Here is a 61382-nt window from a genome sequence, read left to right on the forward strand (position 1 = left end):
GATATGATATGGGTGATCGTCAATAGATTGACAAAGTCTGCTCATTTCCTAGCCATTCGTGAAAAAGACCCCACAGAGAAATTGGTGAGGAAGTATGTAAAGGAAGTCGTATCGAAACATGGCGTACCAGTTTCAATTATTTCAGACAGAGATACTCGCTTTAATTCTCAGTTTTGGCGAGGGTTTCAGAAGGCCTTTGGGACTAGGATAGACATGAGTACGGCGTACCATCCACAAACTGATGGTCAGAGTGAACGTATATTCAGACTTAGAAGACATGTTGAGAGCCTGTGTTTAGATTTGGTGGTAACTGGGATGATCATCTACATTTGATAGAATCTCTTATAACAATAGTTATCACGCGAGTATTAATATGGCTCCTTTCAAGGCATTGTATGGACGGAAGTGTAGATCACCTATCACATGGTCTGACTTTGGCGATAGTCAGTTGGTTGGGCCTGAGCTTATTGAAGAGACTGCTGAGAAAATAATTCAGATTAAAAAGCGACTTAGATTAGCACGTGAACGACAAAAGAAGTATGCCGACGTCAGACGTAGACCTTTAGAATTCAATGTTGGGGACCGTGTACTTCTTAAGGTTTCCCCTTGAAAGGAGTGATTAGATTTGTCAAGAGTGGAAAGCTTGGACCTAGATTTATTGGACCTTTTGAGATACTAGAAAGAGTTGGCGAGGTAGCTTATCGATTGAGACTTTCAGAAGAGCTTAAGGAAGTTCACGACGTATTTCATGTGTCGCATCTTAGAAAATGTCTAGCTGAAGAAGATCGTCATGTGCCTATGGACAAGATCCGAATTGACGATAAGTTGAACTTCGTTGAAGAACCTCTAGAGATTGTGGACTGCAAGGTGCGGAAACTAAAGAAAACCAAGTATACACCTGTCAAGGTTCGTTGGAATTCAAAGCGAGGGACTGAGTATACTTGGGAACGGGAAGATCATATTAAGACAAAATACCCCCAATTGTTTAATGGGACTAGTTCGAGTTGAATTTCGGGACGAAATTCTTTTAACGGGGTAATGCTGTGATAAGTGTCATCTGAGCGTTTTCCTGAATTACTTTTCCGGTCATTTTTAGTTGTTTCATTCATGTTCGTCGTTAGACTTTAAGACTTTATCATGGAATAAATGGGTTTTTGTTTTATTTGAGCTTTATGAGCCTTTAGACTTTAGAAAATTGTACGTGGACTCGAGAATAGGAAGAATACTAGTTGTCTTGTGGAAATACCAAATTAAGTAAAATACTTAAAATTAAATCAATTAAAGATTTAATAAGTAAAAATAGACATGTTTATATCCGTTAGAAAGATATTAAAAAGTTACGTTTAAATATGACGACAAAATAAATTAGTAAGTCTCGGGTTTTGTAAAGTGGTCGAGTCTAACGAGTTTTAGTGAGGTCAAAGGGTGGTCAAAATCGGTCAAAGGGGGGGGGAGTAGGAACATCAAAACCCTAACCTACACACCTCCCACCCCCCCCTCATTCTCACAAACCCTTTCTCCCTCCTCCTCCTTTTTCCTCTCAGCCGTCCCCCTTCTATTCTCCTTCTCTCTTTTTGCAACCGACCCCTACGAACCACCACGAACCACCACCGATTTCATCAATCTTCATCATCTTCTTCATTTCTCTCATAGTTTTTGGTAAGATTTGTTTAGATCTAAAGTGTAAATGGTCTTTTAACATCAAAAATCACGAAAATCTTACATTTTTATATATATATATATATATATATATATATATATATTTTCGGTTGTGTTTATGGTTATAGATCCGAATTTCTTATCAAAATATGTGCACAAATCGATTTTTCTATGATTATAGGTTAAATCTGAAATCTTTAAGTATATCATTTTCGAATTGGTTGGTTGTTTTTGGCTAGATCTATCATAGATCCGAGTTATCCTAGTAATTTTTGGTCTTGGAAATCGGTTATGGTTCATAGATTCACCCGAAATCTCGATTTTTGTTCGGTCAAAGTCGGTCAAACTGCGGTCAATGCCGGTCAAACTGGCCGGAAAAATGGTTTTGGTTCAAAAAGTGGATTTGGTTTGTATTTTGGTGTTAGATCTAATTTTTGGTTCGGTCAAACTTGGTTATCGACGGCTTATTGTTAAGGATTAGGGTTTCGGTATTATTTTTGGGTATTTTAGTCAAAATTAAAGTTTTTAAATAAAATTAAATTATATCTTTTAATTAATTGGATTTATGTTTAAAGTTAAATCCTAATTTCCATAAATAATTAAATATAAATATATAAAGACTAAATTAATTAGTTATATATATATACAAAAAATTAAATTGATATGGACATATGTATATATATATATAAGGATTAAAATTTAATGTGGACATATGACTAAATATATATATTAAAAAGACTTTGTAAGACTATATAAACTATACATTCGTATAACAATAGCTAATGACTTATCGGATTTCATATACTATATAATGACTATATATAAATGCATAGAATAAAAGACTTTGTAAAGACGATGTACAAATTATATGACCTTCCAGACTTAATGACGTTATTACGAAGGCTTGACGGGATATAAACAATGAAATGTGACATTATTTAACGAACTATTATTTGGACAAAACATAATGGCATTTCCTAAGGCACTAGTATACGACATAGACGTGTACAATTAACTAAGTACTTACTGGGTGACTTGTGGACAATGTAGGACTTTTGGGCAGATAGTGGGCTTATTTCAGGTGTACTTGACTGTTCGTATTCTTGTTCGTTCATCTAGGGTATTTGTGCTTATGCTGCTTTCAGGTGAGTTTCGTAGCCCCTCTTTTTACAAGTTTTGGGGTGGAAAGTATACTTATTCTTTTTAAACAGTTTTGTCGATTTCTGTTTATGTTCAATATTGAGCCTGTGCGTATAGAATTACTTATGCCATTTAACGTGCTTCTGTCTTGTTGTATGTGTGTGATTATGTGTTTGTTGTTGTGTTTCTTGACATGCTTATTTGACGTGCTTTTTATGTATTTGAGACTTGAGACTTTGGACTAAGGCAGGTACCGTAAGGCTGGACTTTGAGACATTGAGATATTTGGACTTATTATGGCGTAACTCTGCTCGTTATATATTGAACTATTACTTACTTAGACTTAAAGATCGACAAAAGACTTATTTCTTTGACTAGACTTTTGAATAAAACCTACGAACTCACCAACCTTTGTGTTGACATGTTTAGTATACTTTTCAGGTGCTCAGGTTAATCAGGGATAAAGACTGCTTTGCTAGACTGGACTTCGGAGATTAGTGCTCCTTATTTATTGTCAGACTTTACGGCTACATGCCTTGGATTATTCTTTTTGGATTTGGTTGTAATAAGCTATTTTTAGCGCTGTTATGACTTTGAACTCATGTTTTTGGGAATATATTTATTATATTCTATTTCATTTATCGGTATCTATGTAATTCCATGTCGTGTTGTACTTTTCATGACACCTCATGTTTCCGCCAACGGTAGGGTGTTACATTTTACTTCAACATAATATGTATATTAACCAAATTTGAAAATATTATTAAATCAGTATCTAATTATTTATTTAATTAGAATCAAATTTTCAAAATGTTTTAGTTGGATCTTATACGAACTCTCTTTTTTTCAAACCTAATAAGCAACATAGTTTTGGATAACATAAATATACTACGGATGCAATTTTGTTTGAAGGACAACTTGATGGATCTTTATTATCCATGTTTAATATCTTAATAACTAATTGACTTTTTAATTTTAATGGTAGAGATTAACTTGTTGGTTTATTTTCAATGACTTAGATCAAAACATTGTTTTTTTTTTTCTCTTTGTAGTGGTAGTCATATATATATAATATTCGATATCCCTTCATATTTTTAATACCATTGTGTTCATTTATTTTTTTTCTTTTTGTATTTATATTATATATAAATAAAAATTTATCAAATTTTTATTATTATAAAACTATATTATTTTTCCGCATACTACGCGGGATAAATATATTAAATTATTCATAATAAAATAATTAATTGTTAAAATTTAACAAGTTAAATTAACTATACTATCGTAAATTCATTTCTTTTAACTATAATATTCATAATATTTTTTCACATAAATTTATTTTAAAGATTTTTTGCAAAAAGAAAATATTTCTATAAATGATTGTCATTTTTACTATGAACACTTATTTGGGATAAATGTGGTATATCTATCGACCTTGAACATTATAATGTAAATTTTATTGCTAATGTCATATAACGTAATTTTTTTTTCGAACATTCAATCGAATGCGACATAAGGGAAAGCTCACCGTATAATGGTGAAGCCTTGCACGTAGCTTAGACAACGAAATGTTGCCATGAGCCGTTACAAGTATTCGTAGGAAAAAACCCCAAGACTTGTAATCCATAAGGATCGAACTCAAGACCTTAGGTAAAACTTGGGATGCCTCTGACCAGTTGGATTAGTCATCACTGGTTCGTATAAAGTATTAATTAGATAGATACATGGGATGATATATTTTTTTTGTTGATAATTTCATTAATACATTAAAGACACATTTTTATCTATATTTATTTTTATATCGTCTTTATATAAAACTATAACAACATATGGGTTGGTGGTCGGCTCATTGGTAAAGTCTTGGATCTTGGAAAAATTCATCGGGGTTCAAATTTAACTTTCTACATTAGTATAAGTGGATTATTAGGGGGTTTTTTTTCCAGAGTATTGGGTTTTATATCAAGCATGCATGGTTCCATCTCCGCATGATGTCCAATTGGATAGTATTGTCTCGAATACTAACTACCAACTCGTTGGAATAAAAAATATATACTATAAAAACCATTTTCACATTAATATCATCATATTTCAGCTGGTAATATCTCAATTTTTTTATTAACGACCGAGCTCAACGACATTACCTCTTCATAAATCAACTTCAATTTCAAAGGCAGCTCAACTATTGTCAAGAAAACTCATGTCTCCAACCCAGAGAGCATTTTGCACATACCTAGATCTAAATCCAAAACCTTAAATTCTTAAGTCTTCCCGAGTACCACTGTATATAATAAGTTAAATTTTATTTAATGGTCCAAATTTCTCCACTTATGAATTAAAATGTTTTTTGATAGGAAAATGACTAATCCTCCTAACAAAATAGCCTAAAAATCCTCTTAACACTTTAAGAGGATGACATGTGGTATCCACTAATTCTCTTTCCTAATCTTGCAACCTGATTTTTCCACATGTCATAATTCAATAGTTAGGAGGACTTTTAGGCTATTTTGTTAGAATGATTAGTCATTTCCCTTTTTGATAGAAAAATGTTATTGTTATGTTATATTTATTGTTTCATAATAACTTAATTAAAAAAATTGTATAATACAAATATCCAAAATATATATTAATCTACATGTAAGAGATCGTGTATATTAAGTAACAATCTATACTCCTTATTAAAAATTATCCCACCCCTGTTGAAAGTTTACAACAATGAGACATGCAATTTTACATTTTTGCCCTTTTTGTTCCTTACCCTTATTCCCTAGGTTTAGAATTCTCTCTCTGCTAAAACACCTACCCACACCCACTCACATCATACTCCACCGCCGTCTGCAACACCTAACCATCACCTTTGTCCATCGCCTCCTTCGAGCAACACGACAACCGCCTTGGCACGCCTCCATCAGACCCACATCATCCCTCGATCTATTTCCGCCGCCTATTTCATAATCAAATCACCTCCATCGTTTTCAATTATATACATTTTTGTATTTATTCCAGATACTTTGTATTTATTGTAACATCCTAAACTTTTCGATCTTTGACCTTGACTTTGTCATTAGTCAGTCGGCAACTTCTATCGGTTTATCTTGAGTTGATCTTTAACGCCGTTAGTTTCGTTAATTGCTAGGCGATTAATTTGATGATAAACGATGATTAATGTGCCTATATGTGAATAATTTATTGATTTATGTGATCCTAATATGGTGTGTCGGTTCACCATTATGTGCTTAAGACGTTAATTAGTCGTCCGTTAGTATACGTATTAGCTTCGGGCCTTAGTTTTTATGCTAAAATGACTTTTTGGACTTGTTGTAGTGGACTTTAGCCAAGCCCAATCCTTATGCACGAAAATTAAAGCCTAAATGGCTGGTCCATTAGGGTAACAAGTCTAATAACCTATTTTCACTAAGTTTTACCATTCTCTCACTTTTCTCCATCTTCTTCTCTCAAATTTCGTGAGTTACTTCCTGGAAATCAGTAGGTAACATATTCTTGTTCATTATGTGTTCATTATAATGATCCTTGCTTGTGTCTAGAGGTTTCCATACCTGAAAATTAACGTTTTCGGAGATATTTTGGGATCTCAATGATGACGGATATACAAGAAGGTTTAAGCACAGTAAAATCATTCTTTTTTGATGAATTTTAATGTTATGTAGTTATTTAAAATGATATTGATTCACACATATGGATTTCAAAGCCGATTTGTAACGTGTTTAACATCTTTTTCTTTAGATCCGGAGAAATAAAGATTTAAAAACGGATTTTCTTCTGGAATTAGATTCTCTACAAATCATGAGTTTTGCAAGAAGAATCACTTGATTTGGTTGAATAACGAATCGGAAATCTCGTTTTAAAGATTTATAAACGTGTTGCAACGTTTCTATCGTTTTATTATTACAATGAATATCAAAACGAAATATTTTTTGAAGTTATATTCTTTAATGAAAAACGAAGATTATGCAAAAAGAATCAATTAAATCTGTTATCTAACGAAGTAGAAATCATGTTTTGAAGTTACATATGCAATAAGCATTTTAATATTCATAAAAAAAAAAAAAAAAAGAAAGCAGCTCTCACGAATTTTTCCAAAGCCCGTCGAGAACCATGTCACATCAGGTGACATCATGCTGCGTCATCTGCTGATGTCACCACGATGTCAGCAGCTACCAGAATTTACGTTTTTAGTCCCTGCTGTTTCAGACTTGTCTTTTCAGTCTCTAAAGTTTCTGATTTGACATAAACGGTCCCCGTAGTTTTGAAAATGACATTTTTGGTCCCTGAAGTTTCTGATTTGACATAAACGGTCCCTGTAGTTTCGAAAATAACAGTTTTGGTCCCTGAATTTTTGATTTGCCATAAACGGTCCCTGTAGTTTCAAAAATGACAGATTTGATCCCTATAGTTTTGAAAGTGACGATTTTGATCCCTATAGTTTGAAAAGTGAGTTTTGATCCCTACAGTTTTGAAATTGACAGTTTTGATCCCTGTAGTTCCGAATTGACATATTTAGTCTTTCCAAATTATAATTTTTGATCTTTACGGTTCAAGATTGAAATTGTCATTTTTGAATCTTGTGGTTCGAGATTGCAATTGTCATTATTGAACTAAAAGTTACTGAATATTTAACATATTAAATTAAACGTATTTACTAATAAAAGCATGATGTTGAGTCCTCATTAAAAGATAATGATAGTGAGTAATTAGCAATTAATTGGACTCTTTTGTACATCGTAGGTTCTGAAGGTTTGAGCATTCACTGTTGAGTCTTAATTGGTGTGACACTTTGTTATTGCATTCTTATTGAGGTAAGATAACATCTTTCATCACCTGAGGGTACAACAAAACATAATTTTTATAAGTTAAAACCTCAAATGGATATAATTGCATATTTGTATGATTATGGGATTATATGGGAGGTTTTATGGGATATGTAAGTTTACCATTGATGATGAGTGATAAGTTATCTATGTTTCAAAGGTATGATAATATGCATATGTTATGTAATGATGAAATATTTTTATGAATGTTTGCATGGCTTGAACACCTAGTCACTAGACATATGAATAGGATTGTCATGACACGTGCACGAATAAGGGTGCTAAAGTAAAAGATGATGTATGTGATTAGTTTAGGTGAAAGTGTAGCCTAAGCTAATATAATTAAGAAGTCTCGAGCATATTTAAGATGTTGTGTTAAGCTTAACCCGTGCTAGTTCCTCGGAGCTAGGGCGTACGTGGTCACGTGGTTTGGGAATCATGATACCTCCCGTGGCATAGTTACGTTTGAGTATTCCGGGTGGAGTAACTAACCACCATTGCGTAAAGGCATAAACGGTTTATTCAGTTGGAAATGACTTTGTCAATTCCTTAACGACGCCGATGGACCACCGAAAGGTTTACCCATCATGTCGGGTGTGAAGGCTCTATGTATGGTCTACGACCGTCTGCACACAAACCCCACATCCCTTTGTAAGTGGCGTAAGTCACTTAGCCTACGTCTAGGAAAAGAAACGAAGTAAAGGAAGAAAGATAAGAAAGAAATATTAGGCACATTAGGAATATGATGATCTTATTGTGTTGTGTTTATCTTGTGATATGATATGTATGTGATATTAACATTTATGACACGTTTTGTTAATATATTATGAATCGGCAAATGTTTTCAAATTATGTTATCTTACTTAGCTAATTTATTAGCTAACACTTGTTCTTTGAAAATGTTGTGCCTTCAGGATAAGCAAGCTTGAGCTAGGAAAGGATTAGCTCGGTGAGATGGGTAGAAGTAATAAAGAAGACTAGCATAGATTGTTAAATGCTTAGACTTCCCTTAGCCTTACGTTTTGGCTACTTTCATTTATGATTTATGAACATGTAATAATGATGGCATTTATGTTGGTGCCATAACTTGGATTTCATTTATATTGTTTTGATGATGCACGTTAGTAACACCATTTTATAAAGGTACCATCCGGTTACTGATGAGGCAGTTTTAAAGTGATTCTTTTCCGCTACTTTTTAAACGCCGTTTGGCAAAGTTTTTTGAAATCCAGATTTTTAAATGACGGGTGTTACATTTATTATACGTATAATTATGATGAATGTTCTTAATTGACAAAGGCTACAACTCCTTGGTGTATCATCGATGCTCATTGTTGCGTAAGTGTTTGGATTTTTGTTATTTGGTTTGGATATTTTGTGATATGGATGTTGACTGTGATTAACTGATTATTTTTTTTGGGGGAAAACAGGAAATATGAAGAAATTAGCTCCACCACATACTGAATTTTTTTCTTCTATTACGGATAATACATACACAAAGCAAGAAGTAGTGAAAATGGAAGCGGATGTGTTTAAAGCTCGAAATCGGTAATCCCACAATGAAGTCATGTTTCATTAAATTCAGGTTTCGGGTACCAAGTTTGCGCATTGTTTGCAAATTACAGACAGCGAATTTGCACTTGGAGTTTTAGGATATTCTTTGGCTGCTTTGGCAGTGAACAACCAAGAATGCATATATGCGCTCCATGAAACGTCTAAATGAAACAAAGATACATGGTATGCATACTTTTGAGGATTTCTTTAGTTGTTGTCAATATACGTTGTGGGTCATATGTGGGTTCAAGTTAAAGTTTTGCTAAATTGACTCATAATGGATTCATTTGCTCTTTATTAACTGCCGCATTTTGCTTTTGCAGAAGACCAAAAAATGGATTTCTTTAATAGTTTGTTATTCGGGTTTTGCATAATCTTATACTTCCAACTTTCATGAGCTTTGATCCTTGCATTGTGAGTTTATTCTGTTGTGTTTGCAATAATCTATTTTAGACTGCTATTATTTTAAAAATTACATATTTATCTCAATTTATTATTGAAATTAAAGAGTACTATATGTGCAGAGAATTCACGACATGAAGGAATGAGACCTCCTCCAACACTAAATGTATTCCCTTCGCGGCCATATTTATCTCAAGTTATTGTTGAAATTAAATACTTTAGACTGCTATAACCAAAGCTGGAGGCTTTGCATCTCTCGGTGCACATTTGGTGTGTAGTTTTTCTGTCAAGTTTCCACCGCATTCGTATTTGGTATTTCATTTTAGTTCTTTGACCTTTTTTTCTCTTTTAGACGTTTCAACCTACACTAGCTCAGTACTGACTCCCTTGCAAGTTGGATGTCTAATATTCCAGCTATATCTCATCCAAAGTTATCTGGTAGTGCAACTGGTCTTGGTAGTCACTCTATTTCAGGTAATGTGTAGGTCAAACTTATTATTCACACCATTCTCTTAGTGACGATTTAACAATTTTAGTGTTATACTGACCTTTGTAGCAGCGTTGAAGCACCTAAGCACCTAATGTGTGGGTCAAACTGATTATTCACACCATTCTTTGGATTACCCATATGCAGAATTTGATCATATCAGTAAATGAACAAGGCCCATGGGTATAACTGATCAGGTAATTTGGTGTCTTTGATTTTTAAAGCACCATTTTCTCTTTTGATCGCGTAGGTATTGACTAATGTAAAGTCTTGGTTATGAATGTTTTGGCTCATTCTACAGGTTAATCTGCCTGTTAACATGCTGCCTGTCTCATTTCCGGGTCTGGCCAGTCACAGTCAAGCTCTTAGTGCACCTGCCTAAAACAATTACAAGGACTCTAAATCAGGGTCATCTACTATGAGCATGGACTTTTATCTTATTCAACAAACATTACTCTTAGGTGCCAAGACATTCAGTACACTACGATTTGCTCAGCGTGCTAAGACATTCAGTTGTACCAATGCTGACAAACAACTTATGTATCGATGTCAATGATCGTTTCTTAAGGTAATAACAACATTTTGTTTTCTTGATTACACAACATTTTGTTTTCAGATCTCTAATGAGGTAATTATTGACTTCCTGAATCCATCTCAAAGGAACCTTAATCTAAGAGAGGATACTAAAATTGTTGTTTATGTCTAAATGTTGAAGCAATGATGCTTACGGAGTTACGGGGCAATATTTGACTGATTTACATATAATTCGTAATGAATTGTATAGAGAAATCTGATATGAGGCACATGGTTACTTTCTTGAGCATCATTCCATGAACATCGTTGGTGACTCCTAGGACAACGACGATGGAAAAGTAATGGTATTTAAGCAAGGTACTCTGTTATTTTCCTTTAAGGTTGGGAAATGATTGCTCTTTAGATAATGACAATTTTAATTATGTTTTGTTACATGAAAATGGCTGCTTTGTTGCATAGACAAAAGGGAATACTTATGTTTAGGGTCAAATCATTTAACGTGTGTTTGCTTTTGACTATGTTGACCTTTTTTGACACTTGACCTGGAACTTTTAACATGGAAATTTGAGGATGATTATAGGATAATATCGAGAATGGAATACGGGAGTAGCTAAATAGAGTGGTTTTCTTACAACCAAATGACATTTTATGAGGTATTTACATGGGCATATTAGTCCTAGCAGTTAGAGACGTGAATATAAGTTTATATAGGTATGGGGGTAGTTCGGAAATGGTCTAAGCATTAATCTCATGACCAGTTATCAGGTCAACATGTCATAAAGTCGTTTTTTGAGTGCTTTGATACCTTAAATAACCCAAAAAAAAGTTTAGTTTCATGACACCCTGAAGGCTTCAGTTACCTTAAAAAGGTTTAGTATTAAAGAAAAGTTGAGTGCTTATGAGGGATTTTAACATTAGGAGTACTTTTATAGCAGTTGGCGTTTTCCTTTTATAATTTAACAAGTTTGGCTATATTGTGTTGACCAGAAATTGAGTCAAATTTTTATGCAGACAGGAAGAAATTCTATTTGACGGCATGATTCGACTAAGGGATGGAGTTATTGTATAACAGTTACTTCTTGGACTATTGTACTGTCTACAGTTGGTTCGGATGTTGTGGTATGTCATTCCCTTTTAATAGTTTGAGAATTTCATTTTCTGGTGAATATGATGAAACAGTTGAACATTTGTTTGTTTCTTGTGCATTCGTAAATGAGGTATGGTGGGCAATCACAAAATGGTGTAAATTGGTCCCTTTATTTCCTTTTTGTGTTTGTGACTTGCTAGATGCTCATAAATTTATTCGGGGTACGCCTAAATGGAAAAGGTTAATGCATGGTATAGTTCTTACTAAAATATGGGTTGTATGGCGAAGTCGGAACAAGCTGATTTTTGAGAATAAGTTGGTTAATTGCAATCAGGCGGTTCAAGAAGTGCAGGCTTTAAGCTTCTTATGGATTAGATCACGGGCCAAATGGACTAACTTGGACTGGGGTAGATGGAAGCATTTCAGAGTCTCTCATTTGTGTTAATAAGTTTATGGTGTCTTGCTATGGAAATGTAGTCAATTGGTGTCAAGATCATGTTGTACTTTGGTGTGAATTTGATACTGTTTGTATTTTGGGTTTTAGCATCCTGCTGACCCATTTATATTAATAGATTCTTTTGACTTGTTTCCGATTACATATAATCTGTTTTCTGTAATAACGACCTGAGACACCATGTCCATGTCCATGGTATCCACCGCAACGCGCGAGTACTATGCTAGTATTATAATTATAATTATAATTATAATAAATTAAAAATAATATTATAACCGTATTACAAAATAAAGAAATATAAATATAAATATCGTGTCATGCGATAAAACATTACTAGGAACCATAAACAAAAATTGTAGATTCAAGGATGACTTATAAAGTTATAATCTTAATCTTAATCTTAATATATACTAAAAGACAACTGACCAAACTTCAATTGACCAATCACAACTCTCAATTCCTCAAAATTAATTAAATCAACACATGTCTAAATTAATTTACACTTTTTGATTTTTCATCACCAATTTACATTTTTAATCCAATTTAAAAATAATAAATATTTTATTGTCTATCTAAATTTGCGATTTAAGTATATATATACAATTAACGGATACATATCTAAATAAAGGTTTAAAGACATACGTACGTATAAATCTTTAGTTTATTTATTTCTGAACTAGTAATATAATATTTTATCTATTCAATCTATCTAAGGTTTCATACGTAAAATTTCATACATCGCAATATCGAGATTCACATTTATTTCAATTACTGGCATCTTCGTCTTTTTTCTCTTTCAATTATATATTCACCTTATGATATTCGATTATTTATTTATTCAGGTTTTTTTTCATAATATCTATATAATAACAAAATATTGCTAAAAATTCGAAAGATTATAACATTTGAATTAATCCGAATTAATACTTATATTAACATTTTATTTTATTTTATATTATTAACGCTAATCAAACTATTTGAAATATTATTGTTATTGGTAATTGTAATCGGACTATAATTTGGATGATCATTGTTGTTATTAGTAATTTTAATCAAACTATATTTAGAATACAAATTTTTCTTATATAAACCGTTTACAAATAAAATAACAACACATGAAATAATTGAAAACTCCACGAACCAGTTGCTACTTTTATTGTTATTAATAACCACGGCTAACGAAAATAAAATTATTTTTTTTGCAAGACATCAATAAGAACTCGGATAATTGTGTAAACAAAGTTAAGATATTGTTTCTCTCAAAGAGTTTATATAAAAAAACCATGCAAATCCATTTAAGAGTATATTTTGTATAATAATTTAAAGTGTGAGTATTAATAACGTTATTATATAAAGTTGAAAGATTAATGTTGTGTTTACCTAATAATAAATTTGGTAATGATAATATTATTTTGATCTAAGGGTGGTAATTAAAAGTTTGAACTCATCTAACGGTCTTTGTTTCTTTATAAAAGAATTTAACACCTTTTTATATATATATATATATATATATTTTGGTAGATTTAGTTAAACTAATAAAGTATCAATTATGAAAATTAAATGTATATGATGTGAAATTATTGCTTTAAAATATGTAATTTAATTATGGGTTCATTTATCTTTTTCATTTTGTACTTTTAATATTTTAAAAAAATAAGTTATCGTATTATTATATTCTAAATTTAATTAAATTAAAAATAAAGTATCGATTATTAAAAATAACTGTATATGATGCGAAATTATTGCTTTAAAATTTGTAATTTAACTATTAAATAACACTATTTTTTTTATAAAGATTAAAATTGTCAAAGGTAAACTTGAGATAATCAAGAGATTATTAAAATGGTTAAGATTCACCTATATAATGACCTAAATAAGGGATTAGTGGATACCAAATGGTATATGAGATCAAGAAGTTCCCCTCTAATTACTTTTTGGTTAAATGTATTATTATTATTATTATTTTTTAATTTTTATGCTTGATTTATATATCGGTAGATATTGTAATGTTATAATAATAAGAATTTAGCTATATTGAGTATATCCGTCTACTAGGTATATCATATTTTAATTTATAAATGAAATCTAAAAGGTAAGCTTTATTATCATATATTCACAGATACACATATCGTTTACATATTACGTCACGTGTCGATCAAAGGATGTCTCAATCATGTTTTAGTAGTATATTGGTAGATATATGTTTACCCATTTCAAGTGGTTCATTTGCGTTTATTTGTAAGAATTTGTTCAATAAACATGAACACTAATCTATGTTCGTATATCAATTCATGAAATGTTCTTTAAGTTAACAAATGAGCATGAACAATGCATTGCTTGAGATTGTTCGATTCGTTTTGAGCCCTACTTGATTGCACTAGTCATTGGTGTATTGAAGAGTAGTTGCCTAACATTCTGTGTTCTTTTTTCAAATTAAAAGCCATCACTAGGGATTGTGTTACGTGTGTTAACATATGTAAGTATACAGTGAGTAATTTATTATAAAAAGATAGATATTTCGAATGGTGTTATGTATTGGTTCACCAAAGTTAGTGTTATCATTTGTTTCATCGAAAGTCGTGAAGGGTGGTTGTCCACAATGTTGATGTTACGGGCTATCGTAACGGTGTGTCATGGAGGGCCGTCAGTGTATGCAAATGGGGTATATTGGGTTGCTAAAACAAATGGAAATAATAATAAAAAAATGGATGATGTGGAAGAGAAAAAATATAATTGATTTAGGGGTAATTTTTAGGTGATGTTACGCTGATATGATAAGGATGCTGACAAAGAGAAACACCATTAATAAACATCCAATGTCCTTTTTTTTTTTTTTTTCTTTTTCTGCACGTCTGTGTCCCAATAGCTCAACAATGTATGAGATGGGTTGAGATATAGTTAACCTTACTTTTATTAAGGTAAAGAGGTTGCTTCAAATTTTTAAATAAATCGAAAGAAAGACCTATAAAATCAAACTCTTGACTTATGTCAAAAAAGAGACCAATTAACCACTTAATCTAACTTTGTTATTTACAAACGTCAATAATAACATAGACCCAAATGTCTTTACATGAGTTGGACGTGTATGATAGAGTTTGTATTTTTGATTTTGGAAGATGAAATAGGAATCTATTTTTTTGACATGAGAGGCTGAGAGAATTTAGTATGGAGTGCACGGCAGACACATAGCGTGAAGACATAAATTAGGCAGGCAACCCCACACGGCCACACCACACCACGAACCACTGTTTTTCTCTACTTTACTGTTCATGTCGTTTTGTTGTAAAACACTCAACTCAATATCATCACGTGCATCACCCCCACCCCCATTTCCTTTCCTCATTTTCTTATCAAATCAACCCTTACCCCTACCTAAATACTTTCATCCTCCAATGAAGAAGGTAAAATCATTACTTACAAGCCAATATATATATATATATTACTTTTTTGTTTTGTTATCAAAAAGTTAACTTTTTTTAATTGGGTTCCTTTTTATCTTCTGCAGATCAAGACTGTTGATGTAACCAAACAGATGTTTGTATCATTTGTTAAAACCAGCTGGAACAAGAATGGCAACAGGCTTTTCATTCTTAGAGGTCTTTTTTTTTTCTTTCTTTCTTTTCTATATGTACCTTTTTATAGTATTATGTGACAATATCAAGTAGTAATACTAATTTGATCATAATGTTTTTCTGTGATGCCCATTTGATAAACAAAACATGACTTATGATGCTTAAAGTTTGTTTTACTTTATATAATTGGGTGGGGTTTTTCCATGTTTAAGGTATCCGTTATGGCGAGTCTTTGACTCAGATGTAAACGGCCATATCGGGGTATCCCCTTGGACTATTTCTGAATGGTTCTGGCCATCCCAAGATCTTCTAACCATTAGGCTACCTTGGTGGTGGTCTACCTTATATGTTTCATGTCAATTTTGTTAAGTACTAATCTGATCAATATTGTTTTTGACTGATACTAATGCTTAAAGTTTCAAGATTTCTAATTTGTATGTTTTATGTGAAGTAGTAATAATTAGATCAATAATGCTTTTCACTGATACCCATTTGATTAAGATGACTTATAATGCTTAAAGTTTTAATCTTTGTATGTTTTATGTGAGTAATAATTAGATTAATGTCGTTTTTCACTAATACTTTATATGCATAAAAGTTTGTTACTTTAGGTTAATTTTATTGAGTTTTATTGTTTTTTGATTTTGCAGAAGCTAGCCATATGTATGGACTTCCTTTGCGTTGATATTCATTTACTTAGTAATAGGGAGATCATTATAAATTGTTTATATAGTCATTAGGGCAGTGGAGGATGACATGTCAATTTTAGAAAATAGCTTACGTTAGATGAGTACTAATTTGGGGAAATTGTGTTAAAGTATGTAATTTTATTATTTCATTGTTTGGGACTTATGGATCAATGTGGAAAAAAGAGAAAGGGAGTCGAAAATGTAACGGCTAATGTCTTTAGGTCACATGTCTCATTAGGGGACTGTTCGAAGAAAACAAAGAAATGCAAGGAAGTAGCAGAAGTAATACAAAAAGATATTAATCAAAAAGGCTATATTAAAGGAATTGTGACGGCCCCGCCTTTTGTAAACCTGTGTTCTGACCCTCGTGGTAGAGGTCTGAAAAGGAAAATAGGGTGTCTTGACTCAGCTACTAAAATGGGCAGGAAGAAGAAATTCGAGCAAGACTTTGATTCTGGTGAAACTATTGGCCAAGGGAAGTTTGGATCCGTTGTTAAGTGTAGGAGTAAGGTTAGTGGGGAAGAATTTGCTTGCAAGATTTTACAAAAAGGGGAGGAGATTGTGCATAAGGAAGTTGAGATCATGCAGCATCTTTCTGGTCATCCTGGAGTGGTGACGTTGAAGGCCGTGTATGAAGATGTTCAAGATTTTCATCTTGTTATGGAACTTTGTTCTGGTGGTCGGTTGCTTGATCAGATGAGGCAAGATGGTTTGTTTTCAGAGCAAAAAGCTGCTAATTTGATTAAGGAATTGATGTTGGTTCTTAAGTACTGTCATGAAATGGGTGTTATTCATCGTGATGTAAAGCCTGAGAACATCCTTCTTTCTGCATCTGGTGTGATTAAGCTTGCAGATTTTGGGTTGGCTGCTAGAATCGCTAATGGTACTAATTTATATACTTGAGCATTTCTTTATTAAAAAAGAGCGGTTCTAGTGGGTTGGGTTGGTCAAGGTCAAAACAGGTCATTTGTATGCTGGTGAGGCGGGTCGAGTCAACCTGAAGTACTTTTGGATTGCTAGAACCGCTAATGGTATTGATATTTGTAATTGAGCTTTTCTGTATTCTATTCTATTGATGTGGCAAGTGGATAGGTTGAATAACAAGTAATGGGTTTGGTTCACACTACATAACTTTCTGGTAAGGGTTAATATGGGTCAGGACAGTCAACCCTTAGACACTTTCTTGTCTTTCCTTCATTGGTTCTTTTCTTATAAACTATTATTGTGATAAGTATCGTTCAAGACTATATCATTATAGCAATATTCGAATATTACAAAAATGATTTATAAGATCTTATGTATTTTGAGTACATTGTCGTATCTTTGAAGTTCATCCCATTTACGTATAATTGGGTCCAAATTGCCACCTCTACTTTTATTGTACATAAAAAACTGTGAACATGTGGAAGTGTTATTTATTTTTACTTTTGACAACAGGTCAAAGTGTACACGGTGTGGTTGGAAGTCCCGCATATGTTGCCCCTGAAGTTCTTACAGGTGGTTACTCGGAAAAAGTCGATATATGGAGTGCTGGTGTGGTCCTCCATGCACTTCTGGTCGGTTTTCTACCATTTGGTGGTGGTTCTGTAAATACGATTTTTGAGGCTGTAAAGAACGTGTCCATTGATTTCCAAAGTGGATTATGGGACTCAGTATCACAATCTGGTCGTGATCTAATTGGACATATGCTAACAAGAAATGTATCCGAAAGGTACTCTGCTGATGAAGTACTGCGTAAGCTGCTGATGCTCTATCTAGACAGATATACATTGGTTTCCATCTAGGAGGTGTTTCGATTTGCGTTTAAAATCAGTTTCAAAACGCAAATTGAAACACCAGTTATTTCTTATAAATCCTTGATAATTTTTCTAACGACATAATGCTCTTATGTGTATTAGGACATCCTTGGATCTTATATCACACCAAACCAACTCTAGAGTTCCTAACTTTTAGTACATTGACTTCACAACAGCTGACAAACATGATGGAAGTTGAGTCCCAAAGGAACACTAACTTCTTTAGTGAAAGTTCTACTTCATTGTTCCTACATGACATATCTAAAGACGAAGATTGTTGTATGGTTGATGTGCTTGCTTTGGCAATTTCACGTGTAAGAATCTCAGAGCCAAAACGAAGCCGAATACAGAGTCCTACAAATCCTGCACAACAGGAACATTCCTCTAACATTACTATGAAGAGTCTATGTACAGCATTTTGATGGTATGGCTTCTAATTTGATCGCTTTTTCGTGTATTAATAAGCTTTTGACCATTTAGTTTGGAAAAACATGGAACTTGTCGATCATCATGTAGATAGAATAGATATATATTACTGTCTGTTATGGTGAGTCTTGTTTCTCCTATAGTCATGAAATATGTACCTCTTGTATAATGTTTCATGGTCGAAAATAGTGCTTGTATCGTTGATTTAGGTAAAATTTCAGTTAAAAGTTCACTAGCTATCTGTTGTCATTAGAGATTCAAAAAAGTCAGAAATCAGGGCAAAAATAGGTCTGCCTTGCCCTTAGTGGTTCTTTGTTTCAGCAATGAACACAGAGTTATTGCACCAATTAGTTAGTAGTAATCAAATGGAATGGTTGGAGCCTGGATTCATATAATACGATGGTTAGGACTTTACTATGACCGTTCGCGTTTATGGTTCGGGTATCGTATTCAAGTTTCAATCTATGAAGTTGTAAGAAGTGAATATGAAAGAGCTAACTTACTTCTAACTTCACCCATCTGATTTTTAATAGAATCTGAGGTTTGTGTCTTGCTATTAATGATCATTCTAAGAATGTAGGACCAACATCTCCTTTATTGTGTGTTTTGTTGGAAATTCACAATTATAAATGAGTTCAAATCAATGTCCCCAACGGACAAGTAATTTAGTCTACACATATGGTATGTGAGTAACAAAATCACGGGTACAATTACGACAATGCAAACCATGTTCAGCTTTTTCAGTTAAGCCACCCTACACCGGAGAGGGTGTAGCCGCATACTCGTTGCCAAACCACTGTTAGTGTTCTAGCCGCTTCCCACTCCCACGGGGCCACGACCCTAACAATTGACAAAAACTTTAAATAAATAAATAATGGTAATTATTTAATAACAAAAGAGGATTTTAAAAGCTTACTAGATTTTAGACCCGTGTCCGACACTGGACACGGGATTTACGATATTATCAATATTAGATCATCATATATTTAATAGATAAATGCTTATAATTTTGAAGATATACAGTTTTAGGTGTTATACTTTGCAAGTTTTAGTATAATAATCTCAGGTTCGTCATTGTCATTATTAAATATTAACTAAGACATATTGATGGAATTATTTGTCGTAGTCATCTCACAAGGTACAAATTCTCTATTATAGAATTTTTTTTTTTTTGAAATCAGATGTACTCATAATGTAATATTATTATAAAAGATAATTATGTTATTAAAATATATACATATTTGTGATCATGTAATTGACATTTAAGTATATGTGTATTTAATCATGATGCAGACCCATAACACGAATGTATTTTTTTCAATCACATGTCCTATGATAATTAGATAACAATTAAGATTGTTTTAATATTCTTTGATAACAATTAGGACACTTGATTTGAGTGACAATTGTAATTTTAAAAAATAAATATAAATACATTTTGTAACTTTTTAAAAAAAGATTAAATTTTTTTTCTAAATTTGATGTTAAAAATAAATATAAATTAAATATTTAGGGTTAAAAAATGTAAATTTTTGATGAAAAATAAAAAAAGTGTAAATTTATGAGACTTTCTACAAATTAATATGAGACTTTTTCTACAAATTAATATAAATACTAATATAATAATATATTTGGATAACGATTATTAGGATTTTTAATTTATAGTTAATCTAAATGATGACATAAGCGAAAGTCAATTTGATAAAATTGAGTGATTTAATTGGTTAATAAGTTATTAGTTCAACTGTCTTATAGTATATATAAAGATTAAAATTAATATTAAGATAAATATTAAGATTAAGATACAAGTATCTTTTTAAAAATTGTCGGGTGGCCGTCTCTCCTCTCTTCTAAACTCAAATCCGTCAACGTTTTGTTTTTTTGTTTTTTTTTTTTTTTTAACACAATAAAAAACTTATACTCGTATCAGTTTGTAGTATTTGCTAAAATATTCCAACTTTTATCCATTAATGATGTGTGTATCTAAAATATATACAAATTTCGTGTTTTCAGATTTATGTTTTGTTTTTGGATTCAAACGATTTCTCACTTTTTATTTTTAATGGCAACCGTTGAATATAACTTTTTTCCCCATACTAAGGTAGTTGATTGTCTTAATCGGGTTACGCTACATCATAGCCGAGTAGGCATGTAATGAAAAAAACACTAATTGAGACCTCAACAATGTGGTAAAGGAGTTAGTTGGGATATTGAACCCCCAACCATCAAAGGTGAATGCCGACTCAGACAAAGGTAGTAGGTTGTCTTAATCGGGTTCCGCTACATCATTTCTGAGGAGATGTCTAATGTAAAAAACACTTGAGACCTCCACAATTTGGTAAATGACCTACCAGGTATTGTACCACGAACCAACGTAAAATCTGGTCAGCTCAGCTGATATCATTGTCTTTTTTCACTTTTCTACATTATGAAATTAGTCCAACCACAGCGTTGCGTGTCTTAAAACTCAATCACAAGCCACAAGATACCACATAGGATTTTGCATAAATGTAGTTCATAGGATACATAAAAGTAGTTCATATATAAATAGATAATTCCATTTTTGAGATTACTCATCAATGGATATTGCATAAATGAAAAGAGTTTCACAAGAACCACTATACACATCTTTACATCATGTAGTAAAATTACTGAAAATGATCAAGGTAAAATGATCAAGAAGATAGCTTTAGCGGCAGGCAGAGGAAAGCTTCATTTAATCATGGGATCTCAGATGGGATAGGAAAGTCATTTGGAAGATTAGGGAACTTTGGAACTGGCAAATCGGATAAATCTGGCACTTCCAGCGATGGCAAATGGGGCAGTTCGGGCTTTGGAATCTCAGGTAATAAGTCGGGCAGTTCTGGTTTAGGAAGTTCAGGAAAGTCAAGCTTCGGGATTTCAGGAAAATCTGGAAGTTCTGGCTTAGGAAGATCGGGGAAATCAATCTCTAAAAGATTTCTTGCCTCGGCTAAAATGATGCTGCTTCGCATTGATGTCAAGGCTATGATCAACAATGGTATGACAAACAAAGGGTATCTGTGAGACAACATTGTAATAAGCTACTTATCGATTTAGAGCTGATTAATTTCTTATAGCTAGATATCGATTTATATAAAGTAGACTTGATGGAAGTGAAGGTTTTGTTGGTAAGTTGGTAGGAAAAGCTAGGTTTGTTAGCTCAACCTCTCATCTATATAAGTTAACCTATACAAGTAAAGCAGATCAATAAATCTTGCATAATTTCTTTTCTTATATATGTCATACTTCTTTTGATGGATATAAAAATCTGAAAATAAAAACAAAGAAACAAGGATAGTTGAGATAAACTGATGCGTTTGTAATTCCGATCCTTAAAGTAACAAAACTAAGCTAGATATAGAACTGGAGCCGGCCATTTTCGTATGTATATATATGGAGTTGAATAATTTATTCATATTTTTGTAAATTTACACAGTTTCTTGTTGTCAAGTAAAAGATGCTATTTCTGTTTTCTGAAACATAAAAAAATGTTTTAGTTATAAGTAGTTAGAAAAATTTACTTCTTGAGTAAACTAAGTATACAACTGTTAATGATATCAGGTTAAGTTTAGTTCATTGTTCTACCAGATGTGACTGACCCATTCCCTTAGGTCCAAGTTTAAGGTTATTTGGCTGATATAAAAGATTATTTTGAAAACATATAGATCATAAAATATGATCTTTATGCTGGAGGTGTTCCCATAATAATGTGATCAAAACCGGATGCCTTACATTTGAGCGGGTCACAACCATTTACAAAACTGTATATTGGGTTATCTCCCAAGCTCGATGAGATAATTAAAGACTTATTAAAAGATATAGTTAGAAACCTTATAGACTCGGGAAACTTGCATAGAACATGACAAGCCTAATAGAAACAGAAAATTTGACCAAATTCAAATGAACATTGCACATGGAACAGCCTATAGTGAAAATGCCACATATATTACTAAAATACCTTAATTCGCTCACTGTCTTTTGCAATGGAAACTAGACTTCTAGAGATGTCTAGCCATATAGGATTATATATTTTTTGACTTCATTTCGTTCCGGTTAATTCTTGAGTTAGGACTAAAAGCAGGGACTTTAGCTCCTTGAAAGTCAATTTCTGTGAGTTTTGGTTCAGCTTCTGTGTCAAAAAGTAATTGTAAGGACAAATTGTTTGGTCAAATGCTGGAATCTATTCCTTCTAATTTTTATTTATAGATACTTGAACTTCATTTATCGTCTGGGTTATTGTGTTGCACACATATTTCTAGTTACAACAGTGTAACTGAACCTGAAAACAGAACAAAATTGTTTTAATATTTAAAGTGAGAAACTGGTGATAATCTAAATGAGCAGAGATGGTCGAACTGGTCAAGAATTAGGTTAATCTGTTGGTGGTCTTGTTCTTTTGTTTTATCAGCAAGTTCCACACGCTTGGAATGAGCACTCGGCACAGAAGTGCTCTGGCTAAACCAGTAGTGATTCCAACCAAAATATTGTAATTGCAATTTGGTATAACGATTATCATTCACACACATGTAAATGCATACCACTTTCTTTCAACAGAAGTGAGGTAAAAACTACTTGGAGTAATTAAGCAAAAAACATAGTGGGTCAAGTAGACACCATTTGTTCGACATTGATCTCATCTTCGTCGAACATATACAGCAAGCAGCCATATGTTTATGAGGAAGGAGGGAGCATCCCTCCAAGGAATGACGAGAACAAGGTCAATGCACGTTGAGGTTGGTAGCTTGGAACCGTATGGCCTGCACCCCTAACAGTTATCAAAAGCAGTCCTTTATATCCTTCCAAATATCCCCCAACCTATTAACGCAATTTCACGTTAGTAGCTGTCAAAATATTTGTCTAATCAGACATGCAAATGTTAAATAACTTCTAAAGCACAATCTGCTTATAAGTAAAAATTCGTGTCCTAATTATTCAAGCATGCATTAATGAAAATGTACAATTAACTACCTAATTAAAAAATGATCTGGTTTTCCATTTGCATAGTTATGTGAATGAGCAAAAGGTTCAAAAAATACCTCTTTGTTGAGGTACCATGGCCTCCAAGGTGTCTCAATTGGAAGATTGAGGGTGTTGATGGAGTACCTAGTAGAAGTAATGGGAACCCGGCCATCTATATCGCCACTGCAAAAGTAAAATAAAACTAATCAATTTTTCTAACTCTGAATCCCCACTAACGGAACTTATCTATAGAAATCCAATGTGTCAGAGTCGCTTACCTGAAGACCCATACCCTTTGGCCATTTGAAATAAGATACTTGATTATTGGGAGGATGGTAGTTGTACTGTCATTCCAGCTCGTGAAAACATCACTGCAGTCATTCTTATGGACATTAATATGAAGAAGATTCACACAAAAAAATCTATGAGACTGATCTACGTTACCTGCATAAATCCCATGATGTTGGTTTCACGTTTAACGCCTTTTGAACAGCAGAGTTATTGAGATAGTCTACCAGAATATCTTGCCAGCAAGGGTCGAATTCATTTATCTGAAAGATGTATATGTATGTAAGAAAGATGAATCGTGTAGTTCCATAAATTATCCTGATGGTTCATTGCTTACAGAACTAGTTGTCGCAGAGGCATTTCGTTGATTAGGGTTCAAGCAAATTGGTGCATAAATGTTGTACAGATCGATATCTCCCATCTCATCAAAAGCTTTTTCTGTAATATTTCCGCACAATTCAGATAAAGAATCACTTGAAAAGTTGCAGTATTTCAATATGGCATCATGTGTCGCGTCTGAAATCATAGCATGACTCCACATATAATCATACAATCCTTTCAAACACGTTTCATCATCAATTAAAGCATTTCCAATCTGCATAACTTGCAACATATGATTATAAGTACTTGGAATTTTTAAGACTTGTTTGATTATATAGAAAGTGTCAGTTAAAGATTTTTACTGCGATCCCTTTCATATTGATGATAATATGATTTGTTATTTTGTTGTTGCTAAGGATCGTATAAGCAAGTTGAGGAACATAATGTCCGGCGTAACTTTCACCAGCAATGTAAAAGTCTCGGGTTTTGTACTGAGGGAATCTCTCGAGCCAATTAACAAGAAATATGTAAGCATCATCTGCAGTGTTCTTGTCACCAGAATGATCATAATCCGAACTTGTATTTGAATATGAGAATCCCACACCAGCAGGGGATTCTAGGAACAGCATATTTGCAACTGCACAAAGTATTATTTTTGTGTTTACTATCAACGTATATAATTAATCAAGCATGGAAGTAGAACAGGGGAAATTTAATAAGATCTAACCATTGCTCCATGCATAATCGTTCATGAAGAGAGTTTCCCCATCACTATTGATTCTAAACGGTCCTAGTTCAGACATGGCTCCGATCATGGAAGAGCATCCCGGACCTGTTAAACGTCACCATTCGAGTTATCTAACAAGTTATACCAAATACATGTGAAACTGTCGTTTCTCTGGATCTACATAAGCTCATATGCTATAAGAAATGCAACTTATGATTGTTCCCCAGACAAAAACTCAAATGAAAATATACCTCCATTTAGCCACAAAACCAATGGTTTAGTGGAAGAATCCGTGGGAGACTCAACAAAATAATAGAAAAGAGCCCTCCCTGCATTTTGATTAACAGTCACATATCCTGAGTATTGATTCAAATTAACCCCTGCAGGTTGGCCTGGCAAAGTATAAATTTTGTCAAGTTGTGCTAAACCGTCTTGTTGTGTAAAGTAAACAGGAGAGTACTCATCAGTAGCTTCATCTGAAATGACCCATGTGTTAGGACCAGGTGAGTTTTTTGATCTTTTTGATTTTAGCAAATCAAAAAGCTTGTTTGCCTGAATATCGGCATTGCTCAAACCAAACAAAGCCAAAAGACAAAATGTTGTTATAAACTTTATCATTCTCTTTGGTACTTTAGAAATTTATTCAAGTGCTTCTATATATAGTAGACTAGTAATCAAGTCCTAGGAACTGTTTTGTCTCATCCTTATGAGAGATTGAAACTGCCATCCAAGAAACGATTGTTGAGAAAATTCCTTTCTACTCTTCATGAGCCAGCGGGCTCTCATAAGTACCTTTATGGAGTTGTCTCATTTTTATTTATTATATCATGCTTTAGACACTTTCATATTTGTCAAGTGAAATATGCTATTCCTTTTTGAAAAAGAACAAACAAAAGAGCTTGACACTAGTACAGAATCATCACATAGAGACGGTTGAACAACTCTCACTGGTCTTTGTCATAGACACCGTCTCTATTCTAAACAAACCTACTGGTTATATTTAAATTAATTGGTCTCTATTCTTTATTTCCGCTTATATAACATGTTTCCGCCAAACGCATAGAGACTACTTTATTACAACCTAACCGCTCTTTATTCGTTTTTTATATAAAATACCCTGCTGCTACCAAAACCTGCTTTAGCAAAAACCAAATTTTTTTCTTAACAATCAAATACCAACAACCAAACTTGTTTTTTAACAATCAAATACCAAAACCAAACTTGTTGCTCAACAATTAAATACCAAATCCAAACTTGTTGCTCAAAGAATAAATTCAAACCACTAGTAACTAATGAACAATCAAACTAACTCATAGAATATAGAAAACTAAGTATTTTCCAAAAACTAAACAAAGTTAAAGTTCCTACTAAGTCATATAAAGATCCTAATAAAAAAGTCAAAGTTCAATACATAGTCCAGTTTTTAGTCGCTGGGAATCGAAATTGTTTCTGTCCAAAAATCGAACCATAGCATCTAACTGGGAGTGCTGATAAGCTCTTGTATTTGATTCGGAAAGTACTCTGAATACTTCTTTCCTTGGCCGTTTTGAGTCCCCGAGAACTCCCCACAAACACCTAAGAACTCGCAACTCCTGGTTGGCCGATTTGGTAGCGCACCCGAGTTCTGCAACCATGGGATCAGGCTATTTTTAATTCATTGTTCTACCAGATTTGGCTGGCCCATTTCCCTAATTTGAAATTAACATTATGCAGGTCCAACTCTTATAATCATGGCTGATATAAAAGATTATATAGAAAATATCTATAGATAAAATATGATCTTTATGCTAGGGGGTGTTCCCATCAAAATGTAATCAAAAACTGGTTGCCTTATATATGTGCGGGTCACAACCATTTACAGAACGATATATTGGGGCATATCCCACTCTTACCAATACAAATAAGAGACTTGTTAAATGACTTGGAAACCTTAAAAACTTAATAAACTTGCATAGAACCTTACAAGCCTAATAGAAACAGAAAACTTTACCAAATTCGGATGTATATGGCACATGGAACAGCCTATGGTAAAAATGCCATATTTTCCACTAGATAACTTTAATAGGCTCACAGCCTCACAGTTTTTGCAACCATAGGATACATGTTTGTGACTTCCATATCGTTTCAGACATTTTCAAACATATAGGATACATGTTTTTGACTTCTATATCATTTCAGTTAATTCTTTGAATTTAGACTAAAAGCAGGGAATTGCTCCTTGAAAATCAACTTTTGTGAGTTTTGGTTCAGTTCTGTGATAGAGACCCAATTGGGTTATTGGGCCCAGCTGTTGGCTGGTCCGATCCAGCTACTGCTGGACTGTACATTTTAGTCAGCATTAAAGAGTGGGAGCAGTTCCTTTGCTGTGCCTATATTTAGCAAGAAGATGAGGGGATGAAGAGCTGTATCTATATATGCCTATTTTTTGGAGCGGCTTCTAAATGTAATTGGTTATAGAAAGCACACTTTTACTTTCATATTCCTCATTCTAATTTTTAAAATATCAAAGTATTGTGTAATTAATTTGGAGACCTTGACCCTCTCGAGTTGTGCCGTTTATTTTAAATTGATATAAAAGTTTCCTATTTGAATCATTGATCCTATCATTTAGTGTCAAAAAAGTTAAGGACATGGTGTTTGATCAATACTGGACTCTATTCTTTCTAATTTCTAGTTACAACATTGTAACTGAACCTGAAAACTGAACAAAATAGTTTTAATATATGAACTGAGAAACTGCAGGCAATCCAAATGAACAAAGCTGGTAGAACTAGTCAAGAGTTCGGTTAGTAAGTAAGAATGAAAGAAACTGCCTTCCGCGGGTTTTGGATGAGGATTGAACCCTTAACCTCTGTCTCCAGAGGTCAGGGTGTTTACCATTGATCCAAACCACGCTGCTTAGTCAAGAGTTAGGTTATTCTTTTGTTTTATCAGTGAGAACAGAGTTTTAATTCCACACCTTAGGGAGGAGCACTCACCACATAAGTAATTGCATGTCAGTATAACGATTTTCATTCATGGAAATGTGAATGTCGTATCACTACCTTATAACAGAAGTAAAGTATAAGTTACATAGGGTAACTAAGAAATAAACATATTGAGTCAAGTAGACACCATTTGTTCGACATGATTCTGATCTTCGTCGAACATATTCAACAAAGCAAAGTTATTAAAACTATAATTAGCGGACATATGTTTACGAGGAAGGAGGGAGTATCCCTCCAAGGAATGATGAGAACAATGTCAATGCACGTTGAGGTTGGTAGCTTGGAACGGTATGGCCTGCACCCCTAACAGTTATCAAAAGCAGTCCTTTATATTCCTCCAAATACCCCCCAACCTGTTAAACACAACTTCACGTTAGCAGCCATCAAAATATATATTGTCTACTGATCAGAGATGCAAATATTAGTCAACTCTTAAACCACTAATTTCTTTAATATAAAAAGTAAGCATCCTAATTATTCAAGTATACGTTTTGTAATTAATTAAAATGAATAGAAATGCAGTACTAAATGAAAGTGATTGAACACCAAAAGAATATCCTCATGATATAAACATACATACAAACCACATAATTATTATATGATCCTTTTTGGAAAATGAATTATAATATGATATGTTTTTCATTTCGCTTGGTTATGGGAATGATCAAAAGGTTCAATGAATACCTCTTTGCTGAGGTACCATGGCCTCCAAGCTGTCTCAATCGGAAGATTGAGGGCGTTGATTGAGTACCTAGAAGAAGTAACAGGAACACGGGCATCTATATCACCGCTGCAAAAGTAAGATACAGGTAATCAATTTTCCTAACTAAAATTCCCACGAACGGAACTTATATAAAGTAATCCCACATGTCAGGAATACTTGCCTGAAGACCCATACTCTTTGGCCATTTGAAATAAGATACCTAATTATTGGGAGTATGGTAGTTGCTCTGTCATTCCAGCTTGTGATAACATCACTGCAATCATTATTATGAACATTAATATGAAGAAGACCCATTGTAGTCTACGAGACTGATTCAACAGTACCTGCATAGATCCCATGACGTAGGTTTCACGTGCAACGCGTTTTGAACAGCAGAGCTATTGAGATAGTCTTCCAGGATATATTGCCAGCAAGGGTCAAATTCATTTATCTGAAAGATTAATATATATATAATAAGTTGAATTTGCAATTTCAAGAACAATGTGTTAACTAGATGGTTCAGGGCTTACAGAACTAGTTGTAGCAGAGGCATTTCGTTGATGAGGGTTTAAGCAAATAGGTGCGTACATGTTGTAGATATCGATATCTCCCATCTCATCCCATGCTTTGTCTGTACTATTTTCGCACATTTCTGACAATGAATCAATATTTGAAAAGTTGCAGTATTTGACTATGGCATCGTGTGTTGCATCTGAAATAATAGCATGACTCCACCAATAGTCATACATTCCTTTCAACCTCGTTTCGTCATCAATCACTGCATTTCCGATCTGCATATTTTGCAACATCATTATTATATGATTAGAAATACTAGAAATTTTTATAACTAGTTTGATAATCAAGGAAGCATTAGGCAAATGTATTTACAGCGATCCCTTTCATTTTGATGATGGTTTGGTTTGTTATTTTATTGTTAACAAGGATCGTATATGCAAGTTGAGGAACATAATGTCCAGCATAACTTTCACCAGTAATGTAAAAGTCACGATTTTTGTACTGAGGGAATCTCTCCAGCCAATTAACAAGAAACGTGTAAGAATCATCAGCAGTGTTCTTATCACCGGAATGATCATAATCTGAAGTTGTATTTGAATACGAGAAGCCCACTCCAGCAGGGGATTCCAGAAACAGCATATTTGCAACTGCATTTAGTATTTGTCAATGAATATAATCCAGCAAGGTAAGAGAAGAGGGGAAATATAATAAGATCTAACCGTTGCTCCATGCATAATCGTTCACGAAGAGCGTTTTTCCATCACTATTGATTCTAAATGGTCCTAGTTCTGACATGGCTCCGATCATGGAAGAGCAACCTGGACCTGTTAAATATCACAAATTCTAGTTATCTGACAAGTTATACTAAATAAATGTGAAAGTGTTATTTCTCTTGTCATAAAGGATTGTGCCCAGAGAAGTTCACGGGCTATTAGAATGCAAACTAGAAACTCAAATGAAGATGTACCTCCATTTAGCCACAAAACCAGTGGTTTAGTAGAAGAATCAGTGGGAGACTCGACAAAATAATAGAAAAGAGCTCTCCCTGCATTTTGATTAACCGTCACATATCCTGAGTACTGATTCAATTTAACATCTGCAGGTTGGCCTGGCAAAGCATAGATCTTGTCGAGCTGTGCTAAACCATTCTGTTGTGAAATGTAAATAGGGGAGTACTCTTTAATAGCTTCATCTGAAACCGCCCATGTATTAGGAACATGTGAGTTTTTTGATGTTTTTGATTTTAGCAACTCAAAAAGCTTGTTTGCCTGAATATCGGCATTGCTTAAACCAAACAAAGCCAAAAGGCAAAATGTTGTTATAACCTTTATCATTGTGTTTGGTACCTTACAAATTTGTTCAGGTGCTTCTATATATAGTAGATGAGACGTCAAGTTCTAGGAGCGGTTTTATCTCATCCTTTAAGAGATTGAAACTGACATCTATGAAGTGATTGTTTAAGAAAACTATTTCTAATCTTCATGAGCCGGCAACTCTGTAAGTATCTCTTTGGGGTTGTCTCATTTTTATTTAAAAAATCATGCCATAGACACTTTCATATTTGACAAGTGAGAAATGCTATACCTTTTGGATAAAGAATAAACAGAAGAGCTCTAGCTATAAATGATTCGCATCCATACATGTCATAACATGTCCCAGATATTTTCTTCCCACTTGATTTCATGGTGGGTCATTTGGAAATTCAGGAACAACCAAGTCTATGGCTTGTTGAACTATAGCTAGGGAGGTGTATACTTTTAATTCTATTGTTTTATTAATTTATGTTTTTAGGGTATACTAATAGCAATAAAAGTGTCTCGTATACTTGAACGAGTGGATTAACAATCCGTTTATTATAATGTAATAACTACTGTCTTTCTGGTGATAACCTTTTTGTTAGAATTTTACGCCCCTGTGATGATGGAACAATCGTTACAAATCTTTAATCAACAATTTGTAAGCTTTTGGTGTGACTTCTATATTATTGTCTTTGAGCCAATGAGGACTAGTCCAACTAGTGGCGTAAACGAGCCGAGCCGAGCTCGAATACTGCCAAGCTCGAGTTCGAACTCGATCGAACCTTATTGTTTATGCTCGAGCTCGGCTCGCGATATGTTAAAAAAGCTCGAGCTCGGCTCGTTTGTCCAAAAAAAAACTCTAAAAAATCGAGCTCGGGCTCGAGCTCGGTAACTTAACTAAGCTCAATTATCAAAAATTCGTGAAAAAAGCTCATTAGTCTATAATATATTAATTAATATGCATATATATTAATATTGTTATATTATTATATTATGTATGAAAGCTCGTTTAGGCTCGTGAGCTTATTCGAGTTATGTATTCGAAGTTCGAGCTCGAGTTCGATTAGTAAACGAGTCAATAGTTAAGCTCGAGTTCGACTCGAGCTCATTTAAGCTCGGCTCGAAACGAGCTTTTTTTGAATCGAATTCGAATAATTCGAGAGCAGTATTGACTCATTTACACCCCTAAGTCCAACTGACATCCCAGGTTTTACCCAAGGTCTTGAGTTCGATCCTTAGGGATGACAAGTCTTGAGGTTTTTTGCTCCGAATACTTATAACGGCCCATGGTCAACATCTCGTTGTCTAGGGTACGCGTAAGGTTTCACTATTATACGGTGGGGTTTCCCTGATGTCGCATTCCAACTTAATGTTAAAAAGAAATATTATTGTCTTTGAAAATAAAAACCTTACACATATATTTGATAGGGATAACTGCAAAAAATAGAAAGCACCTTTCGACCAATTCGCGAAAATAGCAGTGACCTTTAAAAGTTTTGTTTTTTAGAAATGAACTTTCATTTATTAACGGAAATAGCAACATTTGACACGTGTACATGATGATGTGGACTTTTTTTTTATTACGTGGCATTTTTTAATGACGTGGCATTATTCTTTATTTATTTACTATTTAATTTTTATCAGTCATGTCATTTCTCCCAAAAAAATAATAATATGGCTCCGTTTCAGTTATAGTTCTGGCAAGGTATTTTTTTCTCGTCTTTTTATTCTGAAGCTAATTTTAGCTTCTTTTCATTGATTTTTGTTGAATCTCTTCCATTTTCAAGCATTGAGAAGCTTTGTATGAAGATCATAAAGGAAACTCTAAAATTAGATGCCAAAACATCTTTGTTTTTATCGGAGAGAGATCCCGAGGGTGTTCAAGGTGAGACGAGAGTTTCATAGGCAGGATTTGGGTCGTTTACGAAGAGTTTGTCCGCGGATGACATATATCCGGATGACGAAGGTCTAGAGGTTAACTCGAACTCGAACAAACTGTCGGCGGTTTCTAAGTTTGTTGAAGAAATCGAAGAAAAAATCATCTCCACATCCAACACAGCCTTTGTGATTACGTGGACACATCCACGTGATTACTAACAACCTTCATTGTACCTAGAACTTTAATGACTAAAGAAACCAAATACCACCTTAATTATAGCTAATAGACAACTCCTTTTGCTTATGTTTTAATTCCACCCAAACACCAAAAGAAACCTTATATTTGTTGTTTGCTTTTGCCGACTATAAAGCAGAATATAGAGATAGAATGAGACCCAAAGGAGACCCGAATAAACCCATGTATATTAACCAAGAAATTCGGTATATTGATTGACTCCCCACGGGGTGAGTTAATTTGGAGACGTTGACCCTCTTGAATCGTGCCGTTTATTTTAAATTGATATAAAAGCCTATTTGAATCATGGATCCTATATCATTCAGTGTCATAAAGTTATTATAAGGATATGTTGTTTGGTCAATACTGGACTCTATTACTATATATACTAAAACTAAAGGTACAAATTTGCGTGCACACTCACAATTAACAATTTTTTTATTTTCTTTTTTGGTCTGTATTACCTTGGGTGGGGTCAGCACCCTCTCACTTTTTTATTTTTAATTTTTCATTTGGGCCCACTTTTTTTATTAGGTTTGTCTATTTCACTTTATTTTTTTTAGGTTTGTACTACCTCGAGTGGGTTAGCACCCTCTCATAGTTGTATATGATCATTGGTAGCTTATTTTTTTAATTGATTATTTTGGACATTTATGTCCTTTTTTTTTCTTTCAGTTTTACTATAACATTTTATATTACTTAAGGTTGCCCCATTTCTTTCCTTTCATGACATAAATTTGTATTTGATTTTCACTATTTCTTTTTTATTATATCATTGTCATATTTTGATCAGGTTATTTAACGATACATAAGATTATAATTTGTGAGTCAATTCTTTATTGATTATTTTAATTACGTGTTAAATAATAGTGGAATATTTTAAGATGTTATCTAATAGGCTTACTTAAATTTATCTACTTTTTGTTATAAATTATATTTAAACTGAATTTAGTAAAAAAAAAAAACTTAATTATGTTTATGCAATAATGTATTTTCATGACTGCCATTGTACGCCCGCGTGAATATCTTAATATAACGAATTGTAGAGAGGTCAATTTTGAAATGTATATATTACCGCATACAATAAACGTAATGTTTTTTGGGGCAACGCCCGGGTGACAAAAACTAGTTCTTTCTAATTTCCATTTATAGATAATGAAACTTCATTTGTGTGGGTCATTGTGTCGCATGTATATTTATAATATATATACACATAGTTACAACTCAGTAACTCAACCTGGAAACTGGACAAAATCGTTTCAATATATGAACTGAGAAACTGTTGACAATCTAAATGAACAGAGCTACTACGACTAGCAGACGTAAAGTCTTCTATTTATTTTTAGTTGTGCAATACAAAGTTGTACCTTTTGCATAGAGAGTGAGTTATGTGCATAAACCTATTAAAAAAAATCAAAACTTTTTGTAAAAAATAAAAGAATTTAAGAAAATACAACTTAGACATGTGTAGATGTATGTAGATATCTACATGTGTAGGGTATACAAATCTACACATATGTAGAGATTTTTTATTTTTTTTAAATTTTAATTTTTTTTTTGGAATAGGTTTTCACTAGATTAAATAAATAAAATAAAAATAATTTAAAATTTAAAATTAAAGAAAAAGAAATTATAAATCAACATTTTTCCTTTCTCTTTTAAAGCAACCTTCCACAAAGTACCCCTACCTAAATATAAAATTTTCATATACTCTCGTTTCCCCACTTTTCTCTAATTATTATACACATCCATCGACCTTTTATCACCCTTCTCGCAACCCTAGCTCTTTTTCCACCATCTCCCTCGATCTCCACTACCACCTCCCTTTTATATTGTCCTCGCCTTCTATCCGTCGCAATGTGCGGGCACTATGCTTGTATATCTACAAATATACTAAAACAGGATTAAAGTATTTTTGATGTGACATGTGGCACATTACTTCGTTGACATGTGTCAATTTGTAAAAAAAATTATTATCCTAAATTGAATTAAATTGTAATTGTCAATTTTCATATTTAATATTAATTATTAAATATATATCAACTATATATCAACTTTACCATATATAATAATATATTATTATATCATATTTTAAATCTATCCGACTAAGTTTTTCATCGACTAAGTTTTTCATTGAAGTCTAATTCAAGGTATGCATTTTGTAATTACTAGATTAACTTAAAGTTTTGTAGTTATTTGATTAATTTTAATTTTCATACATTTGTTGCCATAATATAGACCTTTAAGCGAAGCTATTTAAATTTCTATTTTTTCTTTCTGTATGTGTCAAAAAGTAGACATTGTTACAGAAGATGATTAACGTAAGATTTAAATGCTTAAACTGTACAAGGTCATGATATATATTTTTATTCATATAACTTTTGGTATATAGAATTTGTTATATGTGATTACCTTTATCTAAACATTCTAAAAAATAAAATATAATCATAATTTATGGAAAACAAGGTTATTTACAATAATCCATTATGCTTATAAGTTTCGATTTTAATGTGTTTCTAAAAATTCTAAGGTAAATCCAAGACTCTAACTAAATATATATTATATTTCATCATTACTGTTTATTATAATTACCTTCGATAATCAGTTTACTTTAACCATAATTTATTTCATATTCATGAATCATGTATGAGGCATATTCGAATTTTTTTATGATACAATTTATATAGCTACCGTACATCGTACGGGTATTAGGACTAGTATATATATATATAGGGTAGAGATCCTGGAAGAAGGTGTCTTAAGAAGAGAAGGGAGAGAAGGTCCTATGAACCAATCAGAACGCGACATGTGTCAAAATGAAAAAAATGTGCGGTGACATTTTGGTAAATAAATCAAACTTTTCTGAAGTGATCAGCCTGGGTTCCGATCAGCTTGGGTCTGGGTCAGCTTGGGTTCTGATCAGCTTGGTTGGTCAGCTTGGTCAGCCTGGGTTCTGATCAGCTTGGGTCTGGGTCAGCTTGGTTGGTCAGCATAATCAGTTTGGTCAGCTTGGGTCTGGGTCAGGTTGGGGTCTGTTCAGGTTGGGTCAGCTTAACACAATTTACACATAATCTACACAAATATAGATTATGGGTTTTGGGTCAGCTTGGGTTGTGGGTTGGGTCAGCTTGGGTCAGGTTTGGATCAGCTTGGGATTGGGTTAGCTTGACACAATTTACACATAATCTACACAAATGTAGATTATGGGTTCTGGGTTTTGGGTCAGGTTTGGGTCAGCTTGGGGTCTGGTCAAGTTGGGTCAGGTTGGGGTTGGGTTAGCTTGACATAATTTACACATAATCTACACAAATGTAGATTAAATCTACACAAATGTAGATTACGGGTTTGGGTCAGCTTGGGATTTGATTGGGTCAGCTTAGGTTTCGGTTGGGCCAGCTTTGGGTGAGTCAGCTTGGGCTGAATCAGGTTAAGGTGGGTCAGCTTGGGCTGGGTCAGCTTGAGGTGGATTGGGTCAGCTTAGGTTTGAAGTCAAATTATTTACAAAAATGCCATCGCGCATTTTTTTTAGAGGCGACGTATCACACTCTGATTGACCAATAGGACCTTCTCTTCCTTCTCTCTTAACACACTTTCTTATTTAATCTCTCTTATATATATATATATATATATATATATAGACAATCAAATAAGAACAGTTTTAAAATAAGAACGGTGAGAACACTTAAAAAACATCATTTTGATGCATTAAAAGTCCATAAAACTAACATAGTGCATAACTAATTATCATTATTTAAGTGTATAACAACACATTGACCTGTCAAAATCAAGAAAATCATGTTTTTTGTTTTGTGCATTCATCTTGGATGCATATTCTTCAAAATGATGCATCCACCAAAAAACATGATTTTTTCGATTTTGACGGATCAATGTGTTGTTAAACACTTAAATAATGATAATTAGTTATGCACTATGTTAACTTTATGGACTTTTAATGCATCAAAATGATGTTTTTTAAGTGTTCTCACCGTTCTTATTTTAAGACTGTTCTCACCGGAGTGTTACCCTAATATATAATATATATATATATATAGGGGTGAGTTATTTTGAGAACCATTAAAAAAAAAGAACGCGAGAACCAATCTCAGCCCTCCATTCATCAAGATCAGGAAGGACATGTTTGTCATTATTAAAAAAGTTGTCCAGCACTCTCTTTCTCTCTCCTCTTATTAAATCAAAAAATATCTAAATCATTAAAAAACTTTTATCTCACAAACCGTACATCGTTAGACGAAAAAAAAAGCATGGATAGTATTGAAATTTCGTCCTCTTTCATTAAAGATGCGATTCGATATACTTTTGACGACCTTTTAAATTTCATTTTTTTTTCCATCACGTTCATCCCACACATGTGTAAGTACAACCTACACATGTGTAGGAAAGACCTAGAAGTAGTGAGTTGTATAAGCTGCCCATGCGTAAGTACAACCTGCTCATGGGTAACTACAACCTACACATGGGTAAGTTACTTATAAGGTTCAAAAAAGATGAGGACGCATTGTAAAACCCTAAATGCTAAACCCTAAAGCTTAATTTCTAATCCTAGGGGGAAGCTACTTTCTAAAAACCCTGGAAAATCTAAACCTTAAATGTTAAACCCTAAAAACCTAAAACGGATGAGGGTTCCCACTCTAGGGTTTAGGGTTTGAAGCCCCTCGACCTTCAAACCCTAAACCCTAGAGCGGGTACACGGTACCCTAAATGCTAAACCCTAAAGCTTAATTGCTAATCCGAGGGGGACGCTACATTCTAAAAACCCTAGAAAATCTAAACCCTAAATGCTAAACCCTAAAAACCTAAAAAGGATGGGGGTTCACACTCTAGGGTTTAGGGTTTGAAGCCCGAGAGTTACGGCTAACCCTCGACCTTCAAACCCTAAACCCTAGAGCGAGATGTATTAGGGGTAAGTACAACTTGCCCATGGGTATGTACAACTTACACATGTGTAAGATGAACGTGATGGAAAAAAAGAACGAAATTTAAAAAGTCGTCAAAAGTATATCGAATCGCATCTCTAATGAAAGAGGATGAAATTCTAAGATTACCCATGCTTTTCTTTTCGTCTAACGATTTACGGTTTGTGAGATAAAAGTTTTTTAGTTAATTAGATAAAATTATATTAAAGTAAGAGAGAGAAAAAAAGGAGCTGACGAAAATACCCCTTTAGTGTTGAGAGGAGTTTTTTTATTTTTAATCTTGTCCATCCATTTTCTTTGATCCAAGGGTGTAGAGGAGTTCTTGAGTTTTTTTTTTTTTAGGAATTCTCAAATAATCCCTCTTCTATATATATATATATATATATATATGTATAGTTTCGTTCTTTGAAATTCCGGTGATTATCGCTAGGAGTTGGGAAACTGATCAGGAGATGGGCCCGAATTAGGGATAACGGCATGTGCACTGCAAATATTATAGTTGTAATATATAGTAATGAATAACAAAATAACGTAAATCAGGATCTAGTCATGAAGAGCTTTAAATTACAATATACATTTAAATATTAAAATCTGATTATGCATGTGCATGATAACAGATATATAGTACATTATATTATTATTCCTTTAATTTATGGTAACTTTGCTCGTACATGTATTACAGAGTATATTTCTTTTTGACAAATCTGACAACGGATATTGAGAGATGACTCAACAGTACTATGGGACTAGGCGATCGTTTTAGGCCCTCAAATTTTCAAGACCCCAAAATCTTGTATATTAAACTTAGTGTTTGAATTTTGGATTAAGTATCATTATATAATTTGCATTGCAGTAACGCCTTTTTGATTTTTACATCAACATCTGTATATTTTTTTATTACTTGTAGTTCAATAACAAAAGACGAGTTACTTTTTTTTTTACTTTAATTTATATGGTAATGAACTAGGCCCCCAAAATTAATCTCGTTTGAGGCCTCTAAAAACCTTAAACCGCCACAGCGTATATTATTCCATACGAAATTGAGCCTATCTTAATTTGAATGCTAAAAAATTAAAAAATATTTTTGGAATGAAAAATGATTTGTATCATAGCTTTTGATTTTTTTACCACAAAATACTACTTTAATAATATATGGTACAAGTCAATGAGACATTATGTGGAAAATATATCAAATTTAAGATTACTCGTAAAAGATACGAGTATGTGGTAGCGTTATCATTATTAGAGCATTAGTAATTATAATACTACTACGTACCATTTTATAGCAATAAGCTTAAAAACCATAACACCCAATAATCAATCACAACCCAAGCCTTCCCCACCATCTACACTCTTCACATTCATCTCGAGGCTTCCAAATCACTACCAGGCCAACTTTTTTAATGGGCTACCGCTAAGGAGCAATCTTCCACCTTTTTGACCCAACAACGATTACGTATCACTTAAGAATTAAGTAATGCTATTAGTTTACACCAAAACTACGCTCTGGATTGTAAAAACGTCATACATTATCTCTCATGCGGAGAACAAAATCAAGAAATAGTGGAAGATAATATGTAGATAACAATTAGGGAAAAAAATCTGTATATGTATGTAATTTGTCTTCAGCTACTATTGTATGAAAGAAACTTTGTTTTGGTTTATTGTATGTAAGTTTGTCTCAAAACTGAACGAATTGTGTAAGAAATCGACCGGATACTAACGTGACACCATCAAACATCTGATACGTGGCCCAATGAGAGACCACCACATCAGCATTTAACATATTATTTACATGATTCGTTCAGTTTAGCAGGTTATTTACATACAATGAACCAAAACAAAGTTTCTTTCCCACAATAATAGCTGAAGACAAGTTACATACACACACTGATTCTTTTTCAAAACAATTAATAATTAAACAACCGTTGAAAAATGTAAGAGAGAAGAAACAATATATTATATGATAATATGAAGGATACGTATATTCTATTGATTTGCTAACATGTTGATATCCTGTTATCTCATAACTTAGTTAAGCGAATCGTGATCCACCGTTGCAACTGAGCTTCAAGTGAGACATCTTCAAAGTTGTGGACAATAATAAATAAATAAAAGCTTTCACTATCGATAAAATACTTTAATATATTATACATATACTTAAAATATATGTAGTATGTATATTATGCGAAACGGCACTAAAATATTTTGGTAGTATTTATCTTCTTTTTCTAAAAATATTTCATATCATTTCATCCAGTTTTGTAAGAACGATTCGCCCGGTCAGACTAATTAATAAACCGGTGGATGCCTGGTTCGATACATATATATCCGGTCTAGCTTTAATTTTAGTTAATTAATTGTTAAAAAAAACTATCATTGTACGTAGTACGTTTCCTATTTCCTTTTTCTTGTTTTACATATGTTTTCGAATTTGAATAGCATTATTATCCAAGCTTTATCTTTGACGACCCAAATTCGGATTTAATTAAGCTTAGAGTAATTATAAAACATATAATGAAAAGTAATTAATACTGGCCGGTACAGTGGAACAAATTAACATAATTATAATGCGCACCCGATCACAACAAATTATTTGATACGCGTACATGTGGAAGACCGGCCGGGTACATATTAAAGTTTCAGACGTTGCAAACGATGAATATTATCGTCGATTGGCTTGCCTAAGGAATGTTGAAAGTAGTACTCCTCAATGGTAGTTTCCCTGTACCTCGGTGGGTTGTCACTGGAAACAAAATCCTTGAGTGGTCCATACGTCCTCGACGTCTCCAAGCTCCTGAAGAAACAAGCAACGGACACCCTTGGCCCTTTCTCTTTTGCAACCGCTCTGTGCTCTAGGCTCTTCAGTTTATCATTTGATAGCAACTGGTTGAATATAAAATATACAAAATAAAAACTACTAATTAAATATTCACAAATTAATTTATGGCAACGGCAACGGTACCCAATCCCAGCAAAGTCGGGGTACGGGAGAGGTATGATGTAGACAGTCCTTACCTCTATTCAAAGGTAGAGAGGCTGCTTCCAGATCCACCAAGGTGGAGGGGACCTCCGGCCCAAGAATGATAAAAAAAATATGGTTAGATCCATCGGAGTGGGACCTTTATTCCGAAGGGAATAATCTCGATCTTAAACTCTCAATTTCAATAACCCTGATCTCAATCTCAAAAACGCTCAGTCTCCGATTTAAGGATCCAGGAAAAAGAGCCGTTGGGGAAGGAGAGAGCAGAAGGTAGAGAGAGAGTAGAGAGAGAAACCCTTGTAAATATTTTATACGAGTACTAATTAATTTATACGAGTACTAATTAATTTATAAATAATAGTGATTGCCATACACCTAAGTTTAATATCATATACGAGTACTAATTAATTTATAAATAATAAATAAATGATTGAGCCCATGTTTTTTATGAATTTAGATATTAAGAAATGAGGGGTTTTATATATAAGTTTAGATACAACGACACTAAAGAAAACGAAAGAAATGAACTTAATTGCCTGTAGTAAGTCTCCAATGTTGACTACAAGAGAACCAGGAACAGGAGTAACATCAACCCATTGATCTTGATGAAGTATTTGGAGGCCTCCAATTTCACCCTGTAGAAGCACAGTCAAGAAATTAGGATCTGTATGTGGAGCTACACCCATGGTTAGATCTGGTTGTGGACAAGCCGGATAATAATTGCAGAGGAGCCTAAAGCCCTTGTCACAATCCATATCTCCTAGATAATCAGGGTCCAGCCCCAAGGCCTCAGAGATCAACCGAAATATTACGACACCTAGTTTCTTCAATTCATTCGAGTACTCCATCATTATGTCCCTGCAAACCTCCGGCAATTCCTCATAGGGCGGAGGGGTAGGAGCCATAATCGAAGCAAAAGTGTCCCTCCATCCAGCCACAGACGAGAAATACAGATCGAAATTGGAGTTATACACCACTGCTTTAGATGCATCTCTTGTGTAGAACTTTTTCTTCACCTCAACATCTTGCTCATGGAATCTACGGACACCGTTGAGCATTTCCTCCATCACGCTCATCGGTATCCCGTGATTCGTTACATAAAATATTCCTATATCTTCTGAAGCTCTACGGATCTTCTCAACTGTTGATGATCTATTGGTGGAACCTAGATCTATCGTTGGAATTATTTCCAAACAGTTGACGGCCGCCGGGGCCTTGGGATTTAAGATTTCTGGTGGATGCATAAACATCCGAGGGATTTCTCGGATTCCTGCATCCACCAGACCTTTCACACCAGCTTTCGTTTCGTCGAAAGCTTTAACTTCGGCTAGTCGGTCATATGGTGGGACAATGGAGGAAGCCATATTGTTGTTCTGGTCGATAGTTATTGCTTCTAGCTAGGATGATAAGTAATTAACTTGCTGTTATATGTGCATGCCCACTCACTGATTATATAGACATGTATATATGGATGGTGAACATGTAGTTAATATACAATTAACGTTTATGTGATTAATTGGTTATTAAGTTTTTTAAACAAAAACAATAATTAAATGATTATGTATTGATATAAATAATTAATATATTCGATGGTGCATGTGGTCGCTTACTCGCTTCACGTGGTTAATATATAATTAGCGTGTATGCACATGATTAATTAGTAGGTGCATAAGTAATCTAAGTAAAAACAATAGATGATCGATTATTATATACTCCCTCCGTCCTAATTTAATTAAATGTCAAAATTTGACTTGTTGAGTCTTTCTTCTCTTATTTTGACCGTAATTATTTTTGTTTGTATAATATCATACCTAACAAAAGTTATATCAATGAAAAATACATCTAAAGTTCAATCTATCCATATATGTTACATCAATTATCGTATTACACACATAAAACAATTTACGGTCAAAGTTACGAAAGAAAGACTTCAAAAGTCAAAATAGGACATTTAAATTGGAACGGAGGGAGTACTGTATTGATTTTTAACTAGCCCGCGCGATGCGGCGATACTTGTAACAATCGTGGTTCCTGACCTTTTGACCATATGTACAATTTAACTAACTATCGAGTTGACCAATATAGTTCAAGTACAATTTGGAGTTCATGTAAGTGTAATGTGTCCAAATAGATCAATTTATCGTTTAAGATATATGTGCTAGTCGATATCATCGTTGGTGCAAATCGAACCTAAACCTTGAGATGACATTTATATCTAATTGGCTTTACGGTACTAGATGACATTAAATCTAGTTAGCAACATGAAATGGATCCTCCATGGGTCAAACCCATGACCCATCACCCAACTAACTTCCTTATTTATCCAACCATCCATTCATTCCTTCCCTTATCTTTTCTTCCTTCCTTTCTTCTTACAAGAAAAACACACACACACACAAATGTCTTTCTCTCTCTAAGATTCTTACACCAAGATTATGGTTTCAAATTGGATTAGTGCTAGAAACATCATCTATTACATCTCCTTTGCATCATATCAAGATTTGGGTCATCAAAAAAGTGCAAAAATCCTCCATTTGGGTCAATTTTCGGGTTTGAACAATTGTGGTGATTTTGGTAAGTCAAGTTCCTCCCAAATCGATTATTTTATGTTTGTAAACTTGATTATAGTCATAACTAACAAAACTTGGGACAAAAATCGGGTCAAAACCCTAAAGAGGGCAAAATTAGGGTTTATGTTACTAAAATTAGGTCAACAAACGATTTGAGTCAAGATTGATGTTATGAATCAAGATTATGATGTGGGTTATGTTTAATGATGTTAAAATATGTTTGATTTATGTATAAAAATGTGTCTTGGAGCTTCCTTAGTCGATCTTGAAGTCAAGAATCTGCCCAGTCAGAGCACGAACGCTCAGACAGACGCACCGTGCTTGTGGCCGTGCTATGTGCCCAGTTCTTCCCGTACTGCAGACGCTCACACGGCCGACCGTGCGAGCAGCCGCAGTATTTCTGTTCCTTCCCCAACTTTTTCGTTCGGTTATCGGTCGACTTTTAATGATCCAAAACTTGTTTATTGGTCTTATATTAACATACTAAGGTTAACAAAATTGGTTAAACACAATTCTAAACACTTTGATTTTCAAGTGGAATTTTGGTGCTAAGTCATTGAACCGTGTCTAACCAAAACTCTTCATTTGTCATTTAAACGTTCTCGAATGACTTATAAAACATCTTTAGGGGAAATTGTGGTATAGTATAACTAGTATTGACCATGTCTTGTATTGTGACATATATTGTTAGGTTGTGGACTTTTGACGACCATTGGGCATTCGTAGCTTGATATTAACTTGCTATTGCCGATCAAGGTGAGTTCGTAGCTCCCTACTCGTTTGAGATTCGGGCTGAAAAGTGTACAACCTTTGTGTGATTACTTGTTTGTTTGTACAATTATGTGTTTCCTTGATTGATGACATAGTTCAATTGTGCATACGTTTGATTTCCTTGATGATGACATGACTTGATTGTGCATATGTTGAGTGTCTTGAGTGATGACATTATTTGATTGATGGAATTGTTAACGTGTAAATACGTGGTTATTATATGATTATTGTATGTGCATGTTTGGTTGATTATCAGGTTAGTCGTGCATATATGGAAGACGGTAATACTTTCGAAAGGTTGGAGATGTGGTGGGAAGGCTGCGGGTGACCCTATATATAAGCATCAAAGGCCTTTCAAAAGTAGTATCGTACGAAGTATATACACATAGTGTTTGTTCCTGGGTGGGCATTGATGGTCATGGTGCAATTGAGTACAATGAAGTACATTACGCACAATTGAGTACAATCAGGTACATTACGTGTAGTTGAGTGCAATTGAGGGACATTGATAGACATGTTGGGCGTTATAGAACTTGTTAGATACTTCTTGATATCATTATTACTTGTTCTTGTTTACTAAGCGTATTCTAAATACCTTGCGTAGTTCATTATGTGAGTACATATGTGAGGGTCATTGATGGACATTGATTGATTATGTATTGTTTGAGTATGATTGATTTATTTATGATTAGGGTAGTTGTACATACATGGAAGACGATGATACATTTAATGAGTTGGAGATGTGGTGGGAAGGCTGCGGGTGACCCTGTATACAAACATCTAAGATTCCTTAAATGTAAAGTCGTATGAAATGTATGTGCATTGTGCATGGTTGAGTTGATGGACATGATGACAATAAACGGGTACTTACGTACTTGATGACATTAAACGGGTACTTACGTACTTGATGACATTAAACGGGTACTTATGTACTTGATGACATTAAACGGGTACTTATGTACTTGATGACATTAAACGGGTACTTATGTACTTGATGACAATATTGATGACAATAGAGGGACAATGTGTGCATGTGCAATAAACTGGTGCTATACGTACTTGATGACAATTGGATGACATGAGAACAATTGAGGGACATTGATGGACATGTCTGGCATTTTAGAAATTGATGGATATTTGTTGATGTCGACATTCTGTGTTCTTGTGCATTATGTGTGTTCTAGTTATGGTATGATTGTGCAATGGATACATGTGGGTCCAGGTTGCGTTACGAGCCAACCTATATTGAGTACTTGCGCCTTTTAATGACTTACTGTAAGTGTGTTCCTTGTTCATTTGCTTAGTTCATATTGTGAATGGCTTTGGCATTAGATCCTCGTCATTCGCCCCTACGAACTCACCAACCTAGTGTTGACCTTGTTTAGTACACTTTTCAGGTAACCTTGTGAATCCAAGACGTGATGGTTGATGGATGCTTGCGCTAGAGTTTGGGCTTAGTCTTACATGGATCAAGGATTCATTTGCCTCTATTTGCATTATGCTTTATGTACTTGTTTGTTAATGATGGATTCACCGAATCCCTTTATTTTCATATAGTTCATGTCCTACGATAATCCCATGCATACGCTATATCTTTTCAGTAGTATTTCGAGCCTAGCTCGGGGTGTTACAATACTGACAAGTGACAATGGGCGTTGGTGGTGGTGACGACAGCTGTAACGATAGCGATAATTAATTTAAAATTAATTGATTTAAAAGAAGATAATTATAGTTATTTTGTAGGTTGAAAATACGTTATATGTTATAAATAATTTCATTAAAGGTATTTATAGTTATATTAGGGAGAAGGGTGCAGTCAACAATATGAATCGGCTCCTTCCATCGATATATAGGGCATGTCGTCTCCATTGTACCCCTTTCAACGACTCTCATCAGCAATTAGCATCGCTTCCTTCCATCAGCTACCTTTGGCCGATGCTAGTGAACTTTGGGTGTGATATTTTCATGGTAAACAAACAAAAAAAACATAAATATATACATATGTACTCCCACATACATCTCTATCTCTCTCTATATATAATTCTCTATCTCAAAGTGCATACGTGGCATGACACTTTGCTCGCCACATCATCTTTTTCCTACGTAAGCTGTCACCTGTGCATTCGTTTTGAAGAAATACTTAAAAATATAATGCAACAATGTGGGAGCCATGAGTCGAACATCATACCTTCGACTATCAAGAAAAACATGCATGCCAAGTTGCAAACTTGTCTAAAACTCAGTTGGTGTCAAAATTCCATCCCAAAACTAGATATAGTAATACTACGTACATATATATTTAATAAATATATTATGAAGTCCTTCACTTGATGGTTTAACCCACAAGTGTAGAATACAACAAGTCAAGTAAGCACTAGATAGGACTAGTATGAATGCGACAAGTCAAGTAAGCACTAGATTGGACTAGTATTACAATAAATATAAATGCAAGAATATATATAAAGTAATACGTACTTAAGCAATATAAAGATAAGTAAGTAAAGTAAATGATGAGACACAATGTAATTTTTCAAGTGTATTCTATTTATTGATGTTAAATAAAATACAAAGTTGTTGCGGAACAAAGATATTACAAAGTAAGTATCTAAACAACCTTATGAATTACAAGTGATCTAATATTTGCTAAATAAACTCTTTTGATCGAAATACTTAAAGTTGTGAAGTATAACTGTTTAGATCGAGAGTATTTGAGCAAAGACACCAAATTGCAAAAGTGTAATTTGGACGAGGGAAGTGACTTGGTATTTATAGGCAAAAAGAATGAATATAATATTCTTTTTGCCATAAAAATATAGTTACATGCTTTTAAGAAAATTACTTTAATTCCTTAAATGCATTGATTAAAGTACAAGAATAAAGTCACTTGATAATGACTTGTATTCTAATTAACCAACCACCTTTACATGCGTGTAAGGCTTTTAACAAAAGACAAATGGATTGTCCAGTTAAAGACATGTAAAGGTATAAAGTCAATTCCTCGTAATCAGTGTTCAAACTTTTAAGGTCTAGAACACGGTCAAGGACTCCAGTCAGGAGATCTGATAACTCTGCCAGTGAGCTCCGCTATTTGTCAGACTTCTTTCTTCAGACTTCAGTCTTCGACTTCAGTGGAAAGATCTTGACTGCAGTGAAGTCCAGTGAACAAATTTGGTGGAATCCAGATTCCTTTACAAGTAAGTTGTTCACTGGTCTTCACATAATTTCTGGACAAATCTTCAAAGGGCTCCAGTAGTCACGTCTGGAGTGAGTCCAGTAAACCTGGACCTAACATATATATGTCTTCTATTATATATTTTTTTTATATTTAGTTTAGTAATTAAATAATTTCAAAAATAGAATTGTTTTTTCCCATAAGATGGTACTAGAAAAGACAAACTAAGGAGGACTATGTTCGGTTCAACCGATCGTCGGTGACCAATTATAAGATAAAAGAAGTTTTTAAATTCTCTATTAAAAATTATAAATTTACGTATTACGTGAGAAACCCTTATAATTGAAGGAAAAAACTCTCACATGCTCACTTTATATGAAAATTAAATATATATGATCATCTTAAACATGTATAGAGTCAAACTCAAATATGAGCAAACATTAGACCTTTTGTGAGTTTCCATCTATAGGTATTAAGTTGTTTATATATATACACCGGTAATATTATTTCGAGTTGAAATTTATTTCTAAATATATGCATGATTGAAAGGATTTATAGATACATGATACATCTTCTTCTTTCTCTCTCCCTCTCTCTCTCTCTCTCTATATATATATATATATATATATAATTCTCTATCTCAGTTTGATGATGTGACCTAGCTCAGAGTTCGCCAAATCATTTTTTCCTACGTGACATTCTCACGGTCTCGTCCATCATAGGTTGACACGTAAGCTGACACCTATGTATACTTGACAAATTATCATCTAGTCAACAGCCACATAGCTTTTATTTATTATAAATATATATCATATTAAAAAGTCATAAGCATGATTAGATCCACAATCTCAATCTTTTAATTTGAAAGATAAATCACTTGATCTAATGAGATTTTTGTTTATATTTTGCAAAACATGATAGATATTTGGTCTAAAATCCCACGAAACTAATTAAAACTATTATTTTTATAATTAGATGACTATATATATAAAAGAGATATATGGTAATAGTTTCTTACCAAAAATATTTAATATTAATATATATTATGACATAAATTGATTAATAAGAATTCATCATAAATACATATTGATGACATATTCCAAATTTATAAAAGTTTCAATATTTTAAAGATTTTATCTAATTCTTATTAAAAAGTAATCATGATTCTTAATTTTTTAATATAATATCTTTTGAGATATAAATTTTAGTATCATCAAATTCGATGAATACATTGTCTTAACCGGGTCTGCCTAGAATGTCTACTTGCATTCCCCTATTATATCCCGCCTTTACCATCAGAACATTTATTAGCAAAACATGTTACTATTTGTAAATAATCAAGATGATAATTGTTGGTGCTCTATTTGTTGTTGTCTGCGTAGTGGTCGTCTTTGTTACCGTTTGCTTCAAATTATTACATGTTAGCTAAAAAAGATTGATTATCTACAAGAAAAAGTTTTTAGAGTGTGTAACCTCCCAAACAACTTTACTATATAAAAGAGCGAGATGGTTATAACTGTTTATAAACATATACAAAACATGTAATTTATAATGTATTCCCTTTTGGCTTTTAAATTGCTAACCATTATGATTTTTAGTTGTTTTGTTACATAACGAGTCACGGAGAAAAATGTTGTCTTAATTTAAGTTGAATTTGTGTTTCTATATACTCTATGTTTAATTCTTTGAGGGTGGACGTAATACGTAATGAGGCAAGGTGGTGATCCACCGGTGACCGGTTGGAACACCACCCGCCCTGTAGGTACCAATGGGGTGGGTAGCAAAGTGGTGATGGTGGTATCTGGTTTTCTTCTTATCCTCTCACCTTATTTGTTTTATCTTTTTCTTTGTTTTGTTTTTTGTCTTTTAAGTGAGGAGAGACGGGGAGAGAATGGTGAAATATTCATCGCTTGTGGAGGGAATGGGGGAAGACGAAAAAAAATGAAGACTCTATCCCGAAGTTTATAATTTTTTCCTTATAAAAATGTTTATTAGTTTGTCATTTGACATTTTACTTCATTTTATAAAAAAATATCTAATGTTTGTTGAATTATTTATTAGAAATTTATATTATCTCGTGCAACGCACGGGGCTAAACCTAGTACATATATATATATATATACACATACGATTTTCACCATGTTCGTCATCACCATATGTTCTTGTTCTTCTCCATTTTTCCGACGACGATTCTGTTTTCGGCAACCCATTTGACTTGTTTTTCAGGTGAGATACCTAATGGTGGTGATGGGTATGTTTTAGTTTTTCCATATCATGATCTTCGTCATCATCATTCGCTGGAGGTTCATCGGTCGAAAGGAACAAAATAGCATCGACGCTTCCATTTGGCATAGATAAAGAGAGAAATTATGGTGTGTTGTGAACGAAGAAGAAAAAATAAAAGAAACCATAGGAAAATTTACACATGGAACCGATGCTTCTTTTTTTGCAACTGATCTCTGTCCAGAACAATTCAGTCCGAGCTCAAAGTAGCGAAAACCCAGCTCCAAGGAAATATATAAGATCTCCGCCACGATTGCTAAGGTAACAAGATTACCACAAATCTCCTCAAGAAGGACACAAGATATTCATAAAGGAGGAAGAGATTTACCCTAATTCTCTTACTCTCCTCTCCAAGTTATTTACCCTCTATATAAATAGAGGAGGAAGCCCCACGGCAAAGGGATCATACACATTCATACGCATAAAAACCCCAAAAAAACCCCAAGTCGAACAAATCGGCTTAGCCATAAAACTATCCGGCGTAAAGCGGTCTCTCCGACCCTCTGACCGTAAGGGAATCGCCGCTAAACACCAACAACCCAACTCACACCTCCGGTTGAGCCATAGTGCATTTATTTGATCAAACAAATTGGCACCATCTGTGGGACCAACCTGAACACAAACCCGAACCCACCATCGATCAAAAATACTACATATGGCCAACCGAGACCCAGAAAGTGCCCAAAACGACAGTTATAGGTCGCCTTGGGCCCCTCAAAATCGGCAACAAAAGAAAGGATGCCAAGGATGTCATCACCGACATAACCTTTGGTTCCAAAGAAATCGACAAATTCTTAGAGGACCCGTTGGTAATACAGATCGCAGTCTGTGATATCCTGGTCCATATGGTTTACATAGATGGAGGAAGCGAGTGCGACGCCCTCTACGAGCATTGCTTTCTGCAGCTTCCCGATTAAATCCGGAGTTCGATAACTTCCCCGAAGGCACCCCTGAGCGGATTCGCAGGAGAGCGAACTTGGCCGATAGGGAAATTTGCCTACCAGTCCGAACTGGCCAATCCCCGACGATCAGGACGGAAAACCTAGACTTCGTTATAGTGAGGTCACCCTCGCCCTATAATGTACTGCTGGGGAGACCTGCTATGAAAAGACTGGGAATCGTTGCGTCCACGATCCACTCCGTGGTCAAGTTCCTGACTCTAGAAGGGGTGGGGACAATAGAGTCCCTCCGTAGTCCCGGAAAACACATTCACGATGTGAAACGGGCCTGGGAAGAAACGAAGGTTACTATCCCTATGACCACTGAACAGGACAAAGAGGAAGGGATCGCGATATACCCGGCTTTCCCGGAGCAGCTAATTCTGATAGGAAGACAGTTGCCCGCAGAGTTCAAGCCGAAACTTCGAAAACTGTTGGAAGACAACATGGATGTCTTCGCATGTGATTATTCCGATATGTCAGGGATACCTCGGAAAATACCAGTCTGGGGTAAGGAATTTGTAACGGAGCATAGGTTGAACGAACATAAGCACCTGACCCCCATCTATCAAAAGAAAAGATCCCTGGCAGCGGAAAGTGACCAAGTCGCATTAAAGGAAGTAGACGAGCTCCTAAAGACCGGGATAATAAGGGAATCAGTATACCCCACATGGGTAGCCAACCCAGTCATGGTAAAGAAGAGCGACGGAGGATGGCGGATGTGTGTAGACTTCACAAACATAAACAAAGCAACGCCAAAGGACTGCTATCCTCTGCCTGAAATCGACTGGAAGGTCAAATCTGTAGCGGATTTCAAATTGAAGTGTTTCCTAGACGCGTACAAAGGATACCGTCAAATACAGATGGCCAAAGAAGATGAGGAAAAAACGTCGTTCTATACCAGCAAGGGAATATATTGTTACACAAAAATGCCGTTCGGCCTTAAAAATGCAGGGGCCATGTATCAGCGGCTCCTGGACAAGGTCTTTCATCATCAGTTAGGCAGAAATCTAGAAGCCTACGTGGACGACATGGTCATCAAAAGCGAAGAAGACTTGTTGACGGACGTGCAAGAGACTTTCAACACATTGAGAGGAATCAACATGAAACTCAACTCGAAAAAATGCTTCTTCGGTGAGGAAGAGGGGAAATTTCTGGGATATTAAATAACGAAGAAAAGGATCTAGGCCAATCCATCAAAAGTTAGCAAGCTTTCGCAGCTACTCCTGCCAACCTCGATAAAGGAAGTGCAAAGTCTGAACGGGAAATTGGCAGCGTTAAGCAGATTCTTGTCTAAAGGCGCTGAAAAGCAACTCCCATTCTTTAAAACACTTAAGGGATGCATAGACAAGAAGACTTTCAAATGGACTGTTGAGGCCAACGAAGCATTCGAGCAAATGAAAAAATATATCGCGGAGCTACCGACTCTGACATCCCCGATAGCAGGAGAAACCTTATATGTATATACATATACATTGCGACATCTGAGGAATGTGTAAGCTCCGTACTACTGGCCGAAAGAGACAGGAAGCAAATTCCCATCTATTTCGTCAGCCGGATCCTGCAAGGAGCAGAAGCGCGGTATCCAGAGCTCGAAAAACTGGTCTTAGCATTAGTTCATATAGCCAGAAGGCTCCGACGTACTTCCAGGCCCACAACATCACAGTCTTAATAGACAAACCAATCAAGCAAGTGCTGCTCAAACCCGAAAAATCGGGTAGAATGGCCAAATGGGCTATCGAACTCGGGGAACATGACATAGAATTTCGTCCTCAAAGCTCTATGAAAGGTCAGGTGCTTGCAGACTTTATCGCAGAAACCTGACATAACAAGGAAACCGGAGATACGAGTCACTCAAGCACACTAACCATCACCGAAGAGCGTGATAGGAGCAAATGGCAGCTATATACAAACGGGGCATCAAGCAAGAGTGGCTTCGGAGCAGGCCTAATGCTAATAGGACCTGATCAGAAGGAGTACACTTACGCGTTGCGGTTCAAGTTCGAGACAACGAACAACGAGGCGGAATACGAAGCATTATTAGCAGGGCTCCGGATAGCGAAGGACATGAAAGTCCGACACATACATGTATATGTAGACTCGCAGCTAGTAGCCAAACAAGTCCAAGGGGAGTTCGAAGCAAAACAATCAACAATTAAAAAATATTTAGAGAAAGTTCATGAATTGATAAACTGCTTCGGGTCATTCGAAATAGAACACATAAGGAGGAACCAGAACCAAAAAGCGGATGCGCTTAGCAAGCTGGCATCCCTAACATTTTCTCATCTAGCCAAAGACGTTCTGATAGAGGTCCTCGAAGACAGATCAATAGAAGGGAAGGAAGTACTAGCAACAATCACGGAAGACCTGAACAACTGGATAACACCTATAAAGGAATATCTAGTGAGTGGGCTCCTCCTAGAGGATAAGAACGAAGCTCGGAAAATAAGAATTAAAGCGCCTCAGTTCAAATTAATGGATGGAGTCCTGTACAAGAAAGCCTCCCTAACCCCATGGCTGAGGTGCGTTGGGCCAAACGAAGCAAACATGATAATAACAGAAACACACGGAGGGATCTGCGGACACCATGCTGGCCCAAGGTCGATAGTAGCGAAGATACTGCGACTCGGCTACTACTGGCCAACTATGCATCAGGATGCATCAGCAACGATACAAGTATGTGTAAATTTCCAACTACACGCAAATGTCAGTAGGATGCCCAAACAAGACATGACCTCCGTTATCTCAGCTTGGCCCTTCGCGCAATGGAGAATAGACATAGTGGGACCATTACCAGCAGCACTGTCAGGACACAGGTTTTTGATCGTCGCGATTGATTACTTCACCAAATGGGTAGAAGCAAAACCGCTGACGGAGATCACAGGGAAGAACGTTGAAAAATTCATCTTCGAGCATATAATTTGCCGATTCGGGGTGCCACACACCATCATCTCCGATAATGGGAAACAATTCTTGGAGGGCACATTCCCAGATTTCTGCGGTTGGTTAAAATTACAGCAAAATTGTACCTTCGTATATCATCCCTAAGGCAACGGAATGGTCGAAGTAACAAATCGCGACCTAGTCAAAGGTATTGAGAAAAGGCTGGGACCTACTCGAAAAGGATGTGTCGATGAAATACCCTTAGTATTATGGGGATTAAGAACCACGCCAAAAAGGGGAACAAAAGAAACCCCCTTCAGCTTGTTATACAGATTAGAAGCAGTTTTATCGACGGAGTTCCAGGTCTCCACCTGCAGGGTATCCAACATGGAGACGGAGAACAATAATGAGAATCTACGGATAAACCTCGACATCCTGGATGAAACAAGGGAAATAGCGGCGATCCGAACAGCTTCCTACCGACAAAAAGTAGAAAACTACAATAATAAAAGGGTACGGAAGTCAACCTTTAAGCCAGGAGATTATGTGCTCAGATTAAATAGTCAGAGCGGTAAAGAGGAAAGAGGAAAACTTGGCCAAACATGGGAAGGACCATACAAAGTAACCCATGCCTATGGCAACGGAGCATACCACTTGGTCGACATGGAAGACAATTCAGTCGGAAGGCCATGGAACGCAGTAAACCTTCGCCGTTTCTACCACTAAGGACAAAGCTCCAAAAAATATGTATCACCCAATTTGGAGCAAGCCTTTTAATAAAAATACAAATTTTTAAGCGAACAGGGTCGCAACCTTTCGCACATAATAAATATAAGTACGTACAAGTAATTAAAAAATACCTGAACGTTGGAGTAAGAGGACGCTCATTAAATCCAGAGTAAGAGGACGCTCATTAAATCCAACATAACCACAACACAAATCTATATATATGAGTATAGATAAAAGTTTGGTTAAAACTCAAGCACGCAGATATAAGTCTTTAAACAAAGATATAAATCAAAATGTGCAGAGAGTATAACAAACATAGATATTAATGTTTAAAAACATTGATTAAGATGAGGAATGGGGCTTCTTTTGGAGCAACTCTTCGACTGAGGCAGAATCATTGGCAGCGATATCTTTCACAAAAGGGAGATCTGTGCGGGCAAGGGCATCTTCGGCTGCTAGCACTCTTTCTGTAGTCTGATCAGCAAAATCCGGAGCCAGGGAAACCAACCCATCCCTGGCTAGCTGGGTCAGGATTGACACTCTCTCCTGAGCATGATTGACACTCCGCCAACAACACACCAGCCTCCTCACTCCTGATAAGCTCAATACAGACATAAGGGATAACCTCAGATATAACCCTTTTTGACTTCAATTCTGCAGCAACAGCCCTTTGATTAGCCCCCGCCAGTTGGCCCTCAAGATCAATGATACGGGCGTCCCTCCCATCTATGGCCTTCTTACTTGATTCACAGTAAGTCCCCATATGATTGATCTTCACTTGAGCATTCTGCAGTTGTTTCACAAGTGTGGTACATTGCTTTTGCTGTTAAGGCAATTGCCACTTCAGATAAAGCTGCTCATTCTACAAACGAGCAATAAAAAACTGCTCCCTATGGCAAGAATCACAAACTGAAGAACCCTCCTCACGGCCATGTCTCCTCGGGTTAGCCAACTGCCCCTCCATATTTTCTTGTTGTTGAGCCAATAAACGAAGGCGAGCACCTACAACCGTCCCCACCAAAGTACTCATATACACAAGTTGGTTATGAGAAGCCTGCAAGTTCCTTGCATCTAAAGCCATGAGTTCCCGGATCCAATCCTCTGGAACGAAACGAAGTAAAGCATTCTCCACTACATCAGGCCCAGGAACATCTGTGGCACGTAAAGTAGAAGCCATAAGCAAACACTGAAGAAAGGAAGATAACAATAAAGGAATACTTACTAAGAGTCAACTCCCCAGGCTGAAGTTCACCTAGCAGCATCGTAACAAAAATGGACTGTGGTTTTGTCCTTTCCTTTGGGGCCTTGGAAGATGACCTTGATGAAACCTTCCTCTTCTTGGAAGGAGTAGCAGTAGGAGGGATCTCTCTCTCAACATCCACAATCTCGTGATCAATAGGCTCCACAGATGACAAATTTGCAGCAATAACAGACACCCGAGGCTGACATTCCAACAAGGGACCCTTCACAAACTCAGCCAGTGTAACCTCTAAAAACAAAACAAAAAAAAAGAGAGAGAGTCATGCTAAGAGATGTGAACCCAAGATAAAATAAGTAAAAGATAAAGTAAAAATGCACTTACCAGTGCCCCTAACACAAATTCTGGAATCAACTCCCTCGGGCCACTGCTTCAGAATACTGACCCGATGCAGAACAACATCAGGATAACGGTCCAATTTGACTGGATTCTGCAAAAGATGGTGATACAGGGGTAATTCAAGGGCATGGTGGGGGGGGGGGGAGCAGCTTCCTTAAACTTAGTTGGCTTCTCACCAGCCATCAACGGTTCATGGGCTTTAGGAATCATGGAGCACTCAATAAAAACAAACTCATTCTTCTACCCATGTACAGCAGTGCTACCGGGAAGAAATATATCAACCTTGGGTTTCTTTTGAATGGTAACCCAATCACCAGCATCACATAAATCAAAACAGGCAGAAAATAGATCCACGGTTGGTTCGCCATCAAGGGCACGTCAGAGGATTTCAAAACCAATAATACAGGCAACGCCGTTGGGATGCATATAGGAAAACGGACAGTTGTAGTGGCTAAGGACATCAAGAAAAAAGGGGGACAAAGGGAATCTCATGTTCCCTCGAGTTACATGGGCAACATACAAACCCACATAACCCTGAGGTGGGTTTGCAACAGTTTGACCAGACGACGGTAACTGAACCGTCTTATCACAATCTGACAAATAGGTGGTGCAAAGCCACAGTAACCCCTCAGGGGTGATAACGGAAGAAAGATCACTACGCCCTACCTTTGTCATTTCTACGATGATTTAAAAGGAAAGTTACAGAAAAAGATACGAGTTACCTGGAGATGGCGAAGAAATTAGGGCAGAGCGAATGAAGCGATTAGGGAAATGATCGGATCGGACTCGCAGGTAAATAAAAGGTATTCCCTTTCACTATTTTTAATTTTTCATTTTTGACCCTCGAGATATTTTGAGTCTAACAAAACAGCCAGTTGCTGCCTCTTTCCTTAGACTGGGGGGCTTGATGATATACCCATACGGAGATCTAGCTCCGTATCCGAAGCAGGAGCAGAACTACCTTCGAATAAGTAAAACATACCCAGCCAGAACGGAACCCGATCTCCGTCCAAAACAATTCACTCGGAGCTCAAAGTAGCGAAAATCCAGCTCCAAGGAAATATATAAGATCTTCGCCACGATTGCTAAGCTCTGACATACTCGGACATAATTAGGTAACAAGATTACCACAAATCTCCTGAAGAAGGAAACAAGATATTCATAAAGGAGGAAGAGATTTACCCTAATTCTCTTACCCTCCTCTCCAAGTTATTTACCCTTTATATAAATAGAGGAGGAAGCCCCACGACAAAGGGATTATACACATTCATAGGCATAAAAAAACCCCCAAGTCGAACAAATCGGCTTAGCCAAAAAACTATCCGGCGTAAAGCGGTCTCTCCGACCCTTTGACCGTATGGGAATCGCCGATAAACACCAACAACCCAACTCACACCTCCGGTTGAGCCATAGTGCATTTATTTGATCAAACACACCTCTTCTTCAACTGGTGTGTTGATACAATTTTTTTTTCCATTCACATGTGAAACGTTATAAAAATATATGTTGCAGAAGAAAGTTTTTTCAAAACCTTATATATACCCGTTTGTTCACATGTTAACAAATAAGAGAATATATTGATTCACAAGTTCACAAAAAGGATATTTTGAAGGTTTTTTAACAAAAATTTTTCAACAACATAATTTTTATATCATTTCACATGTGAATGAACTAGGAAAAAAACATGTGATCCAATATATAATTTAAGAGTGCTGCAAAAAATTTGTTTCTAAAATAATGAAAGTGTATATATATATAAATATATATATATATATAAAGAGGAAAGTTATTTTTAGTACAAGGGTTTGAAAAAGTATAAAAAGTACAAGGTATTTCCTTCTTCTTCTTCCTTCTTCTTTCCATCTTCGACCACCACCACCACCACCACCATGATCATCTCCGACCACCATCATGATCCTCCGGCGATGGCGACCATCTCCGGAGAGACTTACACATATGTTAGTAACTTACACATGTGTAAGTACAACTTTTTTAGCATTTTAGGGTTTAAAATTTCTTGGTTTTTTCCTTTGCGAGACAACCACCATCATCTCCGACCACCCCAACCACGGTGCCGGCGCCGGCATCAAGGTCTTCGCTCGTACCGTAGTAAACCGTCACCATCGCCACCCATTAAATCCATACGATTCCCATATGTTTCCCTTGATGGTCAGCTTAGAACAGATGAGGGCCTCTGACCCGTACTGTATCCACCCGAAAACGAACCTAATTCTCGCCAGGAAGTTAACTTACACATGTGTAAGTTGTACTTACACATGTGTAAATATCGCCGGAGACGGTCACTGTCGCCGGAGGATCATGGTGGTGGTCGGAGATGGAAAGAACAAACATGTGTAAGAAAACTTACAATTGTATTTTTTGTACTTTTTTAAATGTTTGTACTATAAATAACTCACCCCTATATATTGCCGATATATATATATATATACGAGACAAATTAACCGCGCGTTGCGGCGGTGAGATGGTGGGGGTGATAAGTCATAGAGTATGATAGGTCATAAGAGGTGATAAGTCATAGAGTGTGATAGCCAAATGTCTTAGCCGTCCGGGTTCCATCTTCAGATTTAAAAATTCGTCGAAACTATATCGAACGACATCTGTAATGAAAGAGCATGAAATTTTAAGAACACTCATGTAACACCCCAACAAGGCGGAATAATGGGATATCACAAGAAAAGCACAGCACGGCATGGAAATTAAGCAGAGACAAATCTAGATGCATTAAAAGGATTGGGAATCCCTACAACCTAGTCAATTACAAATCCGAGACCATACAAAAATGCACAAGGAGCACGACCATCAAACGTTTACAAAAGAGAGTACAAAAGATGGTATATGATCCTAAGCATAACCCATAAGCAGGGACAATGAATCACGGATCCACAGTAAAGTCCAAGTCCAATCCTAGTATGCAAACAATCAATTATCATCCAACACATCTTTGATTCACCTGTTCACCTGAAAAGTGTACTAAAACGGGTCAACATAAAGTTGGTGAGTTCGTAGGTTTAAATAATAAAGTCTAGTGTGTCGGGATAACAACCGTTAACGATATACGAGGATTAATAACGTTCAATAACGTGGGCTCAACAACCCAATACGTGAGTATAAAGATACCCATAACATGGATTCAACAATCCACAACGTGTGTATAAAAATACCCATAACGTGAGTATAAAGATACCTATAACGTGAGTATAAAAATACCCATAACGTGAGTATAAAGATACCCATAACGTGAGTATAAAGATACCCATAAAGTGAGTATAAAGATACCCCTAACGTGAGTATAAAGATACCCATAACGTGAGTTTAACAACCCATAACGTGAGTATAAAGATACTCATAACGTGGATTTAACAATCCATAACGTAAGTATATATATATGTAATAAACGTTTCAATAACACATATCGCAAGCAAATAATTAAGTAGTTATCATCTCGTTCAATATCATAATCAAATGTATCAACCGACAAGCATTTAACAAACGAGTACACTTCCCACCCCAAATAAAGTAAACGTAGGGGCTACGAAACTCACCTTGGCCTCTAGAAGTCGTTAGAAAAAGATTAAGCAGACGAGCGGGGAGCACAACAATCACAAACCTATTACATCAACATCTTATCATCACATTATATCCTAAACTATGCCACATTCCCAAGGATGGTTTGTAAGATGAATTTAGAACATTTGGTTAAAGATATAAAGGTTTTGATTGAACAAAAGTTGAGGTTTGACACTAAATCCGGACGTAGAAATCAAAGTGTTACACGCGCCATGTTATGGATCATTAAGATGTAATAATGAGTATGGGTTAAGCAACTAAGGTTTAAACACTTTAGAACACTAAATATACATGATTAGCAAATATGTGACATGTAGGAAAAGCATGTGGCACATAGTTGGCTTTTTCAGATTTTTGGGCAAATATGTGCCACATGCATCATGCATACATGCATGTGGCACATATTTGACTCTGTTCAGACTTTACACAAAAACTGTGGAACATCATTACTCAATGTGGCACATATTTAGCTTTTTGAAATTTTTGGAAAAATGTGGCACATGCATACCTGCATGTGCCGCATATTTGATTCTGTTTGAACTTTACACAAAAACTGTGGCACATCATTACTCAATGTGGCACAGCTGGGCATGTTCTTGCTCAAAACAGATTTCAACACTAAAATTGACCTATGAACGATTTTGGAAGTGCAAATACTCATTTTTAAGCATCATAAACGCATATAAACATAACCCATAACAAAAATCCGTCCATAACATCAACACAAGTTCAAAATCATCTTAATTCAACCAAAACCCTAAATGAAACCCTAGTTTGACTCAAATGCGGTTTTGACTCGATTCTTGACCCAAAAACGTTTAGATTCAACTAGAGACACGTTCAACAACATAAAATGATGAATATAAGGTAGCTTTAACTTACCAAATCTTCCACAAGCTTCTAACCCGTATTTGAGCTATAAAAGGAGATTTCTTGCACTTTGAGGTTTGGTCTTTTGATATGATGATTAGGTGATGATAATGATGATGAATTTATTGCAAATCTAGTTGGGATGTCATTAAATTAACTCAAGAATTTAGAGAGATAGAGAGATGAGTTGTGCATTTAGTGAGAGATGAGAAAGAGAGAAGGTGTAAGAATTGAATGGAGGAATGATTGGGAGGATAGGGTTGGGTCATGGGTGGTTCATGGATCATGGGTCGACCCATGGATCACCCGTTTACGTTTCTAATCAAATTTTAACGTCACATTACGTCATAAAATACGACCACATAGCCTCGTCTAGTATAAATACACGTTTCTAACTCATACATAAATACATGAACTATTTAAATCAGTTAGTATAATAAATCATTTAGCACGTTCGGGTCAACGAGTCGAAAATCAATTAAGCCACAAAGTCATGGAATTAAATCAAGATTATCCACGTTTAATATACGTTAATACGAGTAAAAAATCACAAATGTTACAACCCATATAATTTCTACGGTTTTTGAGATAAAAAATTTTGAATGAATTAAAGGAATAAAATGATTTACGGAGAAGAGAAAAAATAAGTGGTTGAAATTTGAGGAGAGAGAAAAAAAAATATGGCTGAGATTTCTTCTAAGGGTATTATGAATAAGTGATAGGGTTGTTTTGGGGTTTTCACTTACTTAAAGTTAAAAAAATGGTTGTAACAAATGCTTTATAATATAGTAGAGATAGAAATAGAGATAGAGATATATAATATATTAGATATTATTTTTACTCTATTATTAATAGATAACACATGGAACCAATTGGTAAATTGACAAGTTTTGGCTACTAAACTTTCATTTTTGGAAAAAGACTAATATACCCTCATGTGTTCGTCATGTGAGAGCGTGAACAGAAAAAAAAAAAGGGAGTCTGTGCGTGATAACAAAATTGAAAAAAATAGCCAACTTTAGTTATGAAAACTGTAATTTCTTCACTTATAAACTATAAGTGAAAAAACTGACAATTTAAGGTACCAATAATAGTCATGCAGCAAATGTTTATGATTTTGAACGTGCTAACGGATTTATATTGGTCAAATATCACCTTTTGTGGTATTTAGGGAGAAAAAAACCTTTTTTACTTTCTTAAATAAACATTACACTTCTTTCATTCATAACATAAACCCTTTTACTCAATAAAAAAAATCACTACTACACTATAATAATGAAAATTCATCATCTCCGTCTTACTTGTCCGATTCGTCCGATGAGAAAACTCCATAACGAGAAAACTTATCAGCCAGGGAAAAAACTGACTCACGTCTACCATAAGTATAAATAAAGTACATGTGGCCACCTGTTTAGGTAGGGTAGGACTTGAACCTAATATCTCTTATAAGGAAACAAGGCTCTTTGACCATTTGGTGATGGTTCGTTCGTCCGTACTTCACGTAC

General features: G+C 35.0%; 5 protein-coding genes and 1 long non-coding RNA gene across 10 annotated transcripts; 3 read left to right on the top strand and 3 right to left on the bottom strand.

The window, feature by feature from the left end:
* Positions 1-9087: 9087 nt before the first annotated feature.
* On the top strand, positions 9088-12285 carry LOC122600811. Of its 5 annotated transcripts, XR_006324100.1 has the most exons (10): positions 9088-9362; positions 9503-9593; positions 9704-9851; positions 9934-10055; positions 10138-10265; positions 10370-10636; positions 10784-10959; positions 11183-11255; positions 11614-11721; positions 11890-12285. It is a non-coding gene; the product is annotated as an uncharacterized LOC122600811 (long non-coding RNA). The 5 variants fall into 5 exon arrangements; XR_006324096.1 differs by lacking the exon at positions 11183-11255 and having other exon boundaries at positions 11590-11721; XR_006324098.1 differs by lacking the exon at positions 11183-11255.
* A 3114-nt stretch (positions 12286-15399) lies between these two features.
* LOC122599471 (serine/threonine-protein kinase PEPKR2-like) lies at positions 15400-18861 on the top strand. The gene is made up of 5 exons (XM_043771988.1): positions 15400-15544; positions 15649-15739; positions 16366-17287; positions 17842-18138; positions 18303-18861. The coding sequence occupies exons 3-5, from the start codon at positions 16567-16569 to the stop codon at positions 18620-18622; spliced, it is 1338 nt and encodes a 445-aa protein (XP_043627923.1). The 5' UTR covers positions 15400-15544; positions 15649-15739; positions 16366-16566; the 3' UTR covers positions 18623-18861.
* Positions 18862-21247: 2386 nt separating this feature from the next.
* On the bottom strand, positions 21248-21695 carry LOC122602314 (protein PELPK1-like). The gene has a single exon (XM_043775014.1). It carries the CDS (start codon positions 21677-21679, stop codon positions 21347-21349), a length of 333 nt encoding a protein of 110 aa, XP_043630949.1. The 5' UTR covers positions 21680-21695; the 3' UTR covers positions 21248-21346.
* A 1623-nt stretch (positions 21696-23318) lies between these two features.
* Positions 23319-30722, bottom strand: LOC122601386 (serine carboxypeptidase 1-like). Its single transcript, XM_043774150.1, has 16 exons — positions 30116-30722; positions 29868-29972; positions 29521-29795; positions 29163-29423; positions 28977-29083; positions 28814-28906; positions 28614-28719; positions 28143-28282; positions 25194-25510; positions 24943-25047; positions 24578-24852; positions 24232-24489; positions 24051-24157; positions 23885-23977; positions 23684-23789; positions 23319-23462 (listed from the first exon to the last, which is right to left on the bottom strand). The coding sequence occupies exons 1-16, from the start codon at positions 30480-30482 to the stop codon at positions 23319-23321; spliced, it is 2859 nt and encodes a 952-aa protein (XP_043630085.1). The 5' UTR covers positions 30483-30722.
* A 9405-nt stretch (positions 30723-40127) lies between these two features.
* On the bottom strand, positions 40128-41840 carry LOC122599055 (1-aminocyclopropane-1-carboxylate oxidase homolog 1-like). Its single transcript, XM_043771504.1, has 2 exons — positions 41013-41840; positions 40128-40379 (listed from the first exon to the last, which is right to left on the bottom strand). Exons 1-2 carry the CDS (start codon positions 41838-41840, stop codon positions 40128-40130), a joined length of 1080 nt encoding a protein of 359 aa, XP_043627439.1.
* Positions 41841-52160: 10320 nt separating this feature from the next.
* LOC122601388 (uncharacterized protein K02A2.6-like) lies at positions 52161-53258 on the top strand. The gene has a single exon (XM_043774151.1). The coding sequence runs from the start codon at positions 52161-52163 to the stop codon at positions 53256-53258; it is 1098 nt and encodes a 365-aa protein (XP_043630086.1).
* Positions 53259-61382: the final 8124 nt, after the last annotated feature.

The sequence above is a fragment of the Erigeron canadensis genome, chromosome 5, assembly GCF_010389155.1.
Source record: "Erigeron canadensis isolate Cc75 chromosome 5, C_canadensis_v1, whole genome shotgun sequence".
NCBI lineage: Eukaryota > Viridiplantae > Streptophyta > Magnoliopsida > Asterales > Asteraceae > Erigeron > Erigeron canadensis.

What these genes read in the sequence shown, in the direction of transcription:
- LOC122599471 (XM_043771988.1), top strand. Translation starts at nt 16,567, where the DNA reads ATGGATCAATGTGGAAAAAAGAGAAAGGGAGTCGAAAATGTAACGGCT. An exon ending in GGCTGCTAGAATCGCTAATG is followed by an intron (nt 17,288 to 17,841) that starts GTACTAATTTAT and finishes TTTTGACAACAG; the next exon opens with GTCAAAGTGTACACGGTGTG. An exon ending in CTCTGCTGATGAAGTACTGC is followed by an intron (nt 18,139 to 18,302) that starts GTAAGCTGCTGA and finishes TATGTGTATTAG; the next exon opens with GACATCCTTGGATCTTATAT.
- LOC122602314 (XM_043775014.1), bottom strand. Translation starts at nt 21,679, where the DNA reads ATGTTGTCTCACAGATACCCTTTGTTTGTCATACCATTGTTGATCATA.
- LOC122601386 (XM_043774150.1), bottom strand. Translation starts at nt 30,482, where the DNA reads ATGATAAAGGTTATAACAACATTTTGCCTTTTGGCTTTGTTTGGTTTA. An exon ending in CATGGTACCTCAGCAAAGAG is followed by an intron (nt 28,283 to 28,613) that starts GTATTCATTGAA and finishes TGTGTTTAACAG; the next exon opens with GTTGGGGGGTATTTGGAGGA. An exon ending in GGTTTTGTGGCTAAATGGAG is followed by an intron (nt 25,048 to 25,193) that starts GTATATTTTCAT and finishes GACGTTTAACAG; the next exon opens with GTCCGGGATGCTCTTCCATG.
- LOC122599055 (XM_043771504.1), bottom strand. Translation starts at nt 41,840, where the DNA reads ATGGCTTCCTCCATTGTCCCACCATATGACCGACTAGCCGAAGTTAAA. An exon ending in ACATTGGAGACTTACTACAG is followed by an intron (nt 40,380 to 41,012) that starts GCAATTAAGTTC and finishes ATATTCAACCAG; the next exon opens with TTGCTATCAAATGATAAACT.
- LOC122601388 (XM_043774151.1), top strand. Translation starts at nt 52,161, where the DNA reads ATGCTAATAGGACCTGATCAGAAGGAGTACACTTACGCGTTGCGGTTC.